The sequence below is a fragment of the Sorex fumeus genome, unplaced genomic scaffold, assembly GCF_029834395.1.
Source record: "Sorex fumeus unplaced genomic scaffold, SorFum_2.1 ptg000264l, whole genome shotgun sequence".
Taxonomy (NCBI): domain Eukaryota; kingdom Metazoa; phylum Chordata; class Mammalia; order Eulipotyphla; family Soricidae; genus Sorex; species Sorex fumeus.
The window spans coordinates 8,449,523-8,521,611 of NW_026606321.1; positions in this window are offsets into that span (position 1 = coordinate 8,449,523).

Below are 72,089 nucleotides of genomic sequence, written 5' to 3' on the forward strand. Positions count from 1 at the left end.
GGACGCCAGCCCAGCGGTGGACTGCAGGCCCTGCAGTAGATACCAGATGCATCAGGGGACAGCGGGTCTGGCAGTGGACAGCAGGAGCAGCAGTGGACACCAGGCACAGTAGTGGTCGTCAGGCCCAGCAGTGGGCACCAGGTCCAGAAGTGGAATCAGGAACAGCAGTGGACACCAGGCCTGGTTTTGTACAACTGTGATAGCAGTGGACACCAGGAGCAGCAGTGGACACCAGAAGCAGCAGTGCACTTAAGGCTCAGCAGTGGACACCAGGCCAAACATTGGACACCAGGCACAGCAGTGAATACCAGGCACAGCACTGGACGTCAGCTCAGCAGTGGACTGCATTCCCAGCAGTAGACAACAGACACAGCAGGGGACACCAGACCCAGCAGTGGACACCAAAGGCAGCAGTGGACGCCAGGCTCAGCAGTGGACTTCAGGCCTAGCAGTGAACACAAGGTCCAACAGTGGACAACAGGCACTGCAGTGGACATCAGACTCAGCAGTGGACACCAGGTACAGAAGTGGAGACCAGGTCCAGCTTTGGAGACCCGGACGACAGTGGACATCAGGCTCATCAGCGGACACCAGGAGAAGGAGTGGACACAAGGCCCAGCAGTGGACAGCAGGCACAGCAGTGGTCACCAGGTCCAGCAGTGGACACCTGGCCCAGCAGTCGAAGTCAGGCGCAGCAGTGAACAGCAGGCCCAGGAGTGGATGCCAGGCCCAGCAGTGGAGGTCAGGCACAGCAGTCGAAGTCAGTCGCAGTAGTGGACAGCAGGTCTAGTAGTGAATGCCAGGCCCAGCAGTGGAGGTCAGGCAGAGCAGTGGACAGCAGGCTCATTACTGGGCACCAGGCCCAGAAGTGGGCGTCAGGCTCAGCAATAGAATCCCAGGCCCACGAGTGGGTACTAGGCCCAGAGTGTACACAATGCCCAGCAGTGGACATCAGTCCCGCTATGGACACAAGACCCAGCAGTGGACACAAGGTGCAGCAGTGGACATCAGGCCCAGCAGTGGACGCCAGGACCAGCAGTGGACACATGAGCAACAGTGGATGTCAGTCCCAGCTGTGGACACAAGGCGCAGCAGTGCACACCAGGAGCAGTAGTGGACATCAACTCCAGGATGGACAACAGGCCCAGCAGTGGACAACAGGTACAGCGGTGGACACCTGGCTCAGCAATGGACTCAAGGCTCAGCAGTGGATGCCAGGTCTAGCAATGGTTACCAGGAACAGCAGTGGACACCAGTCCCAGCAGTGGGCAGCAGGCCCAGCAGGGACACCTGGCCCAGCAGTAGACAGCAGGCTCAGCAGGAGACACCAGGCTCAGCAGAGGACACCAGGCATAGCAGTGGACTGCAGGTGCAGCAGTGGACACCAGGAGCAGCAGTGGACACCAGGAGCTTTAGTGGATGTCAGGAGCAGCAGTGGACATGAGGGTCAGCAGGGGACACCAGGCGCAGCAGTGCACAGCCAGGCCCAGCAGTGGACTGCAGGCCCAGCTATAAACTCCAGACATAGCAGTGGACACCAGGAGCAGCAGTGGACACCAGGAGCAGCAGTGGATGTCAGGCCCAGCAGTGAATGTAGGAGCAGCAGGGGACCTAAGGCTCAGCAGTGGACACCAGGCCCAGTAGTGGACAAAAGGAGCAGCAGTGGACACCAACCCAGAGTTGACCCCAGGCTCAGCAGTGGACACCAGGAGCAGCAGTGGATATATGGCACAGCAGTGGACAACAGGCCCAGCAGTGGACACCAGGTCAAGCATTGGATACCAGGCACAGCAGTGGACGCCAGCCCAGCGGTGGACTGCAGGCCCAGCAGTAGATACCAGATGCATCAGGGGACAGCAGGTCTGGCAGTGGACAGCAGGAGCAGCAGTGGACACCAGGCACAGTAGTGGTCGTCAGGCCCAGCAGTGGGCACCAGGTCCAGAAGTGGAATCAGGAACAGCAGTGGACACCAGGCCTGGTTTTGTACAACTGTGATAGCAGTGGACACCAGGAGCAGCAGTGGACACCAGAAGCAGCAGTGCACTTAAGGCTCAGCAGTGGACACCAGGCCAAACATTGGACACCAGGCACAGCAGTGAATACCAGGCACAGCACTGGACGTCAGCTCAGCAGTGGACTGCAGGCCCAGCAGTAGACACCAGACACAGCAGGGGACACCAGACCCAGCAGTGGACACCAAAGGCAGCAGTGGACGCCAGGCTCAGCAGTGGACTTCAGGCCTAGCAGTGAACACAAGGCCCAACAGTGGACAACAGGCACTGCAGTGGACATCAGACTCAGCAGTGGACACCAGGTACAGAAGTGGAGACCAGGTCCAGCTTTGGAGACCCGGACGACAGTGGACATCAGGCTCATCAGCGGACACCAGGAGAAGGAGTGGACACAAGGCCCAGCAGTGGACAGCAGGCACAGCAGTGGTCACCAGGTCCAGCAGTGGACACCTGGCCCAGCAGTCGAAGTCAGGCGCAGCAGTGAACAGCAGGCCCAGGAGTGGATGCCAGGCCCAGCAGTGGTTGTCAGTCGCAGTAGTGGACAGCAGGTCTAGTAGTGAATGCCAGGCCCAGCAGTGGAGGTCAGGCACAGCAGTGGACAGCAGGCTCATTACTGGGCACCAGGCCCAGAAGTGGGCGTCAGGCTCAGCAATAGAATCCCAGGCCCACGAGTGGGTACTAGGCCCAGAGTGTACACAATGCCCAGCAGTGGACATCAGTCCCAGCTATGGACACAAGACCCAGCAGTGGACACAAGGTGCAGCAGTGGACATCAGGCCCAGCAGTGGACGCCAGGACCAGCAGTGGACACATGAGCAACAGTGGATGTCAGTCCCAGCTGTGGACACAAGGCGCAGCAGTGCACACCAGGAGCAGTAGTGGACATCAACTCCAGGATGGACAACAGGCCCAGCAGTGGACAACAGGTACAGCGGTGGACACCTGGCTCAGCAATGGACTCAAGGCTCAGCAGTGGATGCCAGGTCTAGCAATGGTTACCAGGAACAGCAGTGGACACCAGTCCCAGCACTGGGCAGCAGGCCCAGCAGGGACACCTGGCCCAGCAGTAGACAGCAGGCTCAGCAGGAGACACCAGGCTCAGCAGAGGACACCAGGCATAGCAGTGGACTGCAGGTGCAGCAGTGGACACCAGGAGCAGCAGTGGACACCAGGAGCTTTAGTGGATGTCAGGAGCCGCAGTGGACATGAGGGTCAGCAGGGGACACCAGGCGCAGCAGTGCACAGCCAGGCCCAGCAGTGGACTGCAGGCCCAGCTATAAACTCCAGACATAGCAGTGGACACCAGGAGCAGCAGTGGACACCAGGAGCAGCAGTGGATGTCAGGCCCAGCAGTGGATGTAGGAGCAGCAGGGGACCTAAGGCTCAGCAGTGGACACCAGGCCCAGTAGTGGACAAAAGGAGCAGCAGTGGACACCAACCCAGAGTGGACCCCAGGCTCAGCAGTGGACACCAGGAGCAGCAGTGGATATATGGCACAGCAGTGGACAACAGGCCCAGCAGTGGACACCAGGTCAAGCATTGGATACCAGGCACAGCAGTGGACGCCAGCCCAGCGGTGGACTGCAGGCCCAGCAGTAGATACCAGATGCATCAGGGGACAGCAGGTCTGGCAGTGGACAGCAGGAGCAGCAGTGGACACCAGGCACAATAGTGGTCGTCAGGCCCAGCAGTGGGCACCAGGTCCAGAAGTGGAATCAGGAACAGCAGTGGACACCAGGCCTGGTTTTGTACAACTGTGATAGCAGTGGACACCAGGAGCAGCAGTGGACACCAGAAGCAGCAGTGCACTTAAGGCTCAGCAGTGGACACCAGGCCAAACATTGGACACCAGGCACAGCAGTGAATACCAGGCACAGCACTGGACGTCAGCTCAGCAGTGGACTGCAGGCCCAGCAGTAGACACCAGACACAGCAGGGGACACCAGACCCAGCAGTGGACACCAAAGGCAGCAGTGGACGCCAGGCTCAGCAGTGGACTTCAGGCCTAGCAGTGAACACAAGGCCCAACAGTGGACAACAGGCACTGCAGTGGACATCATACTCAGCAGTGGACACCAGGTACAGAAGTGGAGACCAGGTCCAGCTTTGGAGACCCGGACGACAGTGGACATCAGGCTCATCAGCGGACACCAGGAGAAGGAGTGGACACAAGGCCCAGCAGTGGACAGCAGGCACAGCAGTGGTCACCAGGTCCAGCAGTGGACACCTGGCCCAGCAGTCGAAGTGAGGCGCAGCAGTGAACAGCAGGCCCAGGAGTGGATGCCAGGCCCAGCAGTGGAGGTCAGGCACAGCAGTCGAAGTCAGTCGCAGTAGTGGACAGCAGGTCTAGTAGTGAATGCCAGGCCCAGCAGTGGAGGTCAGGCACAGCAGTGGACAGCAGGCTCATTACTGGGCACCAGGCCCAGAAGTGGGCGTCAGGCTCAGCATTAGAATCCCAGGCCCATGAGTGGGTACTAGGCCCAGAGTGTACACAATGCCCAGCAGTGGACATCAGTCCCAGCTATGGACACAAGACCCAGCAGTGGACACAAGGTGCAGCAGTGGACATCAGGCCCAGCAGTGGACGCCAGGACCAGCAGTGGACACATGAGCAACAGTGGATGTCAGTCCCAGCTGTGGACACAAGGCGCAGCAGTGCACACCAGGAGCAGTAGTGGACATCAACTCCAGGATGGACAACAGGCCCAGCAGTGGACAACAGGTACAGCGGTGGACACCTGGCTCAGCAATGGACTCAAGGCTCAGCAGTGGATGCCAGGTCTAGCAATGGTTACCAGGAACAGCAGTGGACACCAGTCCCAGCAGTGGGCAGCAGGCCCAGCAGGGACACCTGGCCCAGCAGTAGACAGCAGGCTCAGCAGGAGACACCAGGCTCAGCAGAGGACACCAGGCATAGCAGTGGACTGCAGGTGCAGCAGTGGACACCAGGAGCAGCAGTGGACACCAGGAGCTTTAGTGGATGTCAGGAGCCGCAGTGGACATGAGGGTCAGCAGGGGACACCAGGCGCAGCAGTGCACAGCCAGGCCCAGCAGTGGACTGCAGGCCCAGCTATAAACTCCAGACATAGCAGTGGACACCTGGAGCAGCAGTGGATGTCAGGCCCAGCAGTGGATGTAGGAGCAACAGGGGACCTAAGGCTCAGCAGTGGACACCAGGCCCAGTAGTGGACAAAAGGAGCAGCAGTGGACACCAACCCAGAGTGGACCCCAGGCTCAGCAGTGGACACCAGGAGTAGCAGTGGATATATGGCACAGCAGTGGACAACAGGCCCAGCAGTGGACACCAGGTCAAGCATTGGATACCAGACACAGCAGTGGACGCCAGCCCAGCGGTGGACTGCAGGCCCAGCAGTAGATACCAGATGCATCAGGGGACAGCAGGTCTGGCAGTGGACAGCAGGAGCAGCAGTGGACACCAGGCACAGTAGTGGTCGTCAGGCCCAGCAGTGGGCACCAGGTCCAGAAGTGGAATCAGGAACAGCAGTGGACACCAGGCCTGGTTTTGTACAACTGTGATAGCAGTGGACACCAGGAGCAGCAGTGGACACCAGAAGCAGCAGTGCACTTAAGGCTCAGCAGTGGACACCAGGCCAAACATTGGACACCAGGCACAGCAGTGAATACCAGGCACAGCACTGGACGTCAGCTCAGCAGTGGACTGCAGGCCCAGCTGTAGACACCAGACACAGCAGGGGACACCAGACCCAGCAGTGGACACCAAAGGCAGCAGTGGACGCCAGGCTCAGCAGTGGACTTCAGGCCTAGCAGTGAACACAAGGCCCAACAGTGGACAACAGGCACTGCAGTGGACATCATACTCAGCAGTGGACACCAGGTACAGAAGTGGAGACCAGGTCCAGCTTTGGAGACCCGGACGACAGTGGACATCAGGCTCATCAGCGGACACCAGGAGAAGGACTGGACACAAGGCCCAGCAGTGGACAGCAGGCACAGCAGTGGTCACCAGGTCCAGCAGTGGACACCTGGCCCAGCAGTCGATGTCAGGCGCAGCAGTGAACAGCAGGCCCAGGAGTGGATGCCAGGCCCAGCAGTGGATGCCAGGCCCAGCAGTGGATGTCAGTCGCAGTAGTGGACAGCAGGTCTAGTAGTGAATGCCAGGCCCAGCAGTGGAGGTCAGGCACAGCAGTGGACAGCAGGCTCATTACTGGGCACCAGGCCCAGAAGTGGGCGTCAGGCTCAGCAATAGAATCCCAGGCCCACGAGTGGGTACTAGGCCCAGAGTGTACACAATGCCCAGCAGTGGACATCAGACCCAGCTATGGACACAAGACCCAGCAGTGGACACAAGGTGCAGCAGTGGACATCAGGCCCAGCAGTGGACGCCAGGACCAGCAGTGGACACATGAGCAACAGTGGATGTCAGTCCCAGCTGTGGACACAAGGCGCAGCAGTGCACACCAGGAGCAGTAGTGGACATCAACTCCAGGATGGACAACAGGCCCAGCAGTGGACAACAGGTACAGCGGTGGACACCTGGCTCAGCAATGGACTCAAGGCTCAGCAGTGGATGCCAGGTCTAGCAATGGTTACCAGGAACAGCAGTGGACACCAGTCCCAGCAGTGGGCAGCAGGCCCAGCAGGGACACCTGGCCCAGCAGTAGACAGCAGGTTCAGCAGGAGACACCAGGCTCAGCAGAGGACACCAGGCATAGCAGTGGACTGCAGGTGCAGCAGTGGACACCAGGAGCAGCAGTGGACACCAGGAGCTTTAGTGGATGTCAGGAGCAGCAGTGGACATGAGGGTCAGCAGGGGACACCAGGCGCAGCAGTGCACAGCCAGGCCCAGCAGTGGACTGCAGGCCCAGCTATAAACTCCAGACATAGCAGTGGACACCAGGAGCAGCAGTGGACACCAGGAGCAGTAGTGGATGTCAGGCCCAGCAGTGGATGTAGGAGCAGCAGGGGACCTAAGGCTCAGCAGTGGACACCAGGCCCAGTAGTGGACAAAAGGAGCAGCAGTGGACACCAACCCAGAGTGGACCCCAGGCTCAGCAGTGGACACCAGGAGCAGCAGTGGATATATGGCACAGCAGTGGACAACAGGCCCAGCAGTGGACACCAGGTCAAGCATTGGATACCAGACACAGCAGTGGACGCCAGCCCAGCGGTGGACTGCAGGCCCAGCAGTAGATACCAGATGCATCAGGGGACAGCAGGTCTGGCAGTGGACAGCAGGAGCAGCAGTGGACACCAGGCACAGTAGTGGTCGTCAGGCCCAGCAGTGGGCACCAGGTCCAGAAGTGGAATCAGGAACAGCAGTGGACACCAGGCCTGGTTTTGTACAACTGTGATAGCAGTGGACACCAGGAGCAGCAGTGGACACCAGAAGCAGCAGTGCACTTAAGGCTCAGCAGTGGACACCAGGCCAAACATTGGACACCAGGCACAGCAGTGAATACCAGGCACAGCACTGGACGTCAGCTCAGCAGTGGACTGCAGGCCCAGCAGTAGACACCAGACACAGCAGGGGACACCAGACCCAGCAGTGGACACCAAAGGCAGCAGTGGACGCCAGGCTCAGCAGTGGACTTCAGGCCTAGCAGTGAACACAAGGCCCAACAGTGGACAACAGGCACTGCAGTGGACATCAGACTCAGCAGTGGACACCAGGTACAGAAGTGGAGACCAGGTCCAGGTTTGGAGACCCGGACGACAGTGGACATCAGGCTCATCAGCGGACACCAGGAGAAGGAGTGGACACAAGGCCCAGCAGTGGACAGCAGGCACAGCAGTGGTCACCAGGTCCAGCAGTGGACACCTGGCCCAGCAGACGAAGTCAGTCGCAGTAGTGGACAGCAGGTCTAGTAGTGGATGCCAGGCCCAACAGTGGATGTCAGTCGCAGTAGTGGACAGCAGGTCTAGTAGTGAATGCCAGGCCCAGCAGTGGAGGTCAGGCAGAGCAGTGGACAGCAGGCTCATTACTGGGCACCAGGCCCAGAAGTGGGCGTCAGGCTCAGCAATAGAATCCCAGGCCCACGAGTGGGTACTAGGCCCAGAGTGTACACAATGCCCAGCAGTGGACATCAGTCCCAGCTATGGACACAAGACCCAGCAGTGGACACAAGGTGCAGCAGTGGACATCAGGCCCAGCAGTGGACGCCAGGACCAGCAGTGGACACATGAGCAACTGTGGATGTCAGTCCCAGCTGTGGACACAAGGCGCAGCAGTGCACACCAGGAGCAGTAGTGGACATCAACTCCAGGATGGACAACAGGCCCAGCAGTGGACAACAGGTACAGCGGTGGACACCTGGCTCAGCAATGGACTCAAGGCTCAGCAGTGGATGCCAGGTCTAGCAATGGTTACCAGGAACAGCAGTGGACACCAGTCCCAGCACTGGGCAGCAGGCCCAGCAGGGACACCTGGCCCAGCAGTAGACAGCAGGCTCAGCAGGAGACACCAGGCTCAGCAGAGGACACCAGGCATAGCAGTGGACTGCAGGTGCAGCAGTGGACACCAGGAGCAGCAGTGGACACCAGGAGCTTTAGTGGATGTCAGGAGCCGCAGTGGACATGAGGGTCAGCAGGGGACACCAGGCGCAGCAGTGCACAGCCAGGCCCAGCAGTGGACTGCAGGCCCAGCTATAAACTCCAGACATAGCAGTGGACACCAGGAGCAGCAGTGGACACCAGGAGCAGCAGTGGATGTCAGGCCCAGCAGTGGATGTAGGAGCAGCAGGGGACCTAAGGCTCAGCAGTGGACACCAGGCCCAGTAGTGGACAAAAGGAGCAGCAGTGGACACCAACCCAGAGTGGACCCCAGGCTCAGCAGTGGACACCAGGAGCAGCAGTGGATATATGGCACAGCAGTGGACAACAGGCCCAGCAGTGGACACCAGGTCAAGCATTGGATACCAGGCACAGCAGTGGACGCCAGCCCAGCGGTGGACTGCAGGCCCAGCAGTAGATACCAGATGCATCAGGGGACAGCGGGTCTGGCAGTGGACAGCAGGAGCAGCAGTGGACACCAGGCACAGTAGTGGTCGTCAGGCCCAGCAGTGGGCACCAGGTCCAGAAGTGGAATCAGGAACAGCAGTGGACACCAGGCCTGGTTTTGTACAACTGTGATAGCAGTGGACACCAGGAGCAGCAGTGGACACCAGAAGCAGCAGTGCACTTAAGGCTCAGCAGTGGACACCAGGCCAAACATTGGACACCAGGCAGAGCAGTGAATACCAGGCACAGCACTGGACGTCAGCTCAGCAGTGGACTGCAGGCCCAGCAGTAGACACCAGACACAGCAGGGGACACCAGACCCAGCAGTGGACACCAAAGGCAGCAGTGGACGCCAGGCTCAGCAGTGGACTTCAGGCCTAGCAGTGAACACAAGGCCCAACAGTGGACAACAGGCACTGCTGTGGACATCAGACTCAGCAGTGGACACCAGGTACAGAAGTGGAGACCAGGTCCAGCTTTGGAGACCCGGACGACAGTGGACATCAGGCTCATCAGCGGACACCAGGAGAAGGAGTGGACACAAGGCCCAGCAGTGGACAGCAGGCACAGCAGTGGTCACCAGGTCCAGCAGTGGACACCTGGCCCAGCAGACGAAGTCAGTCGCAGTAGTGGACAGCAGGTCTAGTAGTGGATGCCAGGCCCAGCAGTGGATGTCAGTCGCAGTAGTGGACAGCAGGTCTAGTAGTGAATGCCAGGCCCAGCAGTGGAGGTCAGGCAGAGCAGTGGACAGCAGGCTCATTACTGGGCACCAGGCCCAGAAGTGGGCGTCAGGCTCAGCAATAGAATCCCAGGCCCACGAGTGGGTACTAGGCCCAGAGTGTACACAATGCCCAGCAGTGGACATCAGTCCCAGCTATGGACACAAGACCCAGCAGTGGACACAAGGTGCAGCAGTGGACATCAGGCCCAGCAGTGGACGCCAGGACCAGCAGTGGACACATGAGCAACAGTGGATGTCAGTCCCAGCTGTGGACACAAGGCGCAGCAGTGCACACCAGGAGCAGTAGTGGACATCAACTCCAGGATGGACAACAGGCCCAGCAGTGGACAACAGGTACAGCGGTGGACACCTGGCTCAGCAATGGACTCAAGGCTCAGCAGTGGATGCCAGGTCTAGCAATGGTTACCAGGAACAGCAGTGGACACCAGTCCCAGCAGTGGGCAGCAGGCCCAGCAGGGACACCTGGCCCAGCAGTAGACAGCAGGCTCAGCAGGAGACACCAGGCTCAGCAGAGGACACCAGGCATAGCAGTGGACTGCAGGTGCAGCAGTGGACACCAGGAGCAGCAGTGGACACCAGGAGCTTTAGTGGATGTCAGGAGCAGCAGTGGACATGAGGGTCAGCAGGGGACACCAGGCGCAGCAGTGCACAACCAGGCCCAGCAGTGGACTGCAGGCCCAGCTATAAACTCCAGACATAGCAGTGGACACCAGGAGCAGCAGTGGACACCAGGAGCAGCAGTGGATGTCAGGCCCAGCAGTGGATGTAGGAGCAGCAGGGGACCTAAGGCTCAGCAGTGGACACCAGGCCCAGTAGTGGACAAAAGGAGCAGCAGTGGACACCAACCCAGAGTGGACCCCAGGCTCAGCAGTGGACACCAGGAGCAGCAGTGGATATATGGCACAGCAGTGGACAACAGGCCCAGCAGTGGACACCAGGTCAAGCATTGGATACCAGGCACAGCAGTGGACGCCAGCCCAGCGGTGGACTGCAGGCCCAGCAGTAGATACCAGATGCATCAGGGGACAGCAGGTCTGGTAGTGGACAGCAGGAGCAGCAGTGGACACCAGGCACAGTAGTGGTCGTCAGGCCCAGCAGTGGGCACCAGGTCCAGAAGTGGAATCAGGAACAGCAGTGGACACCAGGCCTGGTTTTGTACAACTGTGATAGCAGTGGACACCAGGAGCAGCAGTGCACTTAAGGCTCAGCAGTGGACACCAGGCCAAACATTGGACACCAGGCACAGCAGTGAATACCAGACACAGCACTGGACGTCAGCTCAGCAGTGGACTGCAGGCCCAGCAGTAGACAACAGACACAGCAGGGGACACCAGACCCAGCAGTGGACACCAAAGGCAGCAGTGGACGCCAGGCTCAGAAGTGGACTTCAGGCCTAGCAGTGAACACAAGGCCCAACAGTGGACAACAGGCACTACAGTGGACATCATACTCAGCAGTGGACACCAGGTACAGAAGTGGAGACCAGGTCCAGCTTTGGAGACCCGGACGACAGTGGACATCAGGCTCATCAGCGGACACCAGGAGAAGGAGTGGACACAAGGCCCAGCAGTGGACAGCAGGCACAGCAGTGGTCACCAGGTCCAGCAGTGGACACCTGGCCCAGCAGTCGATGTCAGGCGCAGCAGTGAACAGCAGGCCCAGGAGTGGATGCCAGGCCCAGCAGTGGAGGTCAGGCACAGCAGTCGAAGTCAGTCGCAGTAGTGGACAGCAGGTCTAGTAGTGAATGCCAGGCCCAGCAGTGGAGGTCAGGCACAGCAGTGGACAGCAGGCTCATTACTGGGCACCAGGCCCAGAAGTGGGCGTCAGGCTCAGCAATAGAATCCCAGGCCCACGAATGGGTACTAGGCCCAGAGTGTACACAATGCCCAGCAGTGGACATCAGTCCCAGCTATGGACACAAGACCCAGCAGTGGACACAAGGTGCAGCAGTGGACATCAGGCCCAGCAGTGGACGCCAGGACCAGCAGTGGACACATGAGCAACAGTGGATGTCAGTCCCAGCTGTGGACACAAGGCGCAGCAGTGCACACCAGGAGCAGTAGTGGACATCAACTCCAGGATGGACAACAGGCCCAGCAGTGGACAACAGGTACAGCGGTGGACACCTGGCTCAGCAATGGACTCAAGGCTCAGCAGTGGATGCCAGGTCTAGCAATGGTTACCAGGAACAGCAGTGGACACCAGTCCCAGCACTGGGCAGCAGGCCCAGCAGGGACACCTGGCCCAGCAGTAGACAGCAGGCTCAGCAGGAGACACCAGGCTCAGCAGAGGACACCAGGCATAGCAGTGGACTGCAGGTGCAGCAGTGGACACCAGGAGCAGCAGTGGACATAAGGGTCAGCAGGGGACACCAGGCGCAGCAGTGCACAGCCAGGCCCAGCAGTGGACTGCAGGCCCAGCTATAAACTCCAGACATAGCAGTGGACACCAGGAGCAGCAGTGGACACCAGGAGCAGCAGTGGATGTCAGGCCCAGCAGTGGATGTAGGAGCAGCAGGGGACCTAAGGCTCAGCAGTGGACACCAGGCCCAGTAGTGGACAAAAGGAGCAGCAGTGGACACCAACCCAGAGTGGACCCCAGGCTCAGCAGTGGACACCAGGAGCAGCAGTGGATATATGGCACAGCAGTGGACAACAGGCCCAGCAGTGGACACCAGGTCAAGCATTGGATACCAGACACAGCAGTGGACGCCAGCCCAGCGGTGGACTGCAGGCCCAGCAGTAGATACCAGATGCATCAGGGGACAGCAGGTCTGGCAGTGGACAGCAGGAGCAGCAGTGGACACCAGGCACAGTAGTGGTCGTCAGGCCCAGCAGTGGGCACCAGGTCCAGAAGTGGAATCAGGAACAGCAGTGGACACCAGGCCTGGTTTTGTACAACTGTGATAGCAGTGGACACCAGGAGCAGCAGTGCACTTAAGGCTCAGCAGTGGACACCAGGCCAAACATTGGACACCAGGCACAGCAGTGAATACCAGGCACAGCACTGGACGTCAGCTCAGCAGTGGACTGCAGGCCCAGCAGTAGACACCAGACACAGCAGGGGACACCAGACCCAGCAGTGGACACCAAAGGCAGCAGTGGACGCCAGGCTCAGCAGTGGACTTCAAGCCTAGCAGTGAACACAAGGCCCAACAGTGGACAACAGGCACTGCAGTGGACATCAGACTCAGCAGTGGACACCAGGTACAGAAGTGGAGACCAGGTCCAGCTTTGGAGACCCGGACGACAGTGGACATCAGGCTCATCAGCGGACACCAGGAGAAGGAGTGGACACAAGGCCCAGCAGTGGACAGCAGGCACAGCAGTGGTCACCAGGTCCAGCAGTGGACACCTGGCCCAGCAGTCGATGTCAGGCGCAGCAGTGAACAGCAGGCCCAGGAGTGGATGCCAGGCCCAGCAGTGGATGCCAGGCCCAGCAGTGGTTGTCAGTCGCAGTAGTGGACAGCAGGTCTAGTAGTGAATGCCAGGCCCAGCAGTGGAGGTCAGGCACAGCAGTGGACAGCAGGCTCATTACTGGGCACCAGGCCCAGAAGTGGGCGTCAGGCTCAGCAATAGAATCCCAGGCCCACGAGTGGGTACTAGGCCCAGAGTGTACACAATGCCCAGCAGTGGACATCAGTCCCAGCTATGGACACAAGACCCAGCAGTGGACACAAGGTGCAGCAGTGGACATCAGGCCCAGCAGTGGACGCCAGGACCAGCAGTGGACACATGAGCAACTGTGGATGTCAGTCCCAGCTGTGGACACAAGGCGCAGCAGTGCACACCAGGAGCAGTAGTGGACATCAACTCCAGGATGGACAACAGGCCCAGCAGTGGACAACAGGTACAGCGGTGGACACCTGGCTCAGCAATGGACTCAAGGCTCAGCAGTGGATGCCAGGTCTAGCAATGGTTACCAGGAACAGCAGTGGACACCAGTCCCAGCACTGGGCAGCAGGCCCAGCAGGGACACCTGGCCCAGCAGTAGACAGCAGGCTCAGCAGGAGACACCAGGCTCAGCAGAGGACTCCAGGCATAGCAGTGGACTGCAGGTGCAGCAGTGGACACCAGGAGCAGCAGTGGACACCAGGAGCTTTAGTGGATGTCAGGAGCAGCAGTGGACATGAGGGTCAGCAGGGGACACCAGGCGCAGCAGTGCACAACCAGGCCCAGCAGTGGACTGCAGGCCCAGCTATAAACTCCAGACATAGCAGTGGACACCAGGAGCAGCAGTGGACACCAGGAGCAGCAGTGGATGTCAGGCCCAGCAGTGAATGTAGGAGCAGCAGGGGACCTAAGGCTCAGCAGTGGACACCAGGCCCAGTAGTGGACAAAAGGAGCAGCAGTGGACACCAACCCAGAGTGGACCCCAGGCTCAGCAGTGGACACCAGGAGCAGCAGTGGATATATGGCACAGCAGTGGACAACAGGCCCAGCAGTGGACACCAGGTCAAGCATTGGATACCAGGCACAGCAGTGGACGCCAGCCCAGCGGTGGACTGCAGGCCCAGCAGTAGATACCAGATGCATCAGGGGACAGCAGGTCTGGCAGTGGACAGCAGGAGCAGCAGTGGACACCAGGCACAGTAATGGTCGTCAGGCCCAGCAGTGGGCACCAGGTCCAGAAGTGGAATCAGGAACAGCAGTGGACACCAGGCCTGGTTTTGTACAACTGTGATAGCAGTGGACACCAGGAGCAGCAGTGGACACCAGAAGCAGCAGTGCACTTAAGGCTCAGCAGTGGACACCAGGCCAAACATTGGACACCAGGCACAGCAGTGAATACCAGGCACAGCACTGGACGTCAGATCAGCAGTGGACTGCAGGCCCAGCAGTAGACACCAGACACAGCAGGGCACACCAGACCCAGCAGTGGACACCAAAGGCAGCAGTGGACGCCAGGCTCAGCAGTGGACTTCAGGCCTAGCAGTGAACACAAGGCCCAACAGTGAACAACAGGCACTGCAGTGGACATCAGTCTCAGCAGTGGACACCAGGTACAGAAGTGGAGACCAGGTCCAGCTTGGAGACCCGGACAACAGTGGACATCAGGCTCATCAGCGGACACCAGGAGAAGGAGTGGACACAAGGCCCAGCAGTGGACAGCAGGCACAGCAGTGGTCACCAGGTCCAGCAGTGGACACCTGGCCCAGCAGACGAAGTCAGTCGCAGTAGTGGACAGCAGGTCTAGTAGTGGATGCCAGGCCCAGCAGTGGATGTCAGTCGCAGTAGTGGACAGCAGGTCTAGTAGTGAATGCCAGGCCCAGCAGTGGAGGTCAGGCAGAGCAGTGGACAGCAGGCTCATTACTGGGCACCAGGCCCAGAAGTGGGCGTCAGGCTCAGCAATAGAATCCCAGGCCCACGAGTGGGTACTAGGCCCAGAGTGTACACAATGCCCAGCAGTGGACATCAGTCCCAGCTATGGACACAAGACCCAGCAGTGGACACAAGGTGCAGCAGTGGACATCAGGCCCAGCAGTGGACGCCAGGACCAGCAGTGGACACATGAGCAACTGTGGATGTCAGTCCCAGCTGTGGACACAAGGCGCAGCAGTGCACACCAGGAGCAGTAGTGGACATCAACTCCAGGATGGACAACAGGCCCAGCAGTGGACAACAGGTACAGCGGTGGACACCTGGCTCAGCAATGGACTCAAGGCTCAGCAGTGGATGCCAGGTCTAGCAATGGTTACCAGGAACAGCAGTGGACACCAGTCCCAGCACTGGGCAGCAGGCCCAGCAGGGACACCTGGCCCAGCAGTAGACAGCAGGCTCAGCAGGAGACACCAGGCTCAGCAGAGGACACCAGGCATAGCAGTGGACTGCAGGTGCAGCAGTGGACACCAGGAGCAGCAGTGGACATAATGGTCAGCAGGGGACACCAGGCGCAGCAGTGCACAGCCAGGCCCAGCAGTGGACTGCAGGCCCAGCTATAAACTCCAGACATAGCAGTGGACACCAGGAGCAGCAGTGGACACCAGGAGCAGCAGTGGATGTCAGGCCCAGCAGTGGATGTAGGAGCAGCAGGGGACCTAAGGCTCAGCAGTGGACACCAGGCCCAGTAGTGGACAAAAGGAGCAGCAGTGGACACCAACCCAGAGTGGACCCCAGGCTCAGCAGTGGACACCAGGAGCAGCAGTGGATATATGGCACAGCAGTGGACAACAGGCCCAGCAGTGGACACCAGGTCAAGCATTGGATGCCAGGCACAGCAGTGGGCGCCAGCCCAGCGGTGGACTGCAGGCCCAGCAGTAGATACCAGATGCATCAGGGGACAGCAGGTCTGGCAGTGGACAGCAGGAGCAGCAGTGGACACCAGGCACAGTAGTGGTCGTCAGGCCCAGCAGTGGGCACCAGGTCCAGAAGTGGAATCAGGAACAGCAGTGGACACCAGGCCTGGTTTTGTACAACTGTGATAGCAGTGGACACCAGGAGCAGCAGTGGACACCAGAAGCAGCAGTGCACTTAAGGCTCAGCAGTGGACACCAGGCCAAACATTGGACACCAGGCACAGCAGTGAATACCAGGCACAGCACTGGACGTCAGCTCAGCAGTGGACTGCAGGCCCAGCAGTAGACACCAGACACAGCAGGGGACACCAGACCCAGCAGTGGACACCAAAGGCAGCAGTGGACGCCAGGCTCAGCAGTGGACTTCAGGCCTAGCAGTGAACACAAGGCCCAACAGTGGACAACAGGCACTGCAGTGGACATCAGACTCAGCAGTGGACACCAGGTACAGAAGTGGAGACCAGGTCCAGCTTTGGAGACCCGGACGACAGTGGACATCAGGCTCATCAGCGGACACCAGGAGAAGGAGTGGACACAAGGCCCAGCAGTGGACAGCAGGCACAGCAGTGGTCACCAGGTCCAGCAGTGGACACCTGGCCCAGCAGACGAAGTCAGTCGCAGTAGTGGACAGCAGGTCTAGTAGTGGATGCCAGGCCCAGCAGTGGATGTCAGTCGCAGTAGTGGACAGCAGGTCTAGTAGTGAATGCCAGGCCCAGCAGTGGAGGTCAGGCAGAGCAGTGGACAGCAGGCTCATTACTGGGCACCAGGCCCAGAAGTGGGCGTCAGGCTCAGCAATAGAATCCCAGGCCCACGAGTGGGTACTAGGCCCAGAGTGTACACAATGCCCAGCAGTGGACATCAGTCCCAGCTATGGACACAAGACCCAGCAGTGGACACAAGGTGCAGCAGTGGACATCAGGCCCAGCAGTGGACGCCAGGACCAGCAGTGGACACATGAGCAACTGTGGATGTCAGTCCCAGCTGTGGACACAAGGCGCAGCAGTGCACACCAGGAGCAGTAGTGGACATCAACTCCAGGATGGACAACAGGCCCAGCAGTGGACAACAGGTACAGCGGTGGACACCTGGCTCAGCAATGGACTCAAGGCTCAGCAGTGGATGCCAGGTCTAGCAATGGTTACCAGGAACAGCAGTGGACACCAGTCCCAGCACTGGGCAGCAGGCCCAGCAGGGACACCTGGCCCAGCAGTAGACAGCAGGCTCAGCAGGAGACACCAGGCTCAGCAGAGGACACCAGGCATAGCAGTGGACTGCAGGTGCAGCAGTGGACACCAGGAGCAGCAGTGGACACCAGGAGCTTTAGTGGATGTCAGGAGCAGCAGTGGACATGAGGGTCAGCAGGGGACACCAGGCGCAGCAGTGCACAACCAGGCCCAGCAGTGGACTGCAGGCCCAGCTATAAACTCCAGACATAGCAGTGGACACCAGGAGCAGCAGTGGACACCAGGAGCAGCAGTGGATGTCAGGCCCAGCAGTGGATGTAGGAGCAGCAGGGGACCTAAGGCTCAGCATTGGACACCAGGCCCAGTAGTGGACAAAACGAGCAGCAGTGGACACCAACCCAGAGTGGACCCCAGGCTCAGCAGTGGACACCAGGAGCAGCAGTGGATCTATGGCACAGCAGTGGACAACAGGCCCAGCAGTGGACACCAGGTCATGCATTGGATACCAGGCACAGCAGTGGACGCCAGCCCAGCGGTGGACTGCAGGCCCAGCAGTAGATACCAGATGCATCAGGGGACAGCAGGTCTGGCAGTGGACAGCAGGAGCAGCAGTGGACACCAGGCACAGTAGTGGTCGTCAGGCCCAGCAGTGGGCACCAGGTCCAGAAGTGGAATCAGGAACAGCAGTGGACACCAGGCCTGGTTTTGTACAACTGTGATAGCAGTGGACACCAGGATCAGCAGTGGACACCAGAAGCAGCAGTGCACTTAAGGCTCAGCAGTGGACACCAGGCCAAACATTGGACACCAGGCACAGCAGTGAATACCAGGCACAGCACTGGACGTCAGCTCAGCAGTGGACTGCAGGCCCAGCAGTAGACTCCAGACACAGCAGGGGACACCAGACCCAGCAGTGGACACCAAAGGCAGCAGTGGACGCCAGGCTCAGCAGTGGACTTCAGGCCTAGCAGTGAACACAAGGCCCAACAGTGGACAACAGGCACTGCAGTGGACATCAGACTCAGCAGTGGACACCAGGTACAGAAGTGGAGACCAGGTCCAGCTTTGGAGACCCGGACGACAGTGGACATCAGGCTCATCAGCGGACACCAGGAGAAGGAGTGGACACAAGGCCCAGCAGTGGACAGCAGGCACAGCAGTGGTCACCAGGTCCAGCAGTGGACAACTGGCCCAGCAGTCGATGTCAGGCGCAGCAGTGAACAGCAGGCCCAGGAGTGGATGCCAGGCCCAGCAGTGGAGGTCAGGCACAGCAGTGGACAGCAGGCTCATTACTGGGCACCAGGCCCAGAAGTGGGCGTCAGGCTCAGCAATAGAATCCCAGGCCCACGAATGGGTACTAGGCCCAGAGTGTACACAATGCCCAGCAGTGGACATCAGTCCCAGCTATGGACACAAGACCCAGCAGTGGACACAAGGTGCAGCAGTGGACATCAGGCCCAGCAGTGGACGCCAGGACCAGCAGTGGACACATGAGCAACAGTGGATGTCAGTCCCAGCTGTGGACACAAGGCACAGCAGTGCACACCAGGAGCAGTAGTGGACATCAACTCCAGGATGGACAACAGGCCCAGCAGTGGACAACAGGTACAGCGGTGGACACCTGGCTCAGCAATGGACTCAAGGCTCAGCAGTGGATGCCAGGTCTAGCAATGGTTACCAGGAACAGCAGTGGACACCAGTCCCAGCAGTGGGCAGCAGGCCCAGCAGGGACACCTGGCCCAGCAGTAGACAGCAGGCTCAGCAGGAGACACCAGGCTCAGCAGAGGACACCAGGCATAGCAGTGGACTGCAGGTGCAGCAGTGGACACCAGGAGCAGCAGTGGACATAAGGGTCAGCAGGGGACACCAGGCGCAGCAGTGCACAGCCAGGCCCAGCAGTGGACTGCAGGCCCAGCTATAAACTCCAGACATAGCAGTGGACACCAGGAGCAGCAGTGGACACCAGGAGCAGCAGTGGATGTCAGGCCCAGCAGTGGATGTAGGAGCAGCAGGGGACCTAAGGCTCAGCAGTGGACACCAGGCCCAGTAGTGGACAAAAGGAGCAGCAGTGGACACCAACCCAGAGTGGACCCCAGGCTCAGCAGTGGACACCAGGAGCAGCAGTGGATATATGGCACAGCAGTGGACAACAGGCCCAGCAGTGGACACCAGGTCAAGCATTGGATACCAGACACAGCAGTGGACGCCAGCCCAGCGGTTGACTGCAGGCCCAGCAGTAGATACCAGATGCATCAGGGGACAGCAGGTCTGGCAGTGGACAGCAGGAGCAGCAGTGGACACCAGGCACAGTAGTGGTCGTCAGGCCCAGCAGTGGGCACCAGGTCCAGAAGTGGAATCAGGAACAGCAGTGGACACCAGGCCTGGTTTTGTACAACTGTGATAGCAGTGGACACCAGGAGCAGCAGTGCACTTAAGGCTCAGCAGTGGACACCAGGCCAAACATTGGACACCAGGCACAGCAGTGAATACCAGGCACAGCACTGGACGTCAGCTCAGCAGTGGACTGCAGGCCCAGCAGTAGACACCAGACACAGCAGGGTACACCAGACCCAGCAGTGGACACCAAAGGCAGCAGTGGACGCCAGGCTCAGCAGTGGACTTCAGGCCTAGCAGTGAACACAAGGCCCAACAGTGGACAACAGGCACTGCAGTGGACATCAGACTCAGCAGTGGACACCAGGTACAGAAGTGGAGACCAGGTCCAGCTTTGGAGACCCGGACGACAGTGGACATCAGGCTCATCAGCGGACACCAGGAGAAGGAGTGGACACAAGGCCCAGCAGTGGACAGCAGGTCCAGCAGTGGACACCTGGCCCAGCAGTCGATGTCAGGCGCAGCAGTGAACAGCAGGCCCAGGAGTGGATGCCAGGCCCAGCAGTGGAGGTCAGGCACAGCAGTCGAAGTCAGTCGCAGTAGTGGACAGCAGGTCTAGTAGTGAATGCCAGGCCCAGCAGTGGAGGTCAGGCACAGCAGTGGACAGCAGGCTCATTACTGGGCACCAGGCCCAGAAGTGGGCGTCAGGCTCAGCAATAGAATCCCAGGCCCACGAGTGGGTACTAGGCCCAGAGTGTACACAATGCCCAGCAGTGGACATCAGTCCCAGCTATGGACACAAGACCCAGCAGTGGACACAAGGTGCAGCAGTGGACATCAGGCCCAGCAGTGGACGCCAGGACCAGCAGTGGACACATGAGCAACAGTGGATGTCAGTCCCAGCTGTGGACACAAGGCGCAGCAGTGCACACCAGGAGCAGTAGTGGACATCAACTCCAGGATGGACAACAGGCCCAGCAGTGGACAACAGGTACAGCGGTGGACACCTGGCTCAGCAATGGACTCAAGGCTCAGCAGTGGATGCCAGGTCTAGCAATGGTTACCAGGAACAGCAGTGGACACCAGTCCCAGCAGTGGGCAGCAGGCCCAGCAGGGACACCTGGCCCAGCAGTAGACAGCAGGCTCAGCAGGAGACACCAGGCTCAGCAGAGGACACCAGGCATAGCAGTGGACTGCAGGTGCAGCAGTGGACACCAGGAGCAGCAGTGGACATAATGGTCAGCAGGGGACACCAGGCGCAGCAGTGCACAGCCAGGCCCAGCAGTGGACTGCAGGCCCAGCTATAAACTCCAGACATAGCAGTGGACACCAGGAGCAGCAGTGGACACCAGGAGCAGCCGTGGATGTCAGGCCCAGCAGTGGATGTAGGAGCAGCAGGGGACCTAAGGCTCAGCAGTGGACACCAGGCCCAGTAGTGGACAAAAGGAGCAGCAGTGGACACCAACCCAGAGTGGACCCCAGGCTCAGCAGTGGACACCAGGAGCAGCAGTGGATATATGGCACAGCAGTGGACAACAGGCCCAGCAGTGGACACCAGGTCAAGCATTGGATGCCAGGCACAGCAGTGGGCGCCAGCCCAGCGGTGGACTGCAGGCCCAGCAGTAGATACCAGATGCATCAGGGGACAGCAGGTCTGGCAGTGGACAGCAGGAGCAGCAGTGGACACCAGGCACAGTAGTGGTCGTCAGGCCCAGCAGTGGGCACCAGGTCCAGAAGTGGAATCAGGAACAGCAGTGGACACCAGGCCTGGTTTTGTACAACTGTGATAGCAGTGGACACCAGGATCAGCAGTGGACACCAGAAGCAGCAGTGCACTTAAGGCTCAGCAGTGGACACCAGGCCAAACATTGGACACCAGGCACAGCAGTGAATACCAGGCACAGCACTGGACGTCAGCTCAGCAGTGGACTGCAGGCCCAGCAGTAGACACCAGACACAGCAGGGGACACCAGACCCAGCAGTGGACACCAAAGGCAGCAGTGGACGCCAGGCTCAGCAGTGGACTTCAGGCCTAGCAGTGAACACAAGGCCCAACAGTGGACAACAGGCACTGCAGTGGACATCAGACTCAGCAGTGGACACCAGGTACAGAAGTGGAGACCAGGTCCAGGTTTGGAGACCCGGACGACAGTGGACATCAGGCTCATCAGCGGACACCAGGAGAAGGAGTGGACACAAGGCCCAGCAGTGGACAGCAGGCACAGCAGTGGTCACCAGGTCCAGCAGTGGACACCTGGCCCAGCAGACGAAGTCAGTCGCAGTAGTGGACAGCAGGTCTAGTAGTGGATGCCAGGCCCAGCAGTGGATGTCAGTCGCAGTAGTGGACAGCAGGTCTAGTAGTGAATGCCAGGCCCAGCAGTGGAGGTCAGGCAGAGCAGTGGACAGCAGGCTCATTACTGGGCACCAGGCCCAGAAGTGGGCGTCAGGCTCAGCAATAGAATCCCAGGCCCACGAGTGGGTACTAGGCCCAGAGTGTACACAATGCCCAGCAGTGGACATCAGTCCCAGCTATGGACACAAGACCCAGCAGTGGACACAAGGTGCAGCAGTGGACATCAGGCCCAGCAGTGGACGCCAGGACCAGCAGTGGACACATGAGCAACTGTGGATGTCAGTCCCAGCTGTGGACACAAGGCGCAGCAGTGCACACCAGGAGCAGTAGTGGACATCAACTCCAGGATGGACAACAGGCCCAGCAGTGGACAACAGGTACAGCGGTGGACACCTGGCTCAGCAATGGACTCAAGGCTCAGCAGTGGATGCCAGGTCTAGCAATGGTTACCAGGAACAGCAGTGGACACCAGTCCCAGCAGTGGGCAGCAGGCCCAGCAGGGACACCTGGCCCAGCAGTAGACAGCAGGCTCAGCAGGAGACACCAGGCTCAGCAGAGGACACCAGGCATAGCAGTGGACTGCAGGTGCAGCAGTGGACACCAGGAGCAGCAGTGGACACCAGGAGCTTTAGTGGATGTCAGGAGCAGCAGTGGACATGAGGGTCAGCAGGGGACACCAGGCGCAGCAGTGCACAACCAGGCCCAGCAGTGGACTGCAGGCCCAGCTATAAACTCCAGACATAGCAGTGGACACCAGGAGCAGCAGTGGACACCAGGAGCAGCAGTGGATGTCAGGCCCAGCAGTGGATGTAGGAGCAGCAGGGGACCTAAGGCTCAGCAGTGGACACCAGGCCCAGTAGTGGACAAAAGGAGCAGCAGTGGACACCAACCCAGAGTGGACCCCAGGCTCAGCAGTGGACACCAGGAGCAGCAGTGGATATATGGCACAGCAGTGGACAACAGGCCCAGCAGTGGACACCAGGTCAAGCATTGGATGCCAGGCACAGCAGTGGACGCCAGCCCAGCGGTGGACTGCAGGCCCAGCAGTAGATACCAGATGCATCAGGGGACAGCAGGTCTGGCAGTGGACAGCAGGAGCAGCAGTGGACACCAGGCACAGTAGTGGTCGTCAGGCCCAGCAGTGGGCACCAGGTCCAGAAGTGGAATCAGGAACAGCAGTGGACACCAGGCCTGGTTTTGTACAACTGTGATAGCAGTGGACACCAGGAGCAGCAGTGGACACCAGAAGCAGCAGTGCACTTAAGGCTCAGCAGTGGACACCAGGCCAAACATTGAACACCAGGCACAGCAGTGAATACCAGGCACAGCACTGGACGTCAGCTCAGCAGTGGACTGCAGGCCCAGCAGTAGACACCAGACACAGCAGGGGACACCAGACCCAGCAGTGGACACCAAAGGCAGCAGTGGACGCCAGGCTCAGCAGTGGACTTCAGGCCTAGCAGTGAACACAAGGCCCAACAGTGGACAACAGGCACTGCAGTGGACATCAGACTCAGCAGTGGACACCAGGTACAGAAGTGGAGACCAGGTCCAGCTTTGGAGACCCGGACGACAGTGGACATCAGGCTCATCAGCGGACACCAGGAGAAGGAGTGGACACAAGGCCCAGCAGTGGACAGCAGGCACAGCAGTGGTCACCAGGTCCAGCAGTGGACACCTGGCCCAGCAGTCGAAGTCAGGTGCAGCAGTGAACAGCAGGCCCAGGAGTGGATGCCAGGCCCAGCAGTGGAGGTCAGGCACAGCAGTCGAAGTCAGTCGCAGTAGTGGACAGCAGGTCTAGTAGTGAATGCCAGGCCCAGCAGTGGAGGTCAGGCACAGCAGTGGACAGCAGGCTCATTACTGGGCACCAGGCCCAGAAGTGGGCGTCAGGCTCAGCAATAGAATCCCAGGCCCACGAGTGGGTACTAGGCCCAGAGTGTACACAATGCCCAGCAGTGGACATCAGTCCCAGCTATGGACACAAGACCCAGCAGTGGACACAAGGTGCAGCAGTGGACATCAGGCCCAGCAGTGGACGCCAGGACCAGCAGTGGACACATGAGCAACAGTGGATGTCAGTCCCAGCTGTGGACACAAGGCGCAGCAGTGCACACCAGGAGCAGTAGTGGACATCAACTCCAGGATGGACAACAGGCCCAGCAGTGGACAACAGGTACAGCGGTGGACACCTGGCTCAGCAATGGACTCAAGGCTCAGCAGTGGATGCCAGGTCTAGCAATGGTTACCAGGAACAGCAGTGGACACCAGTCCCAGCACTGGGCAGCAGGCCCAGCAGGGACACCTGGCCCAGCAGTAGACAGCAGGCTCAGCAGGAGACACCAGGCTCAGCAGAGGACACCAGGCATAGCAGTGGACTGCAGGTGCAGCAGTGGACACCAGGAGCAGCAGTGGACACCAGGAGCTTTAGTGGATGTCAGGAGCAGCAGTGGACATGAGGGTCAGCAGGGGACACCAGGCGCAGCAGTGCACAGCCAGGCCCAGCAGTGGACTGCAGGCCCAGCTATAAACTCCAGACATAGCAGTGGACACCAGGAGCAGCAGTGGACACCAGGAGCAGCAGTGGATGTCAGGCCCAGCAGTGGATGTAGGAGCAGCAGGGGACCTAAGGCTCAGCAGTGGACACCAGGCCCAGTAGTGGACAAAAGGAGCAGCAGTGGACACCAACCCAGAGTGGACCCCAGGCTCAGCAGTGGACACCAGGAGCAGCAGTGGATATATGGCACAGCAGTGGACAACAGGCCCAGCAGTGGACACCAGGTCAAGCATTGGATACCAGACACAGCAGTGGACGCCAGCCCAGCGGTGGACTGCAGGCCCAGCAGTAGATACCAGATGCATCAGGGGACAGCAGGTCTGGCAGTGGACAGCAGGAGCAGCAGTGGACACCAGGCACAGTAGTGGTCGTCAGGCCCAGCAGTGGGCACCAGGTCCAGAAGTGGAATCAGGAACAGCAGTGGACACCAGGCCTGGTTTTGTACAACTGTGATAGCAGTGGACACCAGGAGCAGCAGTGGACACCAGAAGCAGCAGTGCACTTAAGGCTCAGCAGTGGACACCAGGCCAAACATTGGACACCAGGCACAGCAGTGAATACCAGGCACAGCACTGGACGTCAGCTCAGCAGTGGACTGCAGGCCCAGCAGTAGACACCAGACACAGCAGGGGACACCAGACCCAGCAGTGGACACCAAAGGCAGCAGTGGACGCCAGGCTCAGCAGTGGACTTCAGGCCTAGCAGTGAACACAAGGCCCAACAGTGGACAACAGGCACTGCAGTGGACATCAGACTCAGCAGTGGACACCAGGTACAGAAGTGGAGACCAGGTCCAGCTTTGGAGACCCGGACGACAGTGGACATCAGGCTCATCAGCGGACACCAGGAGAAGGAGTGGACACAAGGCCCAGCAGTGGACAGCAGGCACAGCAGTGGTCACCAGGTCCAGCAGTGGACACCTAGCCCAGCAGTCGAAGTCAGGCGCAGCAGTGAACAGCAGGCCCAGGAGTGGATGCCAGGCCCAGCAGTGGAGGTCAGGCACAGCAGTCGAAGTCAGTCGCAGTAGTGGACAGCAGGTCTAGTAGTGAATGCCAGGCCCAGCAGTGGAGGTCAGGCACAGCAGTGGACAGCAGGCTCATTACTGGGCACCAGGCCCAGAAGTGGGCGTCAGGCTCAGCAATAGAATCCCAGGCCCACGAGTGGGTACTAGGCCCAGAGTGTACACAATGCCCAGCAGTGGACATCAGTCCCAGCTATGGACACAAGACCCAGCAGTGGACACAAGGTGCAGCAGTGGACATCAGGCCCAGCAGTGGACGCCAGGACCAGCAGTGGACACATGAGCAACAGTGGATGTCAGTCCCAGCTGTGGACACAAGGCGCAGCAGTGCACACCAGGAGCAGTAGTGGACATCAACTCCAGGATGGACAACAGGCCCAGCAGTGGACAACAGGTACAGCGGTGGACACCTGGCTCAGCAATGGACTCAAGGCTCAGCAGTGGATGCCAGGTCTAGCAATGGTTACCAGGAACAGCAGTGGACACCAGTCCCAGCACTGGGCAGCAGGCCCAGCAGGGACACCTGGCCCAGCAGTAGACAGCAGGCTCAGCAGGAGACACCAGGCTCAGCAGAGGACACCAGGCATAGCAGTGGACTGCAGGTGCAGCAGTGGACACCAGGAGCAGCAGTGGACACCAGGAGCTTTAGTGGATGTCAGGAGCAGCAGTGGACATGAGGGTCAGCAGGGGACACCAGGCGCAGCAGTGCACAGCCAGGCCCAGCAGTGGACTGCAGGCCCAGCTATAAACTCCAGACATAGCAGTGGACACCAGGAGCAGCAGTGGACACCAGGAGCAGCAGTGGATGTCAGGCCCAGCAGTGGATGTAGGAGCAGCAGGGGACCTAAGGCTCAGCAGTGGACACCAGGCCCAGTAGTGGACAAAAGGAGCAGCAGTGGACACCAACCCAGAGTGGACCCCAGGCTCAGCAGTGGACACCAGGAGCAGCAGTGGATATATGGCACAGCAGTGGACAACAGGCCCAGCAGTGGACACCAGGTCAAGCATTGGATACCAGGCACAGCAGTGGACGCCAGCCCAGCGGTGGACTGCAGGCCCAGCAGTAGATACCAGATGCATCAGGGGACAGCAGGTCTGGTAGTGGACAGCAGGAGCAGCAGTGGACACCAGGCACAGTAGTGGTCGTCAGGCCCAGCAGTGGGCACCAGGTCCAGAAGTGGAATCAGGAACAGCAGTGGACACCAGGCCTGGTTTTGTACAACTGTGATAGCAGTGGACACCAGGAGCAGCAGTGGACACCAGAAGCAGCAGTGCACTTAAGGCTCAGCAGTGGACACCAGGCCAAACATTGGACACCAGGCACAGCAGTGAATACCAGGCACAGCACTGGACGTCAGCTCAGCAGTGGACTGCAGGCCCAGCAGTAGACACCAGACACAGCAGGGGACACCAGACCCAGCAGTGGACACCAAAGGCAGCAGTGGACGCCAGGCTCAGCAGTGGACTTCAGGCCTAGCAGTGAACACAAGGCCCAACAGTGGACAACAGGCACTGCAGTGGACATCAGACTCAGCAGTGGACACCAGGTACAGAAGTGGAGACCAGGTCCAGGTTTGGAGACCCGGACGACAGTGGACATCAGGCTCATCAGCGGACACCAGGAGAAGGAGTGGACACAAGGCCCAGCAGTGGACAGCAGGTCCAGCAGTGGTCACCAGGTCCAGCAGTGGACACCTGGCCCAGCAGTCGAAGTCAGTCGCAGTAGTGGACAGCAGGTCTAGTAGTGGATGCCAGGCCCAGCAGTGGATGTCAGTCGCAGTAGTGGACAGCAGGTCTAGTAGTGAATGCCAGGCCCAGCAGTGGAGGTCAGGCACAGCAGTGGACAGCAGGCTCATTACTGGGCACCAGGCCCAGAAGTGGGCGTCAGGCTCAGCAATAGAATCCCAGGCCCACGAGTGGGTACTAGGCCCAGAGTGTACACAATGCCCAGCAGTGGACATCAGTCCCAGCTATGGACACAAGACCCAGCAGTGGACACAAGGTGCAGCAGTGGACATCAGGCCCAGCAGTGGACGCCAGGACCAGCAGTGGACACATGAGCAACTGTGGATGTCAGTCCCAGCTGTGGACACAAGGCGCAGCAGTGCACACCAGGAGCAGTAGTGGACATCAACTCCAGGATGGACAACAGGCCCAGCAGTGGACAACAGGTACAGCGGTGGACACCTGGCTCAGCAATGGACTCAAGGCTCAGCAGTGGATGCCAGGTCTAGCAATGGTTACCAGGAACAGCAGTGGACACCAGTCCCAGCACTGGGCAGCAGGCCCAGCAGGGACACCTGGCCCAGCAGTAGACAGCAGGCTCAGCAGGAGACACCAGGCTCAGCAGAGGACACCAGGCATAGCAGTGGACTTCAGGTGCAGGAGTGGACACCAGGAGCAGCAGTGGACACCAGGAGCTTTAGTGGATGTCAGGAGCAGCAGTGGACATGAGGGTCAGCAGGGGACACCAGGCGCAGCAGTGCACAACCAGGCCCAGCAGTGGACTGCAGGCCCAGCTATAAACTCCAGACATAGCAGTGGACACCAGGAGCAGCAGTGGACGCCAGCCCAGCGGTGGACTGCAGGCCCAGCAGTAGATACCAGATGCATCAGGGGACAGCAGGTCTGGCAGTGGACAGCAGGAGCAGCAGTGGACACCAGGCACAGTAGTGGTCGTCAGGCCCAGCAGTGGGCACCAGGTCCAGAAGTGGGATCAGGAACAGCAGTGGACACCAGGCCTGGTTTTGTACAACTGTGATAGCAGTGGACACCAGGAGCAGCAGTGGACACCAGAAGCAGCAGTGCACTTAAGGCTCAGCAGTGGACACCAGGCCAAACATTGGACACCAGGCACAGCAGTGAATACCAGGCACAGCACTGGACGTCAGCTCAGCAGTGGACTGCAGGCCCAGCAGTAGACACCAGACACAGCAGGGGACACCAGACCCAGCAGTGGACACCAAAGGCAGCAGTGGACGCCAGGCTCAGCAGTGGACTTCAGGCCTAGCAGTGAACACAAGGCCCAACAGTGGACAACAGGCACTGCAGTGGACATCAGACTCAGCAGTGGACACCAGGTACAGAAGTGGAGACCAGGTCCAGCTTTGGAGACCCGGACGACAGTGGACATCAGGCTCATCAGCGGACACCAGGAGAAGGAGTGGACACAAGGCCCAGCAGTGGACAGCAGGCACAGCAGTGGTCACCAGGTCCAGCAGTGGACACCTGGCCCAGCAGTCGATGTCAGGCGCAGCAGTAAACAGCAGGCCCAGGAGTGGATGCCAGGCCCAGCAGTGGAGGTCAGGCACAGCAGTCGAAGTCAGTCGCAGTAGTGGACAGCAGGTCTAGTAGTGAATGCCAGGCCCAGCAGTGGAGGTCAGGCACAGCAGTGGACAGCAGGCTCATTACTGGGCACCAGGCCCAGAAGTGGGCGTCAGGCTCAGCAATAGAATCCCAGGCCCACGAGTGGGTACTAGGCCCAGAGTGTACACAATGCCCAGCAGTGGACATCAGTCCCAGCTATGGACACAAGACCCAGCAGTGGACACAAGGTGCAGCAGTGGACATCAGGCCCAGCAGTGGACGCCAGGACCAGCAGTGGACACATGAGCAACAGTGGATGTCAGTCCCAGCTGTGGACACAAGGCACAGCAGTGCACACCAGGAGCAGTAGTGGACATCAACTCCAGGATGGACAACAGGCCCAGAAGTGGACAACAGGTACAGCGGTGGACACCTGGCTCAGCAATGGACTCAAGGCTCAGCAGTGGATGCCAGGTCTAGCAATGGTTACCAGGAACAGCAGTGGACACCAGTCCCAGCACTGGGCAGCAGGCCCAGCAGGGACAACTGGCCCAGCAGTAGACAGCAGGCTCAGCAGGAGACACCAGGCTCAGCAGAGGACACCAGGCATAGCAGTGGACTGCAGGTGCAGCAGTGGACACCAGGAGCAGCAGTGGACATAAGGGTCAGCAGGGGACACCAGGCGCAGCAGTGCACAGCCAGGCCCAGCAGTGGGCTGCAGGCCCAGCTATAAACTCCAGACATAGCAGTGGACACCAGGAGCAGCAGTGGACACCAGGAGCAGCAGTGGATGTCAGGCCCAGCAGTGGATGTAGGAGCAGCAGGGGACCTAAGGCTCAGCAGTGGACACCAGGCCCAGTAGTGGACAAAAGGAGCAGCAGTGGACACCAACCCAGAGTGGACCCCAGGCTCAGCAGTGGACACCAGGAGAAGCAGTGGATATATGGCACAGCAGTGGACAACAGGCCCAGCAGTGGACACCAGGTCAAGCATTGGATACCAGGCACAGCAGTGGACGCCAGCCCAGCGGTGGACTGCAGGCCCAGCAGTAGATACCAGATGCATCAGGGGACAGCAGGTCTGGCAGTGGACAGCAGGAGCAGCAGTGGACACCAGGCACGGTAGTGGTCGTCAGGCCCAGCAGTGGGCACCAGGTCCAGAAGTGGAATCAGGAACAGCAGTGGACACCAGGCCTGGTTTTGTACAACTGTGATAGCAGTGGACACCAGAAGCAGCAGTGCACTTAAGGCTCAGCAGTGGACACCAGGCCAAACATTGGACACAAGGCACAGCAGTGAATACCAGGCACAGCACTGGACGTCAGCTCAGCAGTGGACTGCAGGCCCAGCAGTAGACACCAGACACAGCAGGGGACACCAGACCCAGCAGTGGACACCAAAGGCAGCAGTGGACGCCAGGCTCAGCAGTGGACTTCAGGCCTAGCAGTGAACACAAGGCCCAACAGTGGACAACAGGCACTGCAGTGGACATCAGACTCAGCAGTGGACACCAGGTACAGAAGTGGAGACCAGGTCCAGCTTTGGAGACCCGGACGACAGTGGACATCAGGCTCATCAGCGGACACCAGGAGAAGGAGTGGACACAAGGCCCAGCAGTGGACAGCAGGTCCAGCAGTGGACACCTGGCCCAGCAGTCGATGTCAGGCGCAGCAGTGAACAGCAGGCCCAGGAGTGGATGCCAGGCCCAGCTGTGGATGCCAGGCCCAGCAGTGGTTGTCAGTCGCAGTAGTGGACAGCAGGTCTAGTAGTGAATGCCAGGCCCAGCAGTGGAGGTCAGGCAGAGCAGTGGACAGCAGGCTCATTACTGGGCACCAGGCCCAGAAGTGGGCGTCAGGCTCAGCAATAGAATCCCAGGCCCACGAGTGGGTACTAGGCCCAGAGTGTACACAATGCCCAGCAGTGGACATCAGTCCCAGCTATGGACACAAGACCCAGCAGTGGACACAAGGTGCAGCAGTGGACATCAGGCCCAGCAGTGGACGCCAGGACCAGCAGTGGACACATGAGCAACTGTGGATGTCAGTCCCAGCTGTGGACACAAGGCGCAGCAGTGCACACCAGGAGCAGTAGTGGACATCAACTCCAGGATGGACAACAGGCCCAGCAGTGGACAACAGGTACAGCGGTGGACACCTGGCTCAGCAATGGACTCAAGGCTCAGCAGTGGATGCCAGGTCTAGCAATGGTTACCAGGAACAGCAGTGGACACCAGTCCCAGCACTGGGCAGCAGGCCCAGCAGGGACACCTGGCCCAGCAGTAGACAGCAGGCTCAGCAGGAGACACCAGGCTCAGCAGAGGACACCAGGCATAGCAGTGGACTGCAGGTGCAGCAGTGGACACCAGGAGCAGCAGTGGACACCAGGAGCTTTAGTGGATGTCAGGAGCAGCAGTGGACATGAGGGTCAGCAGGGGACACCAGGCGCAGCAGTGCACAACCAGGCCCAGCAGTGGACTGCAGGCCCAGCTATAAACTCCAGACATAGCAGTGGACACCAGGAGCAGCAGTGGACACCAGGAGCAGCAGTGGATGTAAGGCCCAGCAGTGGATGTAGGAGCAGCACGGGACCTAAGGCTCAGCAGTGGACACCAGGCCCAGTAGTGGACAAAAGGAGCAGCAGTGGACACCAACCCAGAGTGGACCCCAGGCTCAGCAGTGGACACCAGGAGCAGCAGTGGATATATGGCACAGCAGTGGACAACAGGCCCAGCAGTGGACACCAGGTCAAGCATTGGATACCAGGCACAGCAGTGGACGCCAGCCCAGCGGTGGACTGCAGGCCCAGCAGTAGATACCAGATGCATCAGGGGACAGCAGGTCTGGCAGTGGACAGCAGGAGCAGCAGTGGACACCAGGCACAGTAGTGGTCGTCAGGCCCAGCAGTGGGCACCAGGTCCAGAAGTGGAATCAGGAACAGCAGTGGACACCAGGCCTGGTTTTGTACAACTGTGATAGCAGTGGACACCAGGAGCAGCAGTGGACACCAGAAGCAGCAGTGCACTTAAGGCTCAGCAGTGGACACCAGGCCAAACATTGGACACCAGGCACAGCAGTGAATACCAGGCACAGCACTGGACGTCAGCTCAGCAGTGGACTGCAGGCCCAGCAGTAGATACCAGACACAGCAGGGGACACTAGACCCAGCAGTGGACACCAAAGGCAGCAGTGGACGCCAGGCTCAGCAGTGGACTTCAGGCCTAGCAGTGAACACAAGGCCCAACAGTGGACAACAGGCACTGCAGTGGACATCAGACTCAGCAGTGGACACCAGGTACAGAAGTGGAGACCAGGTCCAGCTTTGGAGACCCGGACGACAGTGGACATCAGGCTCATCAGCGGACACCAGGAAAAGGAGTGGACACAAGGCCCAGCAGTGGACAGCAGGCACAGCAGTGGTCACCAGGTCCAGCAGTGGACACCTGGCCCAGCAGTCGATGTCAGGCGCAGCAGTGAACAGCAGGCCCAGGAGTGGATGCCAGGCCCAGCAGTGGAGGTCAGGCACAGCAGTCGAAGTCAGTCGCAGTAGTGGACAGCAGGTCTAGTAGTGAATGCCAGGCCCAGCAGTGGAGGTCAGGCACAGCAGTGGACAGCAGGCTCATTACTGGGCACCAGGCCCAGAAGTGGGCGTCAGGCTCAGCAATAGAATCCCAGGCCCACGAGTGGGTACTAGGCCCAGAGTGTACACAATGCCCAGCAGTGGACATCAGTCCCAGCTATGGACACAAGACCCAGCAGTGGACACAAGGTGCAGCAGTGGACATCAGGCCCAGCAGTGGACGCCAGGACCAGCAGTGGACACATGAGCAACAGTGGATGTCAGTCCCAGCTGTGGACACAAGGCGCAACAGTGCACACCAGGAGCAGTAGTGGACATCAACTCCAGGATGGACAACAGGCCCAGCAGTGGACAACAGGTACAGCGGTGGACACCTGGCTCAGCAATGGACTCAAGGCTCAGCAGTGGATGCCAGGTCTAGCAATGGTTACCAGGAACAGCAGTGGACACCAGTCCCAGCAGTGGGCAGCAGGCCCAGCAGGGACACCTGGCCCAGCAGTAGACAGCAGGCTCAGCAGGAGACACCAGGCTCAGCAGAGGACACCAGGCATAGCAGTGGACTGCAGGTGCAGCAGTGGACACCATCAGCAGCAGTGGACATAATGGTCAGCAGGGGACACCAGGCGCAGCAGTGCACAGCCAGGCCCAGCAGTGGACTGCAGGCCCAGCTATAAACTCCAGACATAGCAGTGGACACCAGGAGCAGCAGTGGACACCAGGAGCAGCCGTGGATGTCAGGCCCAGCAGTGGATGTAGGAGCAGCAGGGGACCTAAGGCTCAGCAGTGGACACCAGGCCCAGTAGTGGACAAAAGGAGCAGCAGTGGACACCAACCCAGAGTGGACCCCAGGCTCAGCAGTGGACACCAGGAGCAGCAGTGGATATATGGCACAGCAGTGGACAACAGGCCCAGCAGTGGACACCAGGTCAAGCATTGGATGCCAGGCACAGCAGTGGGCGCCAGCCCAGCGGTGGACTGCAGGCCCAGCAGTAGATACCAGATGCATCAGGGGACAGCAGGTCTGGCAGTGGACAGCAGGAGCAGCAGTGGACACCAGGCACAGTAGTGGTCGTCAGGCCCAGCAGTGGGCACCAGGTCCAGAAGTGGAATCAGGAACAGCAGTGGACACCAGGCCTGGTTTTGTACAACTGTGATAGCAGTGGACACCAGGAGCAGCAGTGGACACCAGAAGCAGCAGTGCACTTAAGGCTCAGCAGTGGACACCAGGCCAAACATTGGACACCAGGCACAGCAGTGAATACCAGGCACAGCACTGGACGTCAGCTCAGCAGTGGACTGCAGGCCCAGCAGTAGACACCAGACACAGCAGGGGACACCAGACCCAGCAGTGGACACCAAAGGCAGCAGTGGACGCCAGGCTCAGCAGTGGACTTCAGGCCTAGCAGTGAACACAAGGCCCAACAGTGGACAACAGGCACTGCAGTGGACATCAGACTCAGCAGTGGACACCAGGTACAGAAGTGGAGACCAGGTCCAGGTTTGGAGACCCGGACGACAGTGGACATCAGGCTCATCAGCGGACACCAGGAGAAGGAGTGGACACAAGGCCCAGCAGTGGACAGCAGGCACAGCAGTGGTCACCAGGTCCAGCAGTGGACACCTGGCCCAGCAGACGAAGTCAGTCGCAGTAGTGGACAGCAGGTCTAGTAGTGGATGCCAGGCCCAGCAGTGGATGTCAGTCGCAGTAGTGGACAGCAGGTCTAGTAGTGAATGCCAGGCCCAGCAGTGGAGGTCAGGCAGAGCAGTGGACAGCAGGCTCATTACTGGGCACCAGGCCCAGAAGTGGGCGTCAGGCTCAGCAATAGAATCCCAGGCCCACGAGTGGGTACTAGGCCCAGAGTGTACACAATGCCCAGCAGTGGACATCAGTCCCAGCTATGGACACAAGACCCAGCAGTGGACACAAGGTGCAGCAGTGGACATCAGGCCCAGCAGTGGATGCCAGGACCAGCAGTGGACACATGAGCAACAGTGGATGTCAGTCCCAGCTGTGGACACAAGGCGCAGCAGTGCACACCAGGAGCAGTAGTGGACATCAACTCCAGGATGGACAACAGGCCCAGCAGTGGACAACAGGTACAGCGGTGGACACCTGGCTCAGCAATGGACTCAAGGCTCAGCAGTGGATGCCCGGTCTAGCAATGGTTACCAGGAACAGCAGTGGACACCAGTCCCAGCAGTGGGCAGCAGGCCCAGCAGGGACACCTGGCCCAGCAGTAGACAGCAGGCTCAGCAGGAGACACCAGGCTCAGCAGAGGACACCAGGCATAGCAGTGGACTGCAGGTGCAGCAGTGGACACCAGGAGCAGCAGTGGACACCAGGAGCTTTAGTGGATGTCAGGAGCAGCAGTGGACATGAGGGTCAGCAGGGGACACCAGGCGCAGCAGTGCACAACCAGGCCCAGCAGTGGACTGCAGGCCCAGCTATAAACTCCAGACATAGCAGTGGACACCAGGAGCAGCAGTGGACACCAGGAGCAGCAGTGGATGTCAGGCCCAGCAGTGGATGTAGGAGCAGCAGGGGACCTAAGGCTCAGCAGTGGACACCAGGCCCAGTAGTGGACAAAACGAGCAGCAGTGGACACCACCCCAGAGTGGACCCCAGGCTCAGCAGTGGACACCAGGAGCAGCAGTGGATATATGGCACAGCAGTGGACAACAGGCCCAGCAGTGGACACCAGGTCAAGCATTGGATACCAGGCACAGCAGTGGACGCCAGCCCAGCGGTGGACTGCAGGCCCAGCAGTAGATACCAGATGCATCAGGGGACAGCAGGTCTGGCAGTGGACAGCAGGAGCAGCAGTGGACACCAGGCACAGTAGTGGTCGTCAGGCCCAGCAGTGGGCACCAGGTCCAGAAGTGGAATCAGGAACAGCAGTGGACACCAGGCCTGGTTTTGTACAACTGTGATAGCAGTGGACACCAGGAGCAGCAGTGGACACCAGAAGCAGCAGTGCACTTAAGGCTCAGCAGTGGACACCAGGCCAAACATTGGACACCAGGCACAGCAGTGAATACCAGGCACAGCACTGGACGTCAGCTCAGCAGTGGACTGCAGGCCCAGCAGTAGACACCAGACACAGCAGGGGACACCAGACCCAGCAGTGGACACCAAAGGCAGCAGTGGACGCCAGGCTCAGCAGTGGACTTCAGGCCTAGCAGTGAACACAAGGCCCAACAGTGGACAACAGGCACTGCAGTGGACATCAGACTCAGCAGTGGACACCAGGTACAGAAGTGGAGACCAGGTCCAGCTTTGGAGACCCGGACGACAGTGGACATCAGGCTCATCAGCGGACACCAGGAAAAGGAGTGGACACAAGGCCCAGCAGTGGACAGCAGGCACAGCAGTGGTCACCAGGTCCAGCAGTGGACACCTGGCCCAGCAGTCGATGTCAGGCGCAGCAGTGAACAGCAGGCCCAGGAGTGGATGCCAGGCCCAGCAGTGGAGGTCAGGCACAGCCGTCGAAGTCAGTCGCAGTAGTGGACAGCAGGTCTAGTAGTGAATGCCAGGCCCAGCAGTGGAGGTCAGGCACAGCAGTGGACAGCAGGCTCATTACTGGGCACCAGGCCCAGAAGTGGGCGTCAGGCTCAGCAATAGAATCCCAGGCCCACGAGTGGGTACTAGGCCCAGAGTGTACACAATGCCCAGCAGTGGACATCAGTCCCAGCTATGGACACAAGACCCAGCAGTGGACACAAGGTGCAGCAGTGGACATCAGGCCCAGCAGTGGACGCCAGGACCAGCAGTGGACACATGAGCAACAGTGGATGTCAGTCCCAGCTGTGGACACAAGGCGCAGCAGTGCACACCAGGAGCAGTAGTGGACATCAACTCCAGGATGGACAACAGGCCCAGCAGTGGACAACAGGTACAGCGGTGGACACCTGGCTCAGCAATGGACTCAAGGCTCAGCAGTGGATGCCAGGTCTAGCAATGGTTACCAGGAACAGCAGTGGACACCAGTCCCAGCAGTGGGCAGCAGGCCCAGCAGGGACACCTGGCCCAGCAGTAGACAGCAGGCTCAGCAGGAGACACCAGGCTCAGCAGAGGACACCAGGCATAGCAGTGGACTGCAGGTGCAGCAGTGGACACCAGGAGCAGCAGTGGACATAATGGTCAGCAGGGGACACCAGGCGCAGCAGTGCACAGCCAGGCCCAGCAGTGGACTGCAGGCCCAGCTATAAACTCCAGACATAGCAGTGGACACCAGGAGCAGCAGTGGACACCAGGAGCAGCCGTGGATGTCAGGCCCAGCAGTGGATGTAGGAGCAGCAGGGGACCTAAGGCTCAGCAGTGGACACCAGGCCCAGTAGTGGACAAAAGGAGCAGCAGTGGACACCAACCCAGAGTGGACCCCAGGCTCAGCAGTGGACACCAGGAGCAGCAGTGGATATATGGCACAGCAGTGGACAACAGGCCCAGCAGTGGACACCAGGTCAAGCATTGGATGCCAGGCACAGCAGTGGGCGCCAGCCCAGCGGTGGACTGCAGGCCCAGAGAGTAGATACCAGATGCATCAGGGGACAGCAGGTCTGGCAGTGGACAGCAGGAGCAGCAGTGGACACCAGGCACAGTAGTGGTCGTCAGGCCCAGCAGTGGGCACCAGGTCCAGAAGTGGAATCAGGAACAGCAGTGGACACCAGGCCTGGTTTTGTACAACTGTGATAGCAGTGGACACCAGGAGCAGCAGTGGACACCAGAAGCAGCAGTGCACTTAAGGCTCAGCAGTGGACACCAGGCCAAACATTGGACACCAGGCACAGCAGTGAATACCAGGCACAGCACTGGACGTCAGCTCAGCAGTGGACTGCAGGCCCAGCAGTAGACACCAGACACAGCAGGGGACACCAGACCCAGCAGTGGACACCAAAGGCAGCAGTGGACGCCAGGCTCAGCAGTGGACTTCAGGCCTAGCAGTGAACACAAGGCCCAACAGTGGACAACAGGCACTGCAGTGGACATCAGACTCAGCAGTGGACACCAGGTACAGAAGTGGAGACCAGGTCCAGGTTTGGAGACCCGGACGACAGTGGACATCAGGCTCATCAGCGGACACCAGGAGAAGGAGTGGACACAAGGCCCAGCAGTGGACAGCAGGCACAGCAGTGGTCACCAGGTCCAGCAGTGGACACCTGGCCCAGCAGACGAAGTCAGTCGCAGTAGTGGACAGCAGGTCTAGTAGTGGATGCCAGGCCCAGCAGTGGATGTCAGTCGCAGTAGTGGACAGCAGGTCTAGTAGTGAATGCCAGGCCCAGCAGTGGAGGTCAGGCAGAGCAGTGGACAGCAGGCTCATTACTGGGCACCAGGCCCAGAAGTGGGCGTCAGGCTCAGCAATAGAATCCCAGGCCCACGAGTGGGTACTAGGCCCAGAGTGTACACAATGCCCAGCAGTGGACATCAGTCCCAGCTATGGACACAAGACCCAGCAGTGGACACAAGGTGCAGCAGTGGACATCAGGCCCAGCAGTGGACGCCAGGACCAGCAGTGGACACATGAGCAACAGTGGATGTCAGTCCCAGCTGTGGACACAAGGCGCAGCAGTGCACACCAGGAGCAGTAGTGGACATCAACTCCAGGATGGACAACAGGCCCAGCAGTGGACAACAGGTACAGCGGTGGACACCTGGCTCAGCAATGGACTCAAGGCTCAGCAGTGGATGCCAGGTCTAGCAATGGTTACCAGGAACAGCAGTGGACACCAGTCCCAGCACTGGGCAGCAGGCCCAGCAGGGACACCTGGCCCAGCAGTAGACAGCAGGCTCAGCAGGAGACACCAGGCTCAGCAGAGGACACCAGGCATAGCAGTGGACTGCAGGTGCAGCAGTGGACACCAGGAGCAGCAGTGGACACCAGGAGCTTTAGTGGATGTCAGGAGCAGCAGTGGACATGAGGGTCAGCAGGGGACACCAGGCGCAGCAGTGCACAACCAGGCCCAGCAGTGGACTGCAGGCCCAGCTATAAACTCCAGACATAGCAGTGGACACCAGGAGCAGCAGTGGACACCAGGAGCAGCAGTGGATGTCAGGCCCAGCAGTGGATGTAGGAGCAGCAGGGGACCTAAGGCTCAGCAGTGGACACCAGGCCCAGTAGTGGACAAAACGAGCAGCAGTGGACACCACCCCAGAGTGGACCCCAGGCTCAGCAGTGGACACCAGGAGCAGCAGTGGATATATGGCACAGCAGTGGACAACAGGCCCAGCAGTGGACACCAGGTCATGCATTGGATACCAGGCACAGCAGTGGACGCCAGCCCAGCGGTGGACTGCAGGCCCAGCAGTAGATACCAGATGCATCAGGGGACAGCAGGTCTGGCAGTGGACAGCAGGAGCAGCAGTGGACACCAGGCACAGTAGTGGTCGTCAGGCCCAGCAGTGGGCACCAGGTCCAGAAGTGGAATCAGGAACAGCAGTGGACACCAGGCCTGGTTTTGTACAACTGTGATAGCAGTGGACACCAGGAGCAGCAGTGGACACCAGAAGCAGCAGTGCACTTAAGGCTCAGCAGTGGACACCAGGCCAAACATTGGACACCAGGCACAGCAGTGAATACCAGGCACAGCACTGGACGTCAGCTCAGCAGTGGACTGCAGGCCCAGCAGTAGACACCAGACACAGCAGGGGACACCAGACCCAGCAGTGGACACCAAAGGCAGCAGTGGACGCCAGGCTCAGCAGTGGACTTCAGGCCTAGCAGTGAACACAAGGCCCAACAGTGGACAACAGGCACTGCAGTGGACATCAGACTCAGCAGTGGACACCAGGTACAGAAGTGGAGACCAGGTCCAGCTTTGGAGACCCGGACGACAGTGGACATCAGGCTCATCAGCGGACACCAGGAAAAGGAGTGGACACAAGGCCCAGCAGTGGACAGCAGGCACAGCAGTGGTCACCAGGTCCAGCAGTGGACACCTGGCCCAGCAGTCGATGTCAGGCGCAGCAGTGAACAGCAGGCCCAGGAGTGGATGCCAGGCCCAGCAGTGGAGGTCAGGCACAGCCGTCGAAGTCAGTCGCAGTAGTGGACAGCAGGTCTAGTAGTGAATGCCAGGCCCAGCAGTGGAGGTCAGGCACAGCAGTGGACAGCAGGCTCATTACTGGGCACCAGGCCCAGAAGTGGGCGTCAGGCTCAGCAATAGAATCCCAGGCCCACGAGTGGGTACTAGGCCCAGAGTGTACACAATGCCCAGCAGTGGACATCAGTCCCAGCTATGGACACAAGACCCAGCAGTGGACACAAGGTGCAGCAGTGGACATCAGGCCCAGCAGTGGACGCCAGGACCAGCAGTGGACACATGAGCAACAGTGGATGTCAGTCCCAGCTGTGGACACAAGGCGCAGCAGTGCACACCAGGAGCAGTAGTGGACATCAACTCCAGGATGGACAACAGGCCCAGCAGTGGACAACAGGTACAGCGGTGGACACCTGGCTCAGCAATGGACTCAAGGCTCAGCAGTGGATGCCAGGTCTAGCAATGGTTACCAGGAACAGCAGTGGACACCAGTCCCAGCAGTGGGCAGCAGGCCCAGCAGGGACACCTGGCCCAGCAGTAGACAGCAGGCTCAGCAGGAGACACCAGGCTCAGCAGAGGACACCAGGCATAGCAGTGGACTGCAGGTGCAGCAGTGGACACCAGGAGCAGCAGTGGACATAATGGTCAGCAGGGGACACCAGGCGCAGCAGTGCACAGCCAGGCCCAGCAGTTGACTGCAGGCCCAGCTATAAACTCCAGACATAGCAGTGGACACCAGGAGCAGCAGTGGACACCAGGAGCAGCCGTGGATGTCAGGCCCAGCAGTGGATGTAGGAGCAGCAGGGGACCTAAGGCTCAGCAGTGGACACCAGGCCCAGTAGTGGACAAAAGGAGCAGCAGTGGACACCAACCCAGAGTGGACCCCAGGCTCAGCAGTGGACACCAGGAGCAGCAGTGGATATATGGCACAGCAGTGGACAACAGGCCCAGCAGTGGACACCAGGTCAAGCATTGGATGCCAGGCACAGCAGTGGGCGCCAGCCCAGCGGTGGACTGCAGGCCCAGCAGTAGATACCAGATGCATCAGGGGACAGCAGGTCTGGCAGTGGACAGCAGGAGCAGCAGTGGACACCAGGCACAGTAGTGGTCGTCAGGCCCAGCAGTGGGCACCAGGTCCAGAAGTGGAATCAGGAACAGCAGTGGACACCAGGCCTGGTTTTGTACAACTGTGATAGCAGTGGACACCAGGAGCAGCAGTGGACACCAGAAGCAGCAGTGCACTTAAGGCTCAGCAGTGGACACCAGGCCAAACATTGGACACCAGGCACAGCAGTGAATACCAGGCACAGCACTGGACGTCAGCTCAGCAGTGGACTGCAGGCCCAGCAGTAGACACCAGACACAGCAGGGGACACCAGACCCAGCAGTGGACACCAAAGGCAGCAGTGGACGCCAGGCTCAGCAGTGGACTTCAGGCCTAGCAGTGAACACAAGGCCCAACAGTGGACAACAGGCACTGCAGTGGACATCAGACTCAGCAGTGGACACCAGGTACAGAAGTGGAGACCAGGTCCAGCTTTGGAGACCCGGACGACAGTGGACATCAGGCTCATCAGCGGACACCAGGAGAAGGAGTGGACACAAGGCCCAGCAGTGGACAGCAGGCACAGCAGTGGTCACCAGGTCCAGCAGTGGACACCTGGCCCAGCAGACGAAGTCAGTCGCAGTAGTGGACAGCAGGTCTAGTAGTGGATGCCAGGCCCAGCAGTGGATGTCAGTCGCAGTAGTGGACAGCAGGTCTAGTAGTGAATGCCAGGCCCAGCAGTGGAGGTCAGGCAGAGCAGTGGACAGCAGGCTCATTACTGGGCACCAGGCCCAGAAGTGGGCGTCAGGCTCAGCAATAGAATCCCAGGCCCACGAGTGGGTACTAGGCCCAGAGTGTACACAATGCCCAGCAGTGGACATCAGTCCCAGCTATGGACACAAGACCCAGCAGTGGACACAAGGTGCAGCAGTGGACATCAGGCCCAGCAGTGGACGCCAGGACCAGCAGTGGACACATGAGCAACTGTGGATGTCAGTCCCAGCTGTGGACACAAGGCGCAGCAGTGCACACCAGGAGCAGTAGTGGACATCAACTCCAGGATGGACAACAGGCCCAGCAGTGGACAAAAGGTACAGCGGTGGACACCTGGCTCAGCAATGGACTCAAGGCTCAGCAGTGGATGCCAGGTCTAGCAATGGTTACCAGGAACAGCAGTGGACACCAGTCCCAGCAGTGGGCAGCAGGCCCAGCAGGGACACCTGGCCCAGCAGTAGACAGCAGGCTCAGCAGGAGACACCAGGCTCAGCAGAGGACACCAGGCATAGCAGTGGACTGCAGGTGCAGCAGTCGACACCAGGAGCAGCAGTGGACACCAGGAGCTTTAGTGGATGTCAGGAGCAGCAGTGGACATGAGGGTCAGCAGGGGACACCAGGAGCAGCAGTGGATATATGGCACAGCAGTGGACAACAGGCCCAGCAGTGGACACCAGGTCAAGCATTGGATACCAGGCACAGCAGTGGGCGCCAGCCCAGCGGTGGACTGCAGGCCCAGCAGTAGATACCAGATGCATCAGGGGACAGCAGGTCTGGCAGTGGACAGCAGGAGCAGCAGTGGACACCAGGCACAGTAGTGGTCGTCAGGCCCAGCAGTGGGCACCAGGTCCAGAAGTGGAATCAGGAACAGCAGTGGACACCAGGCCTGGTTTTGTACAACTGTGATAGCAGTGGACACCAGGAGCAGCAGTGGACACCAGAAGCAGCAGTGCACTTAAGGCTCAGCAGTGGACACCAGGCCAAACATTGGACACCAGGCACAGCAGTGAATACCAGGCACAGCACTGGACGTCAGCTCAGCAGTGGACTGCAGGCCCAGCAGTAGACACCAGACACAGCAGGGGACACCAGACCCAGCAGTGGACACCAAAGGCAGCAGTGGACGCCAGGCTCAGCAGTGGACTTCAGGCCTAGCAGTGAACACAAGGCCCAACAGTGGACAACAGGCACTGCAGTGGACATCAGACTCAGCAGTGTACATCAGGTACAGAAGTGGAGACCAGGTCCAGCTTTGGAGACCCGGACGACAGTGGACATCAGGCTCATCAGCGGACACCAGGAGAAGGAGTGGACACAAGGCCCAGCAGTGGACAGCAGGCACAGCAGTGGTCACCAGGTCCAGCAGTGGACACCTGGCCCAGCAGTCGAAGTCAGGCGCAGCAGTGAACAGCAGGTCCAGGAGTGGATGCCAGGCCCAGCAATGGTGGTCAGGCCCAGCAGTGGTTGTCAGTCGCAGTAGTGGACAGCAGGTATAGTAGTGAATGCCAGGCCCAGCAGTGGAGGTCAGGCACAGCAGTGGACAGCAGGCTCATTACTGGGCACCAGGCCCAGAAGTGGGCGTCAGGCTCAGCAATAGAATCCCAGGCCCACGAGTGGGTACTAGGCCCAGAGTGTACACAATGCCCAGCAGTGGACATCAGTCCCAGCTATGGACACAAGACCCAGCAGTGGACACAAGGTGCAGCAGTGGACATCAGGCCCAGCAGTGGACGCCAGGACCAGCAGTGGACACATGAGCAACAGTGGATGTCAGTCCCAGCTGTGGACACAAGGCGCAGCAGTGCACACCAGGAGCAGTAGTGGACATCAACTCCAGGATGGACAACAGGCCCAGCAGTGGACAACAGGTACAGCGGTGGACACCTGGCTCAGCAATGGACTCAAGGCTCAGCAGTGGATGCCAGGTCTAGCAATGGTTACCAGGAACAGCAGTGGACACCAGTCCCAGCAGTGGGCAGCAGGCCCAGCAGGGACACCTGGCCCAGCAGTAGACAGCAGGCTCAGCAGGAGACACCAGGCTCAGCAGAGGACACCAGGCATAGCAGTGGACTGCAGGTGCAGCAGTGGACACCAGGAGCAGCAGTGGACATGAGGGTCAGCAGGGGACACCAGGCGCAGCAGTGCACAACCAGGCCCAGCAGTGGACTGCAGGCCCAGCTATAAACTCCAGACATAGCAGTGGACACCAGGAGCAGCAGTGGACACCAGGAGCAGCAGTGGATGTCAGGCCCAGCAGTGCATGTAGGAGCAGCAGGGGACCTAAGGCTCAGCAGTGGACACCAGGCCCAGTAGTGGACAAAAGGAGCAGCAGTGGACACCAACCCAGAGTGGACCCCAGGCTCAGCAGTGGACACCAGGAGCAGCAGTGGATATATGGCACAGCAGTGGACAACAGGCCCAGCAGTGGACACCAGGTCAAGCATTGGATACCAGGCACAGCAGTGGACGCCAGCCCAGCGGTGGACTGCAGGCCCAGCAGTAGATACCAGATGCATCAGGGGACAGCAGGTCTGGCAGTGGACAGCAGGAGCAGCAGTGGACACCAGGCACAGTAGTGGTCGTCAGGCCCAGCAGTGGGCACCAGGTCCAGAAGTGGAATCAGGAACAGCAGTGGACACCAGGCCTGGTTTTGTACAACTGTGATAGCAGTGGACACCAGGAGCAGCAGTGGACACCAGAAGCAGCAGTGCACTTAAGGCTCAGCAGTGGACACCAGGCCAAACATTGGACACCAGGCACAGCAGTGAATACCAGGCACAGCACTGGACGTCAGCTCAGCAGTGGACTGCAGGCCCAGCAGTAGACACCAGACACAGCAGGGGACACCAGACCCAGCAGTGGACACCAAAGGCAGCAGTGGACGCCAGGCTCAGCAGTGGACTTCAGGCCTAGCAGTGAACACAAGGCCCAACAGTGGACAACAGGCACTGCAGTGGACATCAGACTCAGCAGTGGACACCAGGTACAGAAGTGGAGACCAGGTCCAGCTTTGGAGACCCGGACGACAGTGGACATCAGGCTCATCAGCGGACACCAGGAGAAGGAGTGGACACAAGGCCCAGCAGTGGACAGCAGGTCCAGCAGTGGACACCTGGCCCAGCAGTCGATGTCAGGCGCAGCAGTGAACAGCAGGCCCAGGAGTGGATGCCAGGACCAGCAGTGGATGCCAGGCCCAGCAGTGGTTGTCAGTCGCAGTAGTGGACAGCAGGTCTAGTAGTGAATGCCAGGCCCAGCAGTGGAGGTCAGGCACAGCAGTGGACAGCAGGCTCGTTACTGGGCACCAGGCCCAGAAGTGGGCGTCAGGCTCAGCAATAGAAACCCAGGCCCACGAGTGGGTACTAGGCCCAGAGTGTACACAATGCCCAGCAGTGGACATCAGTCCCAGCTATGGACACAAGACCCAGCAGTGGACACAAGGTGCAGCAGTGGACATCAGGCCCAGCAGTGGACGCCAGGACCAGCAGTGGACACATGAGCAACTGTGGATGTCAGTCCCAGCTGTGGACACAACGCGCAGCAGTGCACACCAGGAGCAGTAGTGGACATCAACTCCAGGATGGACAACAGGCCCAGCAGTGGACAACAGGTACAGCGGTGGACACCTGGCTCAGCAATGGACTCAAGGCTCAGCAGTGGATGCCAGGTCTAGCAATGGTTACCAGGAACAGCAGTGGACACCAGTCCCAGCAGTGGGCAGCAGGCCCAGCAGGGACACCTGGCCCAGCAGTAGACAGCAGGCTCAGCAGGAGACACCAGGCTCAGCAGAGGACACCAGGCATAGCAGTGGACTGCAGGTGCAGCAGTGGACACCAGGAGCAGCAGTGGACACCAGGAGCTTTAGTGGATGTCAGGAGCAGCAGTGGACATGAGGGTCAGCAGGGGACACCAGGCGCAGCAGTGCACAACCAGGCCCAGCAGTGGACTGCAGGCCCAGCTATAAACTCCAGACATAGCAGTGGACACCAGGAGCAGCAGTGGACACCAGGAGCAGCAGTGGATGTCAGGCCCAGCAGTGGATGTAGGAGCAGCAGGGGACCTAAGGCTCAGCAGTGGACACCAGGCCCAGTAGTGGACAAAAGGAGCAGCAGTGGACACCAACCCAGAGTGGACCCCAGGCTCAGCAGTGGACACCAGGAGCAGCAGTGGATATATGGCACAGCAGTGGACAACAGGCCCAGCAGTGGACACCAGGTCAAGCATTGGATACCAGGCACAGCAGTGGACGCCAGCCCAGCGGTGGACTGCAGGCCCAGCAGTAGATACCAGATGCATCAGGGGACAGCAGGTCTGGCAGTGGACAGCAGGAGCAGCAGTGGACACCAGGCACAGTAATGGTCGTCAGGCCCAGCAGTGGGCACCAGGTCCAGAAGTGGAATCAGGAACAGCAGTGGACACCAGGCCTGGTTTTGTACAACTGTGATAGCAGTGGACACCAGGAGCAGCAGTGGACACCAGAAGCAGCAGTGCACTTAAGGCTCAGCAGTGGACACCAGGCCAAACATTGGACACCAGGCACAGCAGTGAATACCAGGCACAGCACTGGACGTCAGCTCAGCAGTGGACTGCAGGCCCAGCAGTAGACACCAGACACAGCAGGGGACACCAGACCCAGCAGTGGACACCAAAGGCAGCAGTGGACGCCAGGCTCAGCAGTGGACTTCAGGCCTAGCAGTGAACACAAGGCCCAACAGTGGACAACAGGCACTGCAGTGGACATCAGTCTCAGCAGTGGACACCAGGTACAGAAGTGGAGACCAGGTCCAGCTTTGGAGACCCGGACAACAGTGGACATCAGGCTCATCAGCGGACACCAGGAGAAGGAGTGGACACAAGGCCCAGCAGTGGACAGCAGGCACAGCAGTGGTCACCAGGTCCAGCAGTGGACACCTGGCCCAGCAGACGAAGTCAGTCGCAGTAGTGGACAGCAGGTCTAGTAGTGGATGCCAGGCCCAGCAGTGGATGTCAGTCGCAGTAGTGGACAGCAGGTCTAGTAGTGAATGCCAGGCCCAGCAGTGGAGGTCAGGCAGAGCAGTGGACAGCAGGCTCATTACTGGGCACCAGGCCCAGAAGTGGGCGTCAGGCTCAGCAATAGAATCCCAGGCCCACGAGTGGGTACTAGGCCCAGAGTGTACACAATGCCCAGCAGTGGACAACAGTCCCAGCTATGGACACAAGACCCAGCAGTGGACACAAGGTGCAGCAGTGGACATCAGGCCCAGGAGTGGACGCCAGGACCAGCAGTGGACACATGAGCAACTGTGGATGTCAGTCCCAGCTGTGGACACAAGGCGCAGCAGTGCACACCAGGAGCAGTAGTGGACATCAACTCCAGGATGGACAACAGGCCCAGCAGTGGACAACAGGTACAGCGGTGGACACCTGGCTCAGCAATGGACTCAAGGCTCAGCAGTGGATGCCAGGTCTAGCAATGGTTACCAGGAACAGCAGTGGACACCAGTCCCAGCAGTGGGCAGCAGGCCCAGCAGGGACACCTGGCCCAGCAGTAGACAGCAGGCTCAGCAGGAGACACCAGGCTCAGCAGAGGACACCAGGCATAGCAGTGGACTGCAGGTGCAGCAGTGGACACCAGGAGCAGCAGTGGACATAATGGTCAGCAGGGGACAACAGGCGCAGCAGGGCACAGCCAGGCCCAGCAGTTGACTGCAGGCCCAGCTATAAACTCCAGACATAGCAGTGGACACCAGGAGCAGCAGTGGACACCAGGAGCAGCAGTGGATGTCAGGCCCAGCAGTGGATGTAGGAGCAGCAGGGGACCTAAGGCTCAGCAGTGGACACCAGGCCCAGTAGTGGACAAAAGGAGCAGCAGTGGACACCAACCCAGAGTGGACCCCAGGCTCAGCAGTGGACACCAGGAGCAGCAGTGGATATATGGCACAGCAGTGGACAACAGGCCCAGCAGTGGACACCAGGTCAAGCATTGGATGCCAGGCACAGCAGTGGGCGCCAGCCCAGCGGTGGACTGCAGGCCCAGCAGTAGATACCAGATGCATCAGGGGACAGCAGGTCTGGCAGTGGACAGCAGGAGCAGCAGTGGACACCAGGCACAGTAGTGGTCGTCAGGCCCAGCAGTGGGCACCAGGTCCAGAAGTGGAATCAGGAACAGCAGTGGACACCAGGCCTGGTTTTGTACAACTGTGATAGCAGTGGACACCAGGAGCAGCAGTGGACACCAGAAGCAGCAGTGCACTTAAGGCTCAGCAGTGGACACCAGGCCAAACATTGGACACCAGGCACAGCAGTGAATACCAGGCACAGCACTGGACGTCAGCTCAGCAGTGGACTGCAGGCCCAGCAGTAGACACCAGACACAGCAGGGGACACCAGACCCAGCAGTGGACACCAAAGGCAGCAGTGGACGCCAGGCTCAGCAGTGGACTTCAGGCCTAGCAGTGAACACAAGGCCCAACAGTGGACAACAGGCACTGCAGTGGACATCAGACTCAGCAGTGGACACCAGGTACAGAAGTGGAGACCAGGTCCAGCTTTGGAGACCCGGACGACAGTGGACATCAGGCTCATCAGCGGACACCAGGAGAAGGAGTGGACACAAGGCCCAGCAGTGGACAGCAGGCACAGCAGTGGTCACCAGGTCCAGCAGTGGACACCTGGCCCAGCAGACGAAGTCAGTCGCAGTAGTGGACAGCAGGTCTAGTAGTGGATGCCAGGCCCAGCAGTGGATGTCAGTCGCAGTAGTGGACAGCAGGTCTAGTAGTGAATGCCAGGCCCAGCAGTGGAGGTCAGGCAGAGCAGTGGACAGCAGGCTCATTACTGGGCACCAGGCCCAGAAGTGGGCGTCAGGCTCAGCAATAGAATCCCAGGCCCACGAGTGGGTACTAGGCCCAGAGTGTACACAATGCCCAGCAGTGGACATCAGTCCCAGCTATGGACACAAGACCCAGCAGTGGACACAAGGTGCAGCAGTGGACATCAGGCCCAGCAGTGGACGCCAGGACCAGCAGTGGACACATGAGCAACTGTGGATGTCAGTCCCAGCTGTGGACACAAGGCGCAGCAGTGCACACCAGGAGCAGTAGTGGACATCAACTCCAGGATGGACAACAGGCCCAGCAGTGGACAACAGGTACAGCGGTGGACACCTGGCTCAGCAATGGACTCAAGGCTCAGCAGTGGATGCCAGGTCTAGCAATGGTTACCAGGAACAGCAGTGGACACCAGTCCCAGCAGTGGGCAGCAGGCCCAGCAGGGACACCTGGCCCAACAGTAGACAGCAGGCTCAGCAGGAGACACCAGGCTCAGCAGAGGACACCAGGCATAGCAGTGGACTGCAGGTGCAGCAGTGGACACCAGGAGCAGCAGTGGACACCAGGAGCTTTAGTGGATGTCAGGAGCAGCAGTGGACATGAGGGTCAGCAGGGGACACCAGGCGCAGCAGTGCACAACCAGGCCCAGCAGTGGACTGCAGGCCCAGCTATAAACTCCAGACATAGCAGTGGACACCAGGAGCAGCAGTGGACACCAGGAGCAGCAGTGGATGTCAGGCCCAGCAGTGGATGTAGGAGCAGCAGGGGACCTAAGGCTCAGCAGTGGACACCAGGCCCAGTAGTGGACAAAAGGAGCAGCAGTGGACACCAACCCAGAGTGGACCCCAGGCTCAGCAGTGGACACCAGGAGCAGCAGTGGATACATGGCACAGCAGTGGACAACAGGCCCAGCAGTGAACACCAGGTCAAGCATTGGATACCAGGCACAGCAGTGGACGCCAGCCCAGCGGTGGACTGCAGGCCCAGCAGTAGATACCAGATGCATCAGGGGACAGCAGGTCTGGCAGTGGACAGCAGGAGCAGCAGTGGACACCAGGCACAGTAGTGGTCGTCAGGCCCAGCAGTGGGCACCAGGTCCAGAAGTGAAATCAGGAACAGCAGGGACACCAGGCCTGGTTTTGTACAACTGTGATAGCAGTGGACACCAGGAGCAGCAGTGGACACCAGAAGCAGCAGTGCACTTAAGGCTCAGCAGTGGACACCAGGCCAAACATTGGACACCAGGCACAGCAGTGAATACCAGGCACAGCACTGGACGTCAGCTCAGCAGTGGACTGCAGGCCCAGCAGTAGACACCAGACACAGCAGGGGACACCAGACCCAGCAGTGGACACCAAAGGCAGCAGTGGACGCCAGGCTCAGCAGTGGACTTCAGGCCTAGCAGTGAACACAAGGCCCAACAGTGGACAACAGGCACTGCAGTGGACATCAGACTCAGCAGTGGACACCAGGTACAGAAGTGGAGACCAGGTCCAGCTTTGGAGACCCGGACGACAGTGGACATCAGGCTCATCAGCGGACACCAGGAGAAGGAGTGGACACAAGGCCCAGCAGTGGACAGCAGGTACAGCAGTGGTCACCAGGTCCAGCAGTGGACACCTGGCCCAGCAGTCGATGTCAGGCGCAGCAGTGAACAGCAGGCCCAGGAGTGGATGCCAGGCCCAGCAGTGGAGGTCAGGCACAGCAGTCGAAGTCAGTCGCAGTAGTGGACAGCAGGTCTAGTAGTGAATGCCAGGCCCAGCAGTGGAGGTCAGGCACAGCAGTGGACAGCAGGCTCATTACTGGGCACCAGGCCCAGAAGTGGGCATCAGGCTCAGCAATAGAATCCCAGGCCCACGAGTGGGTACTAGGCCCAGAGTGTACACAATGCCCAGCAGTGGACATCAGTCCCAGCTATGGACACAAGACCCAGCAGTGGACACAAGGTGCAGCAGTGGACATCAGGCCCAGCAGTGGATGCCAGGACCAGCAGTGGACACATGAGCAACAGTGGATGTCAGTCCCAGCTGTGGACACAAGGCGCAGCAGTGCACACCAGGAGCAGTAGTGGACATCAACTCCAGGATGGACAACAGGCCCAGCAGTGGACAACAGGTATAGCAGTGGACACCTGGCTCAGCAATGGACTCAAGGCTCAGCAGTGGATGCCAGGTCTAGCAATGGTTACCAGGAACAGCAGTGGACACCAGTCCCAGCAGTGGGCAGCAGGCCCAGCAGGGACACCTGGCCCAGCAGTAGACAGCAGGCTCAGCAGGAGACACCAGGCTCAGCAGAGGACACCAGGCATAGCAGTGGACTGCAGGTGCAGCAGTGGACACCAGGAGCAGCAGTGGACATAATGGTCAGCAGGGGACACCAGGCGCAGCAGTGCACAGCCAGGCCCAGCAGTGGACTGCAGGCCCAGCTATAAACTCCAGACATAGCAGTGGACACCAGGAGCAGCAGTGGACACCAGGAGCAGCAGTGGATGTCAGGCCCAGCAGTGCATTTAGGAGCAGCAGGGGACCTAAGGCTCAGCAGTGGACACCAGGCCCAGTAGTGGACAAAAGGAGCAGCAGTGGACACCAACCCAGAGTGGACCCCAGGCTCAGCAGTGGACACCAGGAGCAGCAGTGGATATATGGCACAGCAGTGGACAACAGGCCCAGCAGTGGACACCAGGTCAAGCATTGGATACCAGGCACAGCAGTGGACGCCAGCCCAGCGGTGGACTGCAGGCCCAGCAGTAGATACCAGATGCATCGGGGGACAGCAGGTCTGGCAGTGGACAGCAGGAGCAGCAGTGGACACCAGGCACAGTAGTGGTCGTCAGGCCCAGCAGTGGGCACCAGGTCCAGAAGTGGAATCAGGAACAGCAGTGGACACCAGGCCTGGTTTTGTACAACTGTGATAGCAGTGGACACCAGGAGCAGCAGTGGACACCAGAAGCAGCAGTGCACTTAAGGCTCAGCAGTGGACACCAGGCCAAACATTGGACACCGGGCACAGCAGTAAATACCAGGCACAGCACTGGACGTCAGCTCAGCAGTGGACTGCAGGCCCAGCAGTAGACACCAGACACAGCAGGGGACACCAGACCCAGCAGTGGACACCAAAGGCAGCAGTGGACGCCAGGCTCAGCAGTGGACTTCAGGCCTAGCAGTGAACACAAGGCCCAACAGTGGACAACAGGCACTGCAGTGGACATCAGACTCAGCAGTGGACACCAGGTACAGAAGTGGAGACCAGGTCCAGCTTTGGAGACCCGGACGACAGTGGACATCAGGCTCATCAGCGGACACCAGGAGAAGGAGTGGACACAAGGCCCAGCAGTGGACAGCAGGCACAGCAGTGGTCACCAGGTCCAGCAGTGGACACCTGGCCCAGCAGTCGAAGTCAGGTGCAGCAGTGAACAGCAGGCCCAGGAGTGGATGCCAGGCCCAGCAGTGGAGGTCAGGCACAGCAGTCGAAGTCAGTCGCAGTAGTGGACAGCAGGTCTAGTAGTGAATGCCAGGCCCAGCAGTGGAGGTCAGGCACAGCAGTGGACAGCAGGCTCATTACTGGGCACCAGGCCCAGAAGTGGGCGTCAGGCTCAGCAATAGAATCCCAGGCCCACGAGTGGGTACTAGGCCCAGAGTGTACACAATGCCCAGCAGTGGACATCAGTCCCAGCTATGGACACAAGACCCAGCAGTGGACACAAGGTGCAGCAGTGGACATCAGGCCCAGCAGTGGACGCCAGGACCAGCAGTGGACACATGAGCAACAGTGGATGTCAGTCCCAGCTGTGGACACAAGGCGCAGCAGTGCACACCAGGAGCAGTAGTGGACATCAACTCCAGGATGGACAACAGGCCCAGCAGTGGACAAAAGGTACAGCGGTGGACACCTGGCTCAGCAATGGACTCAAGGCTCAGCAGTGGATGCCAGGTCTAGCAATGGTTACCAGGAACAGCAGTGGACACCAGTCCCAGCAGTGGGCAGCAGGCCCAGCAGGGACACCTGGCCCAGCAGTAGACAGCAGGCTCAGCAGGAGACACCAGGCTCAGCAGAGGACACCAGGCATAGCAGTGGACTGCAGGTGCAGCAGTGGACACCAGGAGCAGCAGTGGACATAATGGTCAGCAGGGGACACCAGGCGCAGCAGTGCACAGCCAGGCCCAGCAGTGGACTGCAGGCCCAGCTATAAACTCCAGACATAGCAGTGGACACCAGGAGCAGCAGTGGACACCAGGAGCAGCAGTGGATGTCAGGCCCAGCAGTGCATGTAGGAGCAGCAGGGGACCTAAGGCTCAGCAGTGGACACCAGGCCCAGTAGTGGACAAAAGGAGCAGCAGTGGACACCAACCCAGAGTGGACCCCAGGCTCAGCAGTGGACACCAGGAGCAGCAGTGGATATATGGCACAGCAGTGGACAACAGGCCCAGCAGTGGACACCAGGTCAAGCATTGGATACCAGGCACAGCAGTGGACGCCAGCCCAGCGGTGGACTGCAGGCCCAGCAGTAGATACCAGATGCATCAGGGGACAGCAGGTCTGGCAGTGGACAGCAGGAGCAGCAGTGGACACCAGGCACAGTAGTGGTCGTCAGGCCCAGCAGTGGGCACCAGGTCCAGAAGTGGAATCAGGAACAGCAGTGGACACCAGGCCTGGTTTTGTACAACTGTGATAGCAGTGGACACCAGGAGCAGCAGTGGACACCAGAAGCAGCAGTGCACTTAAGGCTCAGCAGTGGACACCAGGCCAAACATTGGACACCAGGCACAGCAGTGAATACCAGGCACAGCACTGGACGTCAGCTCAGCAGTGGACTGCAGGCCCAGCAGTAGACACCAGACACAGCAGGGGACACCAGACCCAGCAGTGGACACCAAAGGCAGCAGTGGACGCCAGGCTCAGCAGTGGACTTCAGGCCTAGCAGTGAACACAAGGCCCAACAGTGGACAACAGGCACTGCAGTGGACATCAGACTCAGCAGTGGACACCAGGTACAGAAGTGGAGACCAGGTCCAGCTTTGGAGACCCGGACGACAGTGGACATCAGGCTCATCAGCGGACACCAGGAGAAGGAGTGGACACAAGGCCCAGCAGTGGACAGCAGGCACAGCAGTGGTCACCAGGTCCAGCAGTGGACACCTGGCCCAGCAGTCGAAGTCAGGTGCAGCAGTGAACAGCAGGCCCAGGAGTGGATGCCAGGCCCAGCAGTGGAGGTCAGGCACAGCAGTCGAAGTCAGTCGCAGTAGTGGACAGCAGGTCTAGTAGTGAATGCCAGGCCCAGCAGTGGAGGTCAGGCACAGCAGTGGACAGCAGGCTCATTACTGGGCACCAGGCCCAGAAGTGGGCGTCAGGCTCAGCAATAGAATCCCAGGCCCACGAGTGGGTACTAGGCCCAGAGTGTACACAATGCCCAGCAGTGGACATCAGTCCCAGCTATGGACACAAGACCCAGCAGTGGACACAAGGTGCAGCAGTGGACATCAGGCCCAGCAGTGGACGCCAGGACCAGCAGTGGACACATGAGCAACAGTGGATGTCAGTCCCAGCTGTGGACACAAGGCGCAGCAGTGCACACCAGGAGCAGTAGTGGACATCAACTCCAGGATGGACAACAGGCCCAGCAGTGGACAAAAGGTACAGCGGTGGACACCTGGCTCAGCAATGGACTCAAGGCTCAGCAGTGGATGCCAGGTCTAGCAATGGTTACCAGGAACAGCAGTGGACACCAGTCCCAGCACTGGGCAGCAGGCCCAGCAGGGACACCTGGCCCAGCAGTAGACAGCAGGCTCTGCAGGAGACACCAGGCTCAGCAGAGGACACCAGGCATAGCAGTGGACTGCAGGTGCAGCAGTGGACACCAGGAGCAGCAGTGGACACCAGGAGCTTTAGTGGATGTCAGGAGCCGCAGTGGACATGAGGGTCAGCAGGGGACACCAGGCGCAGCAGTGCACAACCAGGCCCAGCAGTGGACTGCAGGCCCAGCTATAAACTCCAGACATAGCAGTGGACACCAGGAGCAGCAGTGGACACCAGGAGCAGCAGTGGATGTCAGGCCCAGCAGTGCATGTAGGAGCAGCAGGGGACCTAAGGCTCAGCAGTGGACACCAGGCCCAGTAGTGGACAAAAGGAGCAGCAGTGGACACCAACCCAGAGTGGACCCCAGGCTCAGCAGTGGACACCAGGAGCAGCAGTGGATATATGGCACAGCAGTGGACAACAGGCCCAGCAGTGGACACCAGGTCAAGCATTGGATACCAGGCACAGCAGTGGACGCCAGCCCAGCGGTGGACTGCAGGCCCAGCAGTAGATACCAGATGCATCAGGGGACAGCAGGTCTGGCAGTGGACAGCAGGAGCAGCAGTGGACACCAGGCACAGTAGTGGTCGTCAGGCCCAGCAGTGGGCACCAGGTCCAGAAGTGGAATCAGGAACAGCAGTGGACACCAGGCCTGGTTTTGTACAACTGTGATAGCAGTGGACACCAGGAGCAGCAGTGGACACCAGAAGCAGCAGTGCACTTAAGGCTCAGCAGTGGACACCAGGCCAAACATTGGACACCAGGCACAGCAGTGAATACCAGGCACAGCACTGGACGTCAGCTCAGCAGTGGACTGCAGGCCCAGCAGTAGACACCAGACACAGCAGGGGACACCAGACCCAGCAGTGGACACCAAAGGCAGCAGTGGACGCCAGGCTCAGCAGTGGACTTCAGGCCTAGCAGTGAACACAAGGCCCAACAGTGGACAACAGGCACTGCAGTGGACATCAGACTCAGCAGTGGACACCAGGTACAGAAGTGGAGACCAGGTCCAGCTTTGGAGACCCGGACGACAGTGGACATCAGGCTCATCAGCGGACACCAGGAGAAGGAGTGGACACAAGGCCCAGCAGTGGACAGCAGGCACAGCAGTGGTCACCAGGTCCAGCAGTGGACACCTGGCCCAGCAGTCGAAGTCAGGTGCAGCAGTGAACAGCAGGCCCAGGAGTGGATGCCAGGCCCAGCAGTGGAGGTCAGGCACAGCAGTCGAAGTCAGTCGCAGTAGTGGACAGCAGGTCTAGTAGTGAATGCCAGGCCCAGCAGTGGAGGTCAGGCACAGCAGTGGACAGCAGGCTCATTACTGGGCACCAGGCCCAGAAGTGGGCGTCAGGCTCAGCAATAGAATCCCAGGCCCACGAGTGGGTACTAGGCCCAGAGTGTACACAATGCCCAGCAGTGGACATCAGTCCCAGCTATGGACACAAGACCCAGCAGTGGACACAAGGTGCAGCAGTGGACATCAGGCCCAGCAGTGGACGCCAGGACCAGCAGTGGACACATGAGCAACAGTGGATGTCAGTCCCAGCTGTGGACACAAGGCGCAGCAGTGCACACCAGGAGCAGTAGTGGACATCAACTCCAGGATGGACAACAGGCCCAGCAGTGGACAAAAGGTACAGCGGTGGACACCTGGCTCAGCAATGGACTCAAGGCTCAGCAGTGGATGCCAGGTCTAGCAATGGTTACCAGGAACAGCAGTGGACACCAGTCCCAGCACTGGGCAGCAGGCCCAGCAGGGACACCTGGCCCAGCAGTAGACAGCAGGCTCTGCAGGAGACACCAGGCTCAGCAGAGGACACCAGGCATAGCAGTGGACTGCAGGTGCAGCAGTGGACACCAGGAGCAGCAGTGGACACCAGGAGCTTTAGTGGATGTCAGGAGCCGCAGTGGACATGAGGGTCAGCAGGGGACACCAGGCGCAGCAGTGCACAACCAGGCCCAGCAGTGGACTGCAGGCCCAGCTATAAACTCCAGACATAGCAGTGGACACCAGGAGCAGCAGTGGACACCAGGAGCAGCAGTGGATGTCAGGCCCAGCAGTGGATGTAGGAGCAGCAGGGGACCTAAGGCTCAGCAGTGGACACCAGGCCCAGTAGTGGACAAAAGGAGCAGCAGTGGACACCAACCCAGAGTGGACCCCAGGCTCAGCAGTGGACACCAGGAGCAGCAGTGGATATATGGCACAGCAGTGGACAACAGGCCCAGCAGTGGACACCAGGTCAAGCATTGGATACCAGGCACAGCAGTGGACGCCAGCCCAGCGGTGGACTGCAGGCCCAGCAGTAGATACCAGATGCATCAGGGGACAGCAGGTCTGGCAGTGGACAGCAGGAGCAGCAGTGGACACCAGGCACAGTAGTGGTCGTCAGGCCCAGCAGTGGGCACCAGGTCCAGAAGTGGAATCAGGAACAGCAGTGGACACCAGGCCTGGTTTTGTACAACTGTGATAGCAGTGGACACCAGGAGCAGCAGTGGACACCAGAAGCAGCAGTGCACTTAAGGCTCAGCAGTGGACACCAGGCCAAACATTGGACACCAGGCACAGCAGTGAATACCAGGCACAGCACTGGACGTCAGCTCAGCAGTGGACTGCAGGCCCAGCAGTAGACACCAGACACAGCAGAGGACACCAGACCCAGCAGTGGACACCAAAGGCAGCAGTGGACGCCAGGCTCAGCAGTGGACTTCAGGCCTAGCAGTGAACACAAGGCCCAACAGTGGACAACAGGCACTGCAGTGGACATCAGACTCAGCAGTGGACACCAGGTACAGAAGTGGAGACCAGGTCCAGCTTTGGAGACCCGGACGACAGTGGACATCAGGCTCATCAGCGGACACCAGGAGAAGGAGTGGACACAAGGCCCAGCAGTGGACAGCAGGCACAGCAGTGGTCACCAGGTCCAGCAGTGGACACCTGGCCCAGCAGTCGAAGTCAGGCGCAGCAGTGAACAGCAGGCCCAGGAGTGGATGCCAGGCCCAGCAGTGGTTGTCAGTCGCAGTAGTGGACAGCAGGTCTAGTAGTGAATGCCAGGCCCAGCAGTGGAGGTCAGGCACAGCAGTGGACAGCAGGCTCATTACTGGGCACCAGGCCCAGAAGTGGGCGTCAGGCTCAGCAATAGAATCCCAGGCCCACGAGTGGGTACTAGGCCCAGAGTGTACACAATGCCCAGCAGTGGACATCAGTCCCAGCTATGGACACAAGACCCAGCAGTGGACACAAGGTGCAGCAGTGGACATCAGGCCCAGCAGTGGACGCCAGGACCAGCAGTGGACACATGAGCAACAGTGGATGTCAGTCCCAGCTGTGGACACAAGGCGCAGCAGTGCACACCAGGAGCAGTAGTGGACATCAACTCCAGGATGGACAACAGGCCCAGCAGTGGACAACAGGTACAGCGGTGGACACCTGGCTCAGCAATGGACTCAAGGCTCAGCAGTGGATGCCAGGTCTAGCAATGGTTACCAGGAACAGCAGTGGACACCAGTCCCAGCAGTGGGCAGCAGGCCCAGCAGGGACACCTGGCCCAGCAGTAGACAGCAGGCTCAGCAGGAGACACCAGGCTCAGCAGAGGACACCAGGCATAGCAGTGGACTGCAGGTGCAGCAGTGGACACCAGGAGCAGCAGTGGACATAATGGTCAGCAGGGGACACCAGGCGCAGCAGTGCACAGCCAGGCCCAGCAGTGGACTGCAGGCCCAGCTATAAACTCCAGACATAGCAGTGGACACCAGGAGCAGCAGTGGACACCAGGAGCAGCCGTGGATGTCAGGCCCAGCAGTGGATGTAGGAGCAGCAGGGGACCTAAGGCTCAGCAGTGGACACCAGGCCCAGTAGTGGACAAAAGGAGCAGCAGTGGACACCAACCCAGAGTGGACCCCAGGCTCAGCAGTGGACACCAGGAGCAGCAGTGGATATATGGCACAGCAGTGGACAACAGGCCCAGCAGTGGACACCAGGTCAAGCATTGGATGCCAGGCACAGCAGTGGGCGCCAGCCCAGCGGTGGACTGCAGGCCCAGCAGTAGATACCAGATGCATCAGGGGACAGCAGGTCTGGCAGTGGACAGCAGGAGCAGCAGTGGACACCAGGCACAGTAGTGGTCGTCAGGCCCAGCAGTGGGCACCAGGTCCAGAAGTGGAATCAGGAACAGCAGTGGACACCAGGCCTGGTTTTGTACAACTGTGATAGCAGTGGACACCAGGAGCAGCAGTGGACACCAGAAGCAGCAGTGCACTTAAGGCTCAGCAGTGGACACCAGGCCAAACATTGGACACCAGGCACAGCAGTGAATACCAGGCACAGCACTGGACGTCAGCTCAGCAGTGGACTGCAGGCCCAGCAGTAGACACCAGACACAGCAGGGGACACCAGACCCAGCAGTGGACACCAAAGGCAGCAGTGGACGCCAGGCTCAGCAGTGGACTTCAGGCCTAGCAGTGAACACAAGGCCCAACAGTGGACAACAGGCACTGCAGTGGACATCAGACTCAGCAGTGGACACCAGGTACAGAAGTGGAGACCAGGTCCAGCTTTGGAGACCCGGACGACAGTGGACATCAGGCTCATCAGCGGACACCAGGAGAAGGAGTGGACACAAGGCCCAGCAGTGGACAGCAGGCACAGCAGTGGTCACCAGGTCCAGCAGTGGACACCTGGCCCAGCAGACGAAGTCAGTCGCAGTAGTGGACAGCAGGTCTAGTAGTGGATGCCAGGCCCAGCAGTGGATGTCAGTCGCAGTAGTGGACAGCAGGTCTAGTAGTGAATGCCAGGCCCAGCAGTGGAGGTCAGGCAGAGCAGTGGACAGCAGGCTCATTACTGGGCACCAGGCCCAGAAGTGGGCGTCAGGCTCAGCAATAGAATCCCAGGCCCACGAGTGGGTACTAGGCCCAGAGTGTACACAATGCCCAGCAGTGGACATCAGTCCCAGCTATGGACACAAGACCCAGCAGTGGACACAAGGTGCAGCAGTGGACATCAGGCCCAGCAGTGGACGCCAGCACCAGCAGTGGACACATGAGCAACTGTGGATGTCAGTCCCAGCTGTGGACACAAGGCGCAGCAGTGCACACCAGGAGCAGTAGTGGACATCAACTCCAGGATGGACAACAGGCCCAGCAGTGGACAACAGGTACAGCGGTGGACACCTGGCTCAGCAATGGACTCAAGGCTCAGCAGTGGATGCCAGGTCTAGCAATGGTTACCAGGAACAGCAGTGGACACCAGTCCCAGCAGTGGGCAGCAGGCCCAGCAGGGACACCTGGCCCAGCAGTAGACAGCAGGCTCAGCAGGAGACACCAGGCTCAGCAGAGGACACCAGGCATAGCAGTGGACTGCAGGTGCAGCAGTGGACACCAGGAGCAGCAGTGGACACCAGGAGCTTTAGTGGATGTCAGGAGCAGCAGTGGACATGAGGGTCAGCAGGGGACACCAGGCGCAGCAGTGCACAACCAGGCCCAGCAGTGGACTGCAGGCCCAGCTATAAACTCCAGACATAGCAGTGGACACCAGGAGCAGCAGTGGACACCAGGAGCAGCAGTGGATGTCAGGCCCAGCAGTGGATGTAGGAGCAGCAGGGGACCTAAGGCTCAGCAGTGGACACCAGGCCCAGTAGTGGATAAAACGAGCAGCAGTGGACACCAACCCAGAGTGGACCCCAGGCTCAGCAGTGGACACCAGGAGCAGCAGTGGATACATGGCACAGCAGTGGACAACAGGCCCAGCAGTGAACACCAGGTCAAGCATTGGATACCAGGCACAGCAGTGGACGCCAGCCCAGCGGTGGACTGCAGGCCCAGCAGTAGATACCAGATGCATCAGGGGACAGCAGGTCTGGCAGTGGACAGCAGGAGCAGCAGTGGACACCAGGCACAGTAGTGGTCGTCAGGCCCAGCAGTGGGCACCAGGTCCAGAAGTGGAATCAGGAACAGCAGTGGACACCAGGCCTGGTTTTGTACAACTGTGATAGCAGTGGACACCAGGAGCAGCAGTGGACACCAGAAGCAGCAGTGCACTTAAGGCTCAGCAGTGGACACCAGGCCAAACATTGGACACCAGGCACAGCAGTGAATACCAGGCACAGCACTGGACGTCAGCTCAGCAGTGGACTGCAGGCCCAGCATTAGACAACAGACACAGCAGGGGACACCAGACCCAGCAGTGGACACCAAAGGCAGCAGTGGACGCCAGGCTCAGCAGTGGACTTCAGGCCTAGCAGTGAACACAAGGCCCAACAGTGGACAACAGGCACTGCAGTGGACATCAGACTCAGCAGTGGACACCAGGTACAGAAGTGGAGACCAGGTCCAGCTTTGGAGACCCGGACGACAGTGGACATCAGGCTCATCAGCGGACACCAGGAGAAGGAGTGGACACAAGGCCCAGCAGTGGACAGCAGGCACAGCAGTGGTCACCAGGTCAAGCAGTGGACACCTGGCCCAGCAGTCGAAGTCAGGTGCAGCAGTGAACAGCAGGCCCAGGAGTGGATGCCAGGCCCAGCAGTGGAGGTCAGGCACAGCAGTCGAAGTCAGTCGCAGTAGTGGACAGCAGGTCTAGTAGTGAATGCCAGGCCCAGCAGTGGAGGTCAGGCACAGCAGTGGACAGCAGGCTCATTACTGGGCACCAGGCCCAGAAGTGGGCGTCAGGCTCAGCAATAGAATCCCAGGCCCACGAGTGGGTACTAGGCCCAGAGTGTACACAATGCCCAGCAGTGGACATCAGTCCCAGCTATGGACACAAGACCCAGCAGTGGACACAAGGTGCAGCAGTGGACATCAGGCCCAGCAGTGGACGCCAGGACCAGCAGTGGACACATGAGCAACAGTGGATGTCAGTCCCAGCTGTGGACACAAGGCGCAGCAGTGCACACCAGGAGCAGTAGTGGACATCAACTCCAGGATGGACAACAGGCCCAGCAGTGGACAACAGGTACAGCGGTGGACACCTGGCTCAGCAATGGACTCAAGGCTCAGCAGTGGATGCCAGGTCTAGCAATGGTTACCAGGAACAGCAGTGGACACCAGTCCCAGCAGTGGGCAGCAGGCCCAGCAGGGACACCTGGCCCAGCAGTAGACAGCAGGCTCAGCAGGAGACACCAGGCTCAGCAGAGGACACCAGGCATAGCAGTGGACTGCAGTTGCAGCAATGGACACCAGGAGCAGCAGTGGACACCAGGAGCTTTAGTGGATGTCAGGAGCAGCAGTGGACATGAGGGTCAGCAGGGGACACCAGGCGCAGCAGTGCACAGCCAGGCCCAGCAGTGGACTGCAGGCCCAGCTATAAACTCCAGACATAGCAGTGGACACCAGGAGCAGCAGTGGACACCAGGAGCAGCAGTGGATGTCAGGCTCAGCAGTGGATGTAGGAGCAGCAGGGGACCTAAGGCTCAGCAGTGGACAACAGGCCCAGTAGTGGACAAAAGGAGCAGCAGTGGACACCAACCCAGAGTGGACCCCAGGCTCAGCAGTGGACACCAGGAGCAGCAGTGGATATATGGCACAGCAGTGGACAACAGGCCCAGCAGTGGACACCAGGTCAAGCATTGGATACCAGGCACAGCAGTGGACGCCAGCCCAGCGGTGGACTGCAGGCCCAGCAGTAGATACCAGACGCATCAGGGGACAGCAGGTCTGGCAGTGGACAGCAGGAGCAGCAGTGGACACCAGGCACAGTAGTGGTCGTCAGGCCCAGCAGTGGGCACCAGGTCCAGAAGTGAAATCAGGAACAGCAGGGACACCAGGCCTGGTTTTGTACAACTGTGATAGCAGTGGACACCAGGAGCAGCAGTGGACACCAGAAGCAGCAGTGCACTTAAGGCTCAGCAGTGGACACCAGGCCAAACATTGGACACCAGGCACAGCAGTGAATACCAGGCACAGCACTGGACGTCAGCTCAGCAGTGGACTGCAGGCCCAGCAGTAGACACCAGACACAGCAGGGGACACCAGACCCAGCAGTGGACACCAAAGGCAGCAGTGGACGCCAGGCTCAGCAGTGGACTTCAGGCCTAGCAGTGAACACAAGGCCCAACAGTGGACAACAGGCACTGCAGTGGACATCAGACTCAGCAGTGGACACCAGGTACAGAAGTGGAGACCAGGTCCAGCTTTGGAGACCCGGACGACAGTGGACATCAGGCTCATCAGCGGACACCAGGAGAAGGAGTGGACACAAGGCCCAGCAGTGGACAGCAGGTACAGCAGTAGTCACCAGGTCCAGCAGTGGACACCTGTCCCAGCAGTCGATGTCAGGCGCAGCAGTGAACAGCAGGCCCAGGAGTGGAGGCCAGGCCCAGCAGTGGAGGTCAGGCACAGCAGTCTAAGTCAGTCGCAGTAGTGGACAGCAGGTCTAGTAGTGAATGCCAGGCCCAGCAGTGGAGGTCAGGCACAGCAGTGGACAGCAGGCTCATTACTGGGCACCAGGCCCAGAAGTGGGCGTCAGGCTCAGCAATAGAATCCCAGGCCCACGAGTGGGTACTAGGCCCAGAGTGTACACAATGCCCAGCAGTGGACATCAGTCCCAGCTATGGACACAAGACCCAGCAGTGGACACAAGGTGCAGCAGTGGACATCAGGCCCAGCAGTGGATGCCAGGACCAGCAGTGGACACATGAGCAACAGTGGATGTCAGTCCCAGCTGTGGACACAAGGCGCAGCAGTGCACACAAGGAGCAGTAGTGGACATCAACTCCAGGATGGACAACAGGCCCAGCAGTGGACAACAGGTATAGCAGTGGACACCTGGCTCAGCAATGGACTCAAGGCTCAGCAGTGGATGCCAGGTCTAGCAATGGTTACCAGGAACAGCAGTGGACACCAGTCCCAGCAGTGGGCAGCAGGCCCAGCAGGGACACCTGGCCCAGCAGTAGACAGCAGGCTCAGCAGGAGACACCAGGCTCAGCAGAGGACACCAGGCATAGCAGTGGACTGCAGGTGCAGCAGTGGACACCAGGAGCAGCAGTGGACATAATGGTCAGCAGGGGACACCAGGCGCAGCAGTGCACAGCCAGGCCCAGCAGTGGACTGCAGGCCCAGCTATAAACTCCAGACATAGCAGTGGACACCAGGAGCAGCAGTGGACACCAGGAGCAGCAGTGCATGTCAGGCCCAGCAGTGCATGTAGGAGCAGCAGGGGACCTAAGGCTCAGCAGTGGACACCAGGCCCAGTAGTGGACAAAAGGAGCAGCAGTGGACACCAACCCAGAGTGGACCCCAGGCTCAGCAGTGGACACCAGGAGCAGCAGTGGATATATGGCACAGCAGTGGACAACAGGCCCAGCAGTGGACACCAGGTCAAGCATTGGATACCAGGCACAGCAGTGGACGCCAGCCCAGCGGTGGACTGCAGGCCCAGCAGTAGATACCAGATGCATCAGGGGACAGCAGGTCTGGCAGTGGACAGCAGGAGCAGCAGTGGACACCAGGCACAGTAGTGGTCGTCAGGCCCAGCAGTGGGCACCAGGTCCAGAAGTGGAATCAGGAACAGCAGTGGACACCAGGCCTGGTTTTGTACAACTGTGATAGCAGTGGACACCAGGAGCAGCAGTGGACACCAGAAGCAGCAGTGCACTTAAGGCTCAGCAGTGGACACCAGGCCAAACATTGGACACCAGGCACAGCAGTGAATACCAGGCACAGCACTGGACGTCAGCTCAGCAGTGGACTGCAGGCCCAGCAGTAGACACCAGACACAGCAGGGGACACCAGACCCAGCAGTGGACACCAAAGGCAGCAGTGGACGCCAGGCTCAGCAGTGGACTTCAGGCCTAGCAGTGAACACAAGGCCCAACAGTGGACAACAGGCACTGCAGTGGACATCAGACTCAGCAGTGGACACCAGGTACAGAAGTGGAGACCAGGTCCAGCTTTGGAGACCCGGACGACAGTGGACATCAGGCTCATCAGTGGACACCAGGAGAAGGAGTGGACACAAGGCCCAGCAGTGGACAGCAGGCACAGCAGTGGTCACCAGGTCCAGCAGTGGACACCTGGCCCAGCAGTCGAAGTCAGGTGCAGCAGTGAACAGCAGGCCCAGGAGTGGATGCCAGGCCCAGCAGTGGAGGTCAGGCACAGCAGTCGAAGTCAGTCGCAGTAGTGGACAGCAGGTCTAGTAGTGAATGCCAGGCCCAGCAGTGGAGGTCAGGCAGAGCAGTGGACAGCAGGCTCATTACTGGGCACCAGGCCCAGAAGTGGGCGTCAGGCTCAGCAATAGAATCCCAGGCCAACGAGTGGGTACTAGGCCCAGAGTGTACACAATGCCCAGCAGTGGACATCAGTCCCAGCTATGGACACAAGACCCAGCAGTGGACACAAGGTGCAGCAGTGGACATCAGGCCCAGCAGTGGACGCCAGGACCAGCAGTGGACACATGAGCAACAGTGGATGTCAGTCCGAGCTGTGGACACAAGGCGCAGCAGTGCACACCAGGAGCAGTAGTGGACATCAACTCCAGGATGGACAACAGGCCCAGCAGTGGACAAAAGGTACAGCGGTGGACACCTGGCTCAGCAATGGACTCAAGGCTCAGCAGTGGATGCCAGGTCTAGCAATGGTTACCAGGAACAGCAGTGGACACCAGTCCCAGCACTGGGCAGCAGGCCCAGCAGGGACACCTGGCCCAGCAGTAGACAGCAGGCTCAGCAGGAGACACCAGGCTCAGCAGAGGACACCAGGCATAGCAGTGGACTGCAGGTGCAGCAGTGGACACCAGGAGCAGCAGTGGACATAATGGTCAGCAGGGGACACCAGGCGCAGCAGTGCACAACCAGGCCCAGCAGTGGACTGCAGGCCCAGCTATAAACTCCAGACATAGCAGTGGACACCAGGAGCAGCAGTGGACACCAGGAGCAGCAGTGGATGTCAGGCCCAGCAGTGCATGTAGGAGCAGCAGGGGACCTAAGGCTCAGCAGTGGACACCAGGCCCAGTAGTGGACAAAAGGAGCAGCAGTGGACACCAACCCAGAGTGGACCCCAGGCTCAGCAGTGGACACCAGGAGCAGCAGTGGATATATGGCACAGCAGTGGACAACAGGCCCAGCAGTGGACACCAGGTCAAGCATTGGATACCAGGCACAGCAGTGGACGCCAGCCCAGTGGTGGACTGCAGGCCCAGCAGTAGATACCAGATGCATCAGGGGACAGCAGGTCTGGCAGTGGACAGCAGGAGCAGCAGTGGACACCAGGCACAGTAGTGGTCGTCAGGCCCAGCAGTGGGCACCAGGTCCAGAAGTGGAATCAGGAACAGCAGTGGACACCAGGCCTGGTTTTGTACAACTGTGATAGCAGTGGACACCAGGAGCAGCAGTGGACACCAGAAGCAGCAGTGCACTTAAGGCTCAGCAGTGGACACCAGGCCAAACATTGGACACCAGGCACAGCAGTGAATACCAGGCACAGCACTGGACGTCAGCTCAGCAGTGGACTGCAGGCCCAGCAGTAGACACCAGACACAGCAGGGGACACCAGACCCAGCAGTGGACACCAAAGGCAGCAGTGGACGCCAGGCTCAGCAGTGGACTTCAGGCCTAGCAGTGAACACAAGGCCCAACAGTGGACAACAGGCACTGCAGTGGACATCAGACTCAGCAGTGGACACCAGGTACAGAAGTGGAGACCAGGTCCAGCTTTGGAGACCCGGACGACAGTGGACATCAGGCTCATCAGCGGACACCAGGAGAAGGAGTGGACACAAGGCCCAGCAGTGGACAGCAGGCACAGCAGTGGTCACCAGGTCCAGCAGTGGACACCTGGCCCAGCAGACGAAGTCAGTCGCAGTAGTGGACAGCAGGTCTAGTAGTGGATGCCAGGCCCAGCAGTGGATGTCAGTCGCAGTAGTGGACAGCAGGTCTAGTAGTGAATGCCAGGCCCAGCAGTGGAGGTCAGGCAGAGCAGTGGACAGCAGGCTCATTACTGGGCACCAGGCCCAGAAGTGGGCGTCAGGCTCAGCAATAGAATCCCAGGCCCACGAGTGGGTACTAGGCCCAGAGTGTACACAATGCCCAGCAGTGGACATCAGTCCCAGCTATGGACACAAGACCCAGCAGTGGACACAAGGTGCAGCAGTGGACATCAGGCCCAGCAGTGGGCGCCAGGACCAGCAGTGGACACATGAGCAACAGTGGATGTCAGTCCCAGCTGTGGACACAAGGCGCAGCAGTGCACACCAGGAGCAGTAGTGGACATCAACTCCAGGATGGACAACAGGCCCAGCAGTGGACCACAGGTACAGCGGTGGACACCTGGCTCAGCAATGGACTCAAGGCTCAGCAGTGGATGCCAGGTCTAGCAATGGTTACCAGGAACAGCAGTGGACACCAGTCCCAGCACTGGGCAGCAGGCCCAGCAGGGACACCTGGCCCAGCAGTAGACAGCAGGCTCAGCAGGAGACACCAGGCTCAGCAGAGGACACCAGGCATAGCAGTGGACTGCAGGTGCAGCAGTGGACACCAGGAGCAGCAGTGGACATAAGGGTCAGCAGGGGACACCAGGCGCAGCAGTGCACAGCCAGGCCCAGCAGTGGACTGCAGGCCTAGCTATAAACTCCAGACATAGCAGTGGACACCAGGAGCAGCAGTGGACACCAGGAGCAGCAGTGGATGTCAGGCCCAGCAGTGGATGTAGGAGCAGCAGGGGACCTAAGGCTCAGCAGTGGACACCAGGCCCAGTAGTGGACAAAAGGAGCAGCAGTGGACACCAACCCAGAGTGGACCCCAGGCTCAGCAGTGGACACCAGGAGCAGCAGTGGATATATGGCACAGCAGTGGACAACAGGCCCAGCAGTGGACACCAGGTCAAGCATTGGATACCAGGCATAGCAGTGGACGCCAGCCCAGCGGTGGACTGCAGGCCCAGCAGTAGATACCAGATGCATCAGGGGACAGCAGGTCTGGCAGTGGACAGCAGGAGCAGCAGTGGACACCAGGCACAGTAGTGGTCGTCAGGCCCAGCAGTGGGCACCAGGTCCAGAAGTGGGATCAGGAACAGCAGTGGACACCAGGCCTGGTTTTGTACAACTGTGATAGCAGTGGACACCAGGAGCAGCAGTGGACACCAGAAGCAGCAGTGCACTTAAGGCTCAGCAGTGGACACCAGGCCAAACATTGGACACCAGGCACAGCAGTGAATACCAGGCACAGCACTGGACGTCAGCTCAGCAGTGGACTGCAGGCCCAGCAGTAGACACCAGACACAGCAGGGGACACCAGACCCAGCAGTGGACACCAAAGGCAGCAGTGGACGCCAGGCTCAGCAGTGGACTTCAGGCCTAGCAGTGAACACAAGGCCCAACAATGGACAACAGGCACTGCAATGGACATCAGACTCAGCAGTGGACACCAGGTACAGAAGTGGAGACCAGGTCCAGCTTTGGAGACCCGGACGACAGTGGACATCAGGCTCATCAGCGGACACCAGGAGAAGGAGTGGACACAAGGCCCAGCAGTGGACAGCAGGCACAGCAGTGGTCACCAGGTCCAGCAGTGGACACCTGGCCCAGCAGTCGAAGTCAGGCGCAGCAGTGAACAGCAGGTCCAGGAGTGGATGCCAGGCCCAGCAGTGGAGGTCAGGCACAGCAGTCGAAGTCAGTCGCAGTAGTGGACAGCATGTCTAGTAGTGAATGCCAGGCCCAGCAGTGGAGGTCAGGCAGAGCAGTGGACAGCAGGCTCATTACTGGGCACCAGGCCCAGAAGTGGGCGTCAGGCTCAGCAATAGAATCCCAGGCCCACGAGTGGGTACTAGGCCCAGAGTGTACACAATGCCCAGCAGTGGACATCAGTCCCAGCTATGGACACAAGACCCAGCAGTGGACACAAGGTGCAGCAGTGGACATCAGGCCCAGCACTGGACGCCAGGACCAGCAGTGGACACATGAGCAACAGTGGATGTCAGTCCCAGCTGTGGACACAAGGCGCAGCAGTGCACACCAGGAGCAGTAGTGGACATCAACTCCAGGATGGACAACAGGCCCAGCAGTGGACAACAGGTACAGCGGTGGACACCTGGCTCAGCAATGGACTCAAGGCTCAGCAGTGGATGCCAGGTCTAGCAATGGTTACCAGGAACAGCAGTGGACACCAGTCCCCGCACTGGGCAGCAGGCCCAGCAGGGACACCTGGCCCAGCAGTAGACAGCAGGCTCAGCAGGAGACACCAGGCTCAGCAGAGGACACCAGGCATAGCAGTGGACTGCAGGTGCAGCAGTGGACACCAGGAGCAGCAGTGGACATGAGGGTCAGCAGGGGACACCAGGCGCAGCAGTGCACAACCAGGCCCAGCAGTGGACTGCAGGCCCAGCTATAAACTCCAGACATAGCAGTGGACACCAGGAGCAGCAGTGGACACCAGGAGCAGCAGTGGATGTCAGGCCCAGCAGTGCATGTAGGAGCAGCAGGGGACCTAAGGCTCAGCAGTGGACACCAGGCCCAGTAGTGGACAAAAGGAGCAGCAATGGACACCAACCCAGAGTGGACCCCAGGCTCAGCAGTGGACACCAGGAGCAGCAGTGGATAGATATATGGCACAGCAGTGGACAACAGGCCCAGCAGTGGACACCAGGTCAAGCATTGGATACCAGGCACAGCAGTGGACGCCAGCCCAGCGGTGGACTGCAGGCCCAGCAGTAGATACCAGATGCATCAGGGGACAGCAGGTCTGGCAGTGGACAGCAGGAGCAGCAGTGGACACCAGGCACAGTAGTGGTCGTCAGGCCCAGCAGTGGGCACCAGGTCCAGAAGTGGAATCAGGAACAGCAGTGGACACCAGGCCTGGTTTTGTACAACTGTGATAGCAGTGGACACCAGGAGCAGCAGTGGACACCAGAAGCAGCAGTGCACTTAAGGCTCAGCAGTGGACACCAGGCCAAACATTGGACACCAGGCACAGCAGTGAATACCAGGCACAGCACTGGACGTCAGCTCAGCAGTGGACTGCAGGCCCAGCAGTAGACACCAGACACAGCAGGGGACACCAGACCCAGCAGTGGACACCAAAGGCAGCAGTGGACGCCAGGCTCAGCAGTGGACTTCAGGCCTAGCAGTGAACACAAGGCCCAACAGTGGACAACAGGCACTGCAGTGGACATCAGACTCAGCAGTGGACACCAGGTACAGAAGTGGAGACCAGGTCCAGCTTTGGAGACCCGGACGACAGTGGACATCAGGCTCATCAGCGGACACCAGGAGAAGGAGTGGACACAAGGCCCAGCAGTGGACAGCAGGTCCAGCAGTGGACACCTGGCCCAGCAGTCGATGTCAGGCGCAGCAGTGAACAGCAGGCCCAGGAGTGAATGCCAGGCCCAGCTGTGGATGCCAGGCCCAGCAGTGGTTGTCAGTCGCAGTAGTGGACAGCAGGTCTAGTAGTGAATGCCAGGCCCAGCAGTGGAGGTCAGGCAGAGCAGTGGACAGCAGGCTCATTACTGGGCACCAGGCCCAGAAGTGGGCGTCAGGCTCAGCAATAGAATCCCAGGCCCACGAGTGGGTACTAGGCCCAGAATGTACACAATGCCCAGCAGTGGACATCAGTCCCAGCTATGGACACAAGACCCAGCAGTGGACACAAGGTGCAGCAGTGGACATCAGGCCCAGCAGTGGACGCCAGGACCAGCAGTGGTCACATGAGCAACAGTGGATGTCAGTCCCAGCTGTGGACACAAGGCGCAGCAGTGCACACCAGGAGCAGTAGTGGACATCAACTCCAGGATGGACAACAGGCCCAGCAGTGGACAACAGGTACAGCGGTGGACACCTGGCTCAGCAATGGACTCAAGGCTCAGCAGTGGATGCCAGGTCTAGCAATGGTTACCAGGAACAGCAGTGGACACCAGTCCCAGCAGTGGGCAGCAGGCCCAGCAGGGACACCTGGCCCAGCAGTAGACAGCAGGCTCAGCAGGAGACACCAGGCTCAGCAGAGGACACCAGGCATAGCAGTGGACTGCAGGTGCAGCAGAGGACACCAGGAGCAGCAGTGGACACCAGGAGCTTTAGTGGATGTCAGGAGCAGCAGTGGACATGAGGGTCAGCAGGGGACACCAGGCGCAGCAGTGCACAACCAGGCCCAGCAGTGGACTGCAGGCCCAGCTATAAACTCCAGACATAGCAGTGGACACCAGGAGCAGCAGTGGACACCAGGAGCAGCAGTGGATGTCAGGCCCAGCAGTGGATGTAGGAGCAGCAGGGGACCTAAGGCTCAGCAGTGGACACCAGGCCCAGTAGTGGACAAAAGGAGCAGCAGTGGACACCAACCCAGAGTGGACCCCAGGCTCAGCAGTGGACACCAGGAGCAGCAGTGGATATATGGCACAGCAGTGGACAACAGGCCCAGCAGTGGACACCAGGTCAAGCATTGGATACCAGGCACAGCAGTGGACGCCAGCCCAGCGGTGGACTGCAGGCCCAGCAGTAGATACCAGATGCATCAGGGGACAGCAGGTCTGGCAGTGGACAGCAGGAGCAGCAGTGGACACCAGGCACAGTAGTGGTCGTCAGGCCCAGCAGTGGGCACCAGGTCCAGAAGTGGAATCAGGAACAGCAGTGGACACCAGGCCTGGTTTTGTACAACTGTGATAGCAGTGGACACCAGGAGCAGCAGTGGACACCAGAAGCAGCAGTGCACTTAAGGCTCAGCAGTGGACACCAGGCCAAACATTGGACACCAGGCACAGCAGTGAATACCAGGCACAGCACTGGACGTCAGCTCAGCAGTGGACTGCAGGCCCAGCAGTAGACACCAGACACAGCAGGGGACACCAGACCCAGCAGTGGACACCAAAGGCAGCAGTGGACGCCAGGCTCAGCAGTGGACTTCAGGCCTAGCAGTGAACACAAGGCCCAACAGTGGACAACAGGCACTGCAGTGGACATCAGTCTCAGCAGTGGACACCAGGTACAGAAGTGGAGACCAGGTCCAGCTTTGGAGACCCGGACAACAGTGGACATCAGGCTCATCAGCGGACACCAGGAGAAGGAGTGGACACAAGGCCCAGCAGTGGACAGCAGGCACAGCAGTGGTCACCAGGTCCAGCAGTGGACACCTGGCCCAGCAGACGAAGTCAGTCGCAGTAGTGGACAGCAGGTCTAGTAGTGGATGCCAGGCCCAGCAGTGGATGTCAGTCGCAGTAGTGGACAGCAGGTCTAGTAGTGAATGCCAGGCCCAGCAGTGGAGGTCAGGCACAGCAGTGGACAGCAGGCTCATTACTGGGCACCAGGCCCAGAAGTGGGCGTCAGGCTCAGCAATAGAATCCCAGGCCCACGAGTGGGTACTAGGCCCAGAGTGTACACAATGCCCAGCAGTGGACATCAGTCCCAGCTATGGACACAAGACCCAGCAGTGGACACAAGGTGCAGCAGTGGACATCAGGCCCAGCAGTGGACGCCAGGACCAGCAGTGGACACATGAGCAACAGTGGATGTCAGTCCCAGCTGTGGACACAAGGCGCAGCAGTGCACACCAGGAGCAGTAGTGGACATCAACTCCAGGATGGACAACAGGCCCAGCAGTGGACCACAGGTACAGCGGTGGACACCTGGCTCAGCAATGGACTCAAGGCTCAGCAGTGGATGCCAGGTCTAGCAATGGTTACCAGGAACAGCAGTGGACACCAGTCCCAGCACTGGGCAGCAGGCCCAGCAGGGACACCTGGCCCAGCAGTAGACAGCAGGCTCAGCAGGAGACACCAGGCTCAGCAGAGGACACCAGGCATAGCAGTGGACTGCAGGTGCAGCAGTGGACACCAGGAGCAGCAGTGGACATAAGGGTCAGCAGGGGACACCAGGCGCAGCAGTGCACAGCCAGGCCCAGCAGTGGACTGCAGGCCCAGCTATAAACTCCAGACATAGCAGTGGACACCAGGAGCAGCAGTGGACACCAGGAGCAGCAGTGGATGTCAGGCCCAGCAGTGCATGTAGGAGCAGCAGGGGACCTAAGGCTCAGCAGTGGACACCAGGCCCAGTAGTGGACAAAAGGAGCAGCAATGGACACCAACCCAGAGTGGACCCCAGGCTCAGCAGTGGACACCAGGAGCAGCAGTGGATAGATATATGGCACAGCAGTGGACAACAGGCCCAGCAGTGGACACCAGGTCAAGCATTGGATACCAGGCACAGCAGTGGACGCCAGCCCAGCGGTGGACTGCAGGCCCAGCAGTAGATACCAGATGCATCAGGGGACAGCAGGTCTGGCAGTGGACAGCAGGAGCAGCAGTGGACACCAGGCACAGTAGTGGTCGTCAGGCCCAGCAGTGGGCACCAGGTCCAGAAGTGGAATCAGGAACAGCAGTGGA